The sequence below is a fragment of the Pituophis catenifer genome, unplaced genomic scaffold (assembly GCF_029215685.1).
Source record: "Pituophis catenifer annectens isolate HBS135680 unplaced genomic scaffold, rPitCat1.0.hap2 SCAF_3, whole genome shotgun sequence".
Classification (NCBI taxonomy): Eukaryota; Metazoa; Chordata; class Lepidosauria; order Squamata; family Colubridae; genus Pituophis; species Pituophis catenifer.
The window spans coordinates 215,879,439-215,949,731 of NW_027256883.1; the positions used below are offsets into that span (position 1 = coordinate 215,879,439).

The window sequence follows — 70,293 nt, forward strand, 5'->3', positions numbered from 1 at the left end:
CCTCTATGTTATCGAGGGCCCACCTTAATGACGGATCTTGGGACCCCGAGAGGTGGCATGTCGCAAAAAGGGGATTGAGGGGTTTTTTAAAGACTTTTTTAATTAGACTTTTAAGGGGTTCTGAGGGTGGGGGAGGTTATGTGGGTTTGGGGGAAAACCCACGGGGGTTGGAGACCAGTCCGGCTGCTATTAATGGTGCCGTAGGGGGTACGGACTCTGGGGGAAAGGGGACTGTTAGAATGCCCTCTAGTGAGGGCTTCTCTATTAACACGCTGAGTGGGAGGGGCAGGTATGGCGGGAGCAGGGGGCCATATCATGTGGTGGGGGCACGTGCTCGCTATCTCCGAGCGATTGCGTGCCCCGGTCCCCTTAGCTCTTCCCATTCCCCAGGCTGCTTAGAGTCTCAGCGCCCGAGTCTCCGGCTGATGTTATGTAATGCCAGGTCCGTAGTAAATAAAGCCCCCCTCATTTGTGATCTTATTCAGGAGGGGGGAGCGGACCTGGCAGGCATCACGGAGACCTGGTTGGGCCATGAGGGGGGAGTTCCCCTCGTGGAGATGTGCCCATCAGGCTTCCGTGCATTTCATCAGCCGAGAGCTCAGGGCAGGGGCGGGGGGGGTGGCGGTCATTTTAAAAGAGGGTCTTGATCCGAGGGAGACCACTGTACCTCAGATAGCCGGATGTGAGTCCCTTTTTGTGAAGTGGGGTCGTGGGGTGCAGATGGGTCTGTTGATCACGTACCTGGCTCCCTGCCACGTGGCAACGACCCTGCCCGAACTCCTCAATGTTATAGCCGAGGTGGCGGCTGATACCCCCAGACTTGTGGTCATGGGGGATTTCAACCTGCCATCCATCGGTGAGACATCTGAGGTAGCTCGGGAGTTCATGGCTTCCATGACGGCCATGGACCTGACCCAAGTAATTCACGGCCCTACTCATATGGGGGGACACACTCTGGACTTAGTTTTTATCTCTGGTCAGTGGTTGAGTGGCCTTGATATAGGGGATGTAGATATTGAACCCTTGTCATGGTCTGACCACTCGCTCCTTCGACTAGACTTTCTGACCGCCGTACCCCGTCGCAGGGAGGTGGAACCGACCAGGTGGTTCCGCCCCAGGCGCCTGATGGACCCTGATAGGTTCCAGATGGAGCTTGGGCCATTTCCTGAGACTCTAGCTCACGACTCGGCTGATGACCTGGTGGCCGCCTGGGATAGTGCGGCTGCCGGGGCTTTGGACCGGGTCGCGCCTTTGCGGCCTCTGACCCGGCACCGAACTCACTTAGCTCCTTGGTTCTCTGAGGAGCTGAGGGAGATGAAGCGCCGGAAAAGACGCCTAGAGAGCGGTTGGAGGGCCAGTCGTTCCGAGTCTGACTTGACACTGGTAAGGTCTCATATTAAGACCTACCTAGTGGCGATAAAAGCGGCGAAATCTAGTTATTTTGCCGCTCTTATCGCGTCATCAGATAACCGCCCAGCCGCCCTGTTTAGGGTGACCCGCTCCCTCCTCCATCTGGGAGCGCGGGAGGACCCCTTGCAGGGCCGAGCTGAGGATTTTGTACAGTATCTGGATGATAAAATAACTCAGATTCGGGAAGACTTGGCCGCCGACTGGGTTAGTTCAGACGAGATGACTGAGGCAGGCCTTGAGAGTGTTATCTGGGAGGAGTTCGATCCTGTGGCTCCCGAGGACGTGGACAGGATCTTGGGGCGGCTGAACGCAACCACATGTTTATTGGACCCGTGTCCCTCCTGGTTGGTGCTGGCTTCCCGGGAGGTTACACGAGGCTGGCTCCAGGGGATTATTAACGCTTCTTTGAGTGAGGGTGTCCTGCCGCCTGCCTTGAAAGAGGCGGTGGTGAGGCCTCTCCTCAAGAAGCCATCCCTGGATCCGGCTGTTTTGGCTAACTATCGTCCAGTCTCCAACCTTCGCTTTATTGCGAAGGTTGTTGAGAGTGTGGTGGCGCGACAGCTTCCCCAGTACCTGGATGAAGCTGTCTATCTGGATCCGCTCCAGTCCGGCTTCAGACCTGGGTACAGCACGGAAACGGCATTGGTCGCATTGGTGGATGATCTCTGGAGGGCCCGGGATAGGGGTTCTTCCTCTATCCTGGTCCTATTAGACCTCTCAGCGGCTTTTGATACCATCGACCATGGTATCATGTTGCGCCGGCTGGAGGGACTGGGAGTGGGGGGCACCGTTTTGCGGTGGTTCTCCTCCTATCTCTCCGACCGGTCGCAATCCGTGTTGACAGGGGGGCAGCGGTCGACCCCAAGGCGCCTTGTTTGTGGGGTGCCGCAAGGGTCGGTCCTCTCGCCCCTCCTGTTCAACATTTATGTGAAGCCGCTGGGTGAGATCATCCGTGGTTTTGGGGTGGAGTTCCATCAGTATGCTGATGATACTCAGCTGTACATTTCCACCCCAGACCATCCCAATGATGCCTTGGAAGTGATGTCCCAGTGCCTGGAGGCCGTGCGGGTCTGGATGGGGAGAAACAGGCTTCGACTCAACCCTTCCAAGACCGAGTGGCTGTGGCTGCCGGCGTCCCGGTATAGCCAGCTGACGCCATCGCTGGTTATTGGGGGCGAATCATTGGCCCCCACGGAGAGGGCCCGCAACTTGGGTGTCCTCCTGGATGCGCGGCTGTCTTTAGAAGGGCATATGACAGCCGTGGCCAGGGGGGCTTTTTGTCAGGTTCGCCTGATACGCCAGTTGCGCCCCTTTCTGGACCGGGACTCCCTACGCACGGTCACTCAAGCACTCGTCACTTCTCGTCTGGACTATTGTAACGCTCCCATGTGACTCCTCTCCTGCGCGAGCTGCATTGGCTTCCGGTGGACTTCCGGGTGCGCTTCAAGGTGTTGGTGATCACCTTTAAAGCGCTCCATGGCTTAGGGCCAGGGTACTTACGGGACCGCCTTCTGCCACCAATAGCCTCCCACCGGCCGGTTCGCTCCCACAGAGAGGGCCTCCTCAGGGTGCCGTCGGCCAGACAATGCCGGCTGACAACCCCCAGGAGGAGAGCCTTCTCTGTGGTGGCACCTACCCTATGGAACAATCTACCCCCAGAGATACGAGTGATCTCCGACCTTCGGATTTTTCGTCGGGCCCTAAAAACTCATTTTTTCCAGTTAGCCGGTCTGTCTTGATTTTAGGGTTAGTTTTTAAAATTTTAATATTGATTTTAATTGACAAGTTTTAAATTATGGGCCAAATTATAAATTATTTTAACTTTATTTTTAAACTGTGATGTTTTGTATAGATGTTTTTATCTTGGCTGTTCACCGCCCTGAGTCCGAAAGGAGAAGGGCGGTATAGAAATTTGAATAAATAAATAAATAAAATAAAACAGAGGGATTCAATCCAGATCAAGTAAGGTACTAATACTACTCTATAAAGCCCTAGGAAGACCACACCAAGAATTCTGCATCATGTTTTGGTCACCACACTATAAAAAAGACGTTGAGTCCCTAGAAAGAGTGCAGAGAAGAGCAACCAGGATGATGAGGGGACTGGAGGATAAAACAAACGATGAACTGTTGAAGGAACTTCTCTAGTGAAGAGAAGGACCAGGGGAGACATGAGAGCATCTTCCAATATTTGAGGGGCTATCACAAAGAGGAGGAGGTCAACCTGTTTTCCGAAGCACCAGAGGGCCAGAGAAGGAATAATGGATGGAAACTGAACAAGGAAAGATTCAACCTGGAAATAAGGAGAAATTTCCTGACAGGGAGAGCAATCAGCCGAATGGAACAGAAGTTGCCTTCGGAAGTTGTGGGAGCTTCATCCCTGGAGGCTTTCAAGAAGAGACTGGGCTGCCATCTGTAGAAATAGTGTAGGATCTGTTTGGGCAGAGGGGGGCTGGACTAGATGACCTACAAGGTCCCTTCCAACTCTGTTAATCTGTTAAACCATGAGCATTGCTCAAGGAGGGCTCAAGAGCTGGAGCCAGGGGAGTGGGCTCCTTCAAGGACTTAGAGCAGCTCTCCAAGGTGCTAACAGCCCTTGGCTTCATCTCTTGACTTGTAGGGCTGCAGCTCCCCTGCCTGTCCCCTCCTCCTCACCCCCTTGGTGTGCGCTGCAGCTGGACAGGCCCGGCAGAACTCCGCTTGCCCTCTCTCTATGGAGATTCTCCATCATCCAGGTCATGGTTGTCCCAGAAGTGCTTTTCAAAAGGCAACTAGACCTTCAGTTCTCTGAAGAAGCTTCTTGGATGAGAAGCGAAATGTCTTCAAGAGGAAAACAAACCGTGAAGCTCCAGTTGCCTTCTAAAAAGCTCCTTTGGGCCAGATTGCTCTCCTGACACCTTGCCTGAAGACCTCATGGTTGTCTAGAAAGTGTGCAGAGAAGTGCCAAGGTGACCAGGGGACTGGAGGCTGAAAAATGAATAAGGGTTGGAGGATTGGGGGTTTGGCCAGTCTGGAGAACAAAAGGACCAAGGGTGACATGATAACAGTCTTCCAGTATTTTAGGGGCTGCCCCAAACAAGAGGGGGTCAACAAGAAGCAACGGATGGAAACTATTCAAGGAGAGAAGCAACCTGGACTTATGGAGAACTGCCTAACAGTGAGGACCATTAACCAGTGGAACAGCTTGCCACCAGAGATTGTGGGGAATCCATCACTGGAGCCTTCTAAGAAGAGACTGGACAACCATTTGTCCAGAATGGTATAGGAGAGAGTTGGTGAACCTTTTCGGCACTGAGTGCTGAAAGGGATGCGCACATGCAACGAAACCGAAAGATCATCTTCCCGGCACGCACATGCGCACCAGGCAGCTGCTCTTCCAGTTTCCAGTGCTCCTGCGCACGTGAAGACCAGCTGGCCGGTGCACCAGAATCCGGAAGAGCAGTGGGTCATGTGCCCAGAGAGATGGCTCTGTGTGCCACTTCTGGCACGCGTGCCATAAGTTCGCCATCACGGGTATAGGGTATTCACCTGCTTGAATAGAGGCCGGACTTAAAGACCTCCAAAGTCCCTCCCAACTCTCTTGGGAACCTGGCTACTCAGCCTCTGGACCTTCCTGTGCAGGTTTTGCTGCTATGGAGGCATCAGCCGTGCCCCATTTTCCTCTGTAAGTGGGGCTGGAAATGCCTCTTCTCTTCGCTTGGGACCCAGAGAGCCACCGCAGTGAGCATTGCCCCAGAGAGATGAGCTCCTGGAATTGCCGTCAAAGGCCACGCAAGCAGGTGGTAGAAGGCCACGCAGGCCTGGGAATTTGTTCAATGATTAACTTTATTTACTGAATGGATTTACGGGGCCGCCCAACTCAAACAACCTGATTCTGGGTGGTGTACAGCAAAGAAAACAATAACAACGAACCGAGTGACCTTAGCAGAATTTTATTAGCCGTGCGCCAAGAGAAACTCAGCCTCTCTTTGTGCTTAGGGTGAGCATTGATACAAGCAACGTGGCTCAGGCTAGAATTTTGCAAAATTTCCTTTAGGAGTCTATAAAATCCAATTATTTTAGCTTTAGAAATGGCCGTTTGGAATTTCTTCTTAAGCGTAATCACGACGGAATAAGAGTTTGGACTGTCACAATTGCAGGTAGTCCTTGACTTATGACAACAATTGACCTCAATAGTTCCTTGGTTAAGCAAGACGGTGGTTAAGGGAGTTTTGCCCCCATTTTAAGACCTTTCCTGCCACAGTTGTTAAGATGGTCATTAAGTGAATCTGGCTTCCCCGTGGACTTTGCTTGTCTGAAGGTGCTAAAAGGGGATGAGGTGACTCGGGGGACACTGCGACCGTCGTAAATAGGAGCCAGTTGCCAAGGGGCCGAATTTGGATGACAGGATCAAGAGGAAGCTGCAACAGTCATAAGTGTGAAAAATTGACTTTTTTCAGTGCCGTTGTAAGTCCAAACGGTCACTAAACAAATGGTTGTAAGTCAAGGATTTCTTCTGACTGCAATAGACCTAGGAAACCACAGATTATAAAAGAGCTTTAGTGAGGAACTGCAGAAAATCACTGAGAGGATCTTTGCAGATGCAAAATGCCCTGATGATGTTACCTAGTTTGGTAATAAAACATCTGCAAGAAAACGAGCTCAGAGGGCACCAAGGACCCCTCAGTCACTGTCCTCTATTATTCCACAAATCCCACTCCCTTTTAGACTGATGACATCATCTAGTTGGGTCATGGAACATCTGCAAGAAAACAAGCAAGCTGAGAGGGCACCAGGGACCCCTCAGAATCTTTGCTGTCCAGAAGGACTCCCCAAAATCAGTTAATAAAGAGTAGCAGAATGACAGAGTTGGAAGGGACCTTGGAGGTCTTCTAGTCCACCCCCACCCACCTTGTTCAAGCAGGAGACCCTCTACCACTCCAGACAAATGGTTGTCCAATCTCTTCTTAAAAACTTGACTCCGGCTGCAGTTCAGAGACGGCAGCAGCTCCAAGTTTCCAAGTTTATTGAAGCCGTTAAATGGGAGGGTCAAGAGCTGAGCAGTTTTTACAACTCTGGAAATTGGGCAAATGCCGTTCAATGATTCCTATGGTTTCCTTGCCAGCTTCCTTTTTCGCTCTTTACTTTGCCTCCCTCTGTCCTAATAAAAACCAAGTGGGGTGTATTTGCATCCTCTTTGATCACATCCCTAAGCAAGACTGGAAGTTCAAGTGAACCATTAACCAGTGGAACACTTTGCCTCCAGAAGTTTCAACACTGCTTCAACGCTGGAAGCTTTTAGGAAGAGGCTGGGCAGCCGTTTGTCTGAAATGGTATAAGGTCTCCTGCCTAGAGCAGGGGGTTGGACTAGAAGACCTCCAAGGTCCCTTCCAACTCTGTTATTCTCTTATTCGGAGGCAGTCTTCTAGTCGTGATATGCTGGACAGAAGATACCAGCCAGTAGAAGGATTAAAGTAAGTAATTTCAGTGGAAGAAGGGAGATACCATTCCACGGAGTGTCCACAGGACCTGATAAAGAGTCAAGCTGGTGCTTGCAATGACCTGATCAAACATCTGCCAGTTTTTATGCTGCCATCTTCCCAGCTCTTTTATAGGAGACCTATAAAGAATCTATAAACCACGTTGGTTTTATTGCCGGAAGCCAGTGCGGATATGTCCGTGAAGTCTCCTGGCTTTGCTTTTCCTGGGAAGGCTGATCCTAAATATTCAGGGATTTTTCACACCTGCCATGTCAGATCTCACGCGGACTCATAAACTGTGTTCCCACCACCAGCTGCGCTCCAAATCCAGCCTAAGGAAACACGAGGCCCAAAGAAAGTATTTTTGCAGAACGTGAAGTTTGCTGTCTCCAACTTGCAAAGTTCTCCCGAAACATGCAGACTTAACTTCCTTTTGGTCTCTTGTGTTGGATGGAGACAGACATGGTGTTGTGGTGTCCTCATGCCCTCCGTGCAACAGGCAGCTATGTGTCCATGGAGATTCTCCAAAAGGCAACTGGACTTCCTTGGGTTTTTTTCCTTGAAGACGTTTCTCTTCTCATCCAAGAAGCTTCTTCAGTCCAGAACTGAACTTCAGAGCTGAAGAAGCTTCTTGGATGAGAAGCAAAACATTTTCAAAACAAAACCCAAGAAAGTCCAGTTTCCTTTTGAAAAGCACCTTTGGGCCATGCAGCTATGGTGTCACCACGCAACCACGCAAGGTGAGATCCAGGAGAATCCCGACTGCTGTGGCATGCAAACCACCACAGTTGAGTTGGTCATCGTGGATGGACTTGGGCTGTTGTAGCCTGCACCGAAAGGATGGCTGGTCACCTCGCTGCCCCAAAGCCATTCTGGACACCGAGACCCCTTGGTGCAAATTCTTGCAGCCAAGCCAAACCATTTGCCAGGGCCAACTTGCTACGGCCAACTGGCCACAGGGCAAGAGTTACGCTAATATCAAAGAAATGATGGAATAGAATCATTAAAGGAAGAATGCGAAAGGAGAGACAGAAATGAAATGTGAAATGGCAAAAGTTAAAATATTTTTTTAATTTATTTTAAATAATTAAATAGAATTGTTACATTATCCTGCAGTGAGTTGTCCCAGTGTGTTGGCGGTGGCTGGTTGTCTCATTCTGCCCAGGGAGGAAAGCTTCACCTCTTCACCTCTGGTGGGTTTTGCCTGCTCCGTTGGGCATCCCTGCATTACAGGGCACATCTCCCAGCTACCAATCCCCACTTTTCTTCTTGGACTCCTTAAAAGAGTTTTCTGGGAAGGAGGACCATGGCTGAATGCAGCCCCAGCAGCCGCAAAGCCTAAGAGTGGAAGGCTCAAAGTATGAGGCCCAAAACCTGAAGGACCGTCATTACCAAAGACTTTCAAGGCAATCTTCCAAATAGTGGAGAAAAGGTTTACTCCTGTCATTAAAGGGGGTTGGACTAGAAGACCTCCAAGGTCCCTTCCAACTCTGTTATCCTGTTATTAAGAATAACAGAGCACCACGTTGGAGTACTGGGACAACTCAAGGCAAGATCTTTCCAAGAGGAAGCTTAGACATGCCTTCCTTATACCTTGGAAGAATCACATCAGGTAGCCCAGTTCAACATGGATGCCAAGTGCCAGGATAACAGAGGAGTTGGAAGGGACCTTGGAGGTCTTCTAGTCCAAACCCTGCTCTCATTTCAGACAAATGGTTGGGGCTGCCTCAGGGAGGAGGAAGGGGGCCAACCCATTTTCCAAAGCACCCGAAGGCCAGACAAGGCATGATGGATGGAAACTGAGCAAGGAGAGATTCAACCTAGAAAATACGGAGGAATTTCCTGACAGTGAGAACCATCAACTGATGGAACAGAAGTTGCCTTCGGAGGTTGTGGGAGCTTCATCACTGGAGGCTTTCAAGAAGAGACTGGACTGCCATCGGTCAGAAATGGTGTAGGGTCTCCTGCTTGGGCAGAGGGGGGTTGGACTAGATGACCTACAAGGTCCCTTCCAACTCTGTTCATCTGAAGAATGGAGAGGACGCAAGCCAGGGAAAGCTCTCCATGCTGGGCTCAGGCAGGGGAGATAGGGTGAAGGTCACGAGTCCTCCTGGGAAACGGTGCAGCCCCCCTTCTGGGCAGGACTGCAGGTGGGGCAGGGAGGCTCCCATGCTACCCCAGGGATCCTCTGCAGACCGAGGAAGCAGGATGTGCCTCGATTCCTGCTATGGGCAGCCTGCCAGCACGAGAACTTTATTGACGCAAACTCTGCAGACCCATCAGGTGGCGAAGGTGGTGGTGGATGAAGACTGGGGCTGGCTGCAGCTGCATATGGAGAAGGAGGTTGCGTGTCTGGGGCCCAACTGCCTCAGGCAAGGCTGCCATCCCCACGCATGAAATGATTTGCTTCTGGGAGGGGGGCGAAGCGTGAGTCATTAGCAAAGCACACCTTGGCCTTGCCCCTCCCTCCCTCCCTCCCCTGATGCTCTGCCCCTACCCCACCCCAAGGAGCCCTTTATATGCCTGCTCTGCTAGCCTGGAAGGAGGCTGATTTCTTGAGCAGCACCATGAAGGCCAAGCTCCTCGTCCTGCTCGCGGTGATCCTGCTGGGGACGATCTCAGCTGAAGATGGTGAGTGCAGATTGCCCGAAGGGGTGCAAGAGGCCTGGGGGGGGGAATGGGTGAGGGAGGGAACAGGAATCTTGGATGAAGCTGCAAGAGCTCCTTTGCTAACAACGGAGAACCTTCGTAGCTCAGGATTGAACTGGGGGGGTCCCTGGTGCTCTCTGGGCTGGGCTGTTTTCTTGCAGATGTTTCATGACCCAACTAGGGAACATCATCAGTGTTGCCTGAGGATGATGATGTTACTTAGTTTGGGTAAGGAAACATCTGCAAGAATCTCTAAGCCCTTGAAAAGCCCCTGGATCTGGGGGAGCCTGCTGCCAGCGATGAATGAAGGCCGGGGGTGGGGAGCTCCCCACCCGTGTCTGGGCACACTTGTTCCAGCACAGTCAACGCCTCCATCCCATTCAGTCTGTGGGTTCTGGGAGTTGCAGTCCCCAGAACATTTGGAGGACATCTGGAGGAGAAAGGTGATGGAGAGAGTCAGGTCACTGAAGTGCATGGCAGAGGTCCCACCCGCTCTGGGTGCAGGGAGGGAGGCAGGGAGATTCCCAGTCTGGCATGAGTGACCTAGTCTGGGGAAGGGAGGCGGGTTTCCTGTGCTAGACCCACAGCCAGCCCCCTTTGGATGCCACGTTGCTGCAGCAGGGGGGCTCTGCAGGACATGATCAGAGAACAAGATGGTCCTAAGGAGGAGATTGAAGCTCCAGCTGTTTCTCAGGTGGGCCTCCGATCACACCTTCATGGCCATCATCTTGACCTCTTTGACCAGAGCTTCTGCCCTGCCATGAGACCTGGGGAATGGCCTGAAGGACAGAGTGGGGGAAAGAGTTACAGTGATTGGCCAAAAGCAAGAGGAGACTTGGGCTGCCCCATGCCACTTAGTCAGGGCCACCTTCTCCTGGGCAGAGTTTTCCATCACTCAGGTGAGGAGCATCTGTCCCTGAGACCTTGAAGTCTTGGCTCTTCTTGGCTGCTTGTTGGTGAGGCTTCTGCGTGTCCTCTTCTTCCTCTCCATCTCGGTCCTATTCCTGCTCCTCTAAGGAGATTGTTGCACCAAAGGGCACATTGGAAGCCACCTGAGAACTGTAAAATTGAGAATGGGGGCAGCTTCAGAGGGATCTTTCTCTGCTTGGTCCTTTCCAGGCCGCCTTGGACCAAACCCTCATCCTTTCCATCCCTGGTGGCCAACAGCCCCAGTCAGAACTAGAGTCCCAGAGAGGATCACGTTGGTGGCTTCAGGGCAAGCATGCACATAATTTCCATGTGGAATCTGGAGCAGTCTTTGTACCCATCGCCTGCTCTTCTGATCCTTTTAACCAGCAGTCTCGGGGACTGGATTCTGGTGATCTACCACCATAGCCAATCAAACCTCCGGGATCAACCTTCCACAGTTGCTCAGACGGAAGTAGAGTAGCTGGAGGTCCTTCAGCTTCCAGGATTCATCCCGTTACCAGCAGATAAACCAGAGGGAGGAGTGGCAAGGTGTGGAATGGCTTGGACTGGATGAGGCTCAGCTGGGCTGAGGTCCATCTTGGCCACAGTCAGAAGCCCTCCTGCAGAAAGGAGTTAGTGAGCCAAGACAAGGAAACTGGACTGCCTCTGTATTAAATGTTGATAATATGAGTATTCTTGTTGGGCATCTCATAGTTTCTACATTCTGTCCTACTAAAAATTAGGATTCAGACTCTGTATTTTCAAACTTCTGGGGGGCGAAATCGAGTTGGTGGGCACCAGTGGGATTTAAGCCCACTCCAGACAGAGAAGGCGCTGGGCACCATGGGTTCTGGAGCTCTAGAGAGAGGCTTCCTGCAGTATCCAGTCCAAACAGAGTGATGGATGGGGCCTCCCTGAGTCTCTCCTGTAGCTGGTTTGGGTCTCTGGGTCCTCTTGAAGGAGGCTTCGGTGGCTTGTGGGAAGAAGGACTGTGATTCTTGCTTGCTTTGAAAGCAAAGGTGCACCATGAGTCTGTCCCCTCCTTTTGTCCTCAGTGACCCCCCACCCACCCACCCCCCGGCCGGCTCAGGAATGTGGTGGGACAGGAGCAGGAGGAGGGGGGCAGGGAGTGAAGGGGGGAAGCGGTCACCAGGTTCTTGTAAACATTAACTGTTGCCAGGGCAACAGACCTTGAGTCACTCCCTGCCAGCCCCATGCTCAGTTTGCTTGCTCCAGGACTGAGCTCCGGACCCCCTGCAGACCCCGCCCATCCTTGCAGGAAGAGTCAGCAGTCATTGGAATCATAGAATCCTAGGGCTGGAAGGGACCTTGTAGGTCATCTAGTCCAACCCTTTGCCCAAGGCAAGAGACCTTATTCCATCCTAGCCAAACGGTTGTCCAAGCTACTTCTGGAAACCTCCAGTGTTGGAGCACCCATGACTTCTGAAGGCAAGATGTTCCGCTGATTGTCAGGAAATTCCTCCTGAATTCCAGGTTGCTTCTCCCCTTGATTAGTTCCCATCCGTTGCTTCTTCTCCTGCCTTCAGGGGCTTTGGAGAATAGATTGACCCCCTCTTATTTGTGGCAGATGTTGGAAAACTGCTATCATGTCACCCCTAATTCTCTTCATTAAGCTAGATATACCTTATTCCCAGTTGGTGGTTGGTTTCTGAACGTTTCGTTATCAGCCAAGGTTAACATCTTCAGTGGAATTTAGGGGGAAATCCCCCCAATCTTAGCCCCCGTTGCTCCAGCGTACTTAATCCATTCCCTCCCTTCTGGCTACCGGGAGGTCCTTGGTGCTCTCAGAGCTTGTTGGTTTTGACCCTCACCAGACATGACCAACCCCTCCCAAGGCCCAAGGCCCTCAGCTGACGTGACCCTCCCATCCCAGGACCTACTGACCACACGAGGCCCTTATAAGGAGAAGAACACCAACACTGACCTCTCCTAAACTCCACTGAAGACGTCAGCTAGCCTGGTAACAAAACGGGCAGAAACCCACCCACACAAGCTCGGAGGGAGACCCTCCACCCATCATCCTCCACCCGAGCTACCACCATCGCATACCCGGTTCCCTCCACCGTTCATCGTACAGCTTAGCCTCCAGATCCCTGATTGTCTTTGCTGCTCTTCTCCGCGCTCGTTCTCATTGTGCTATGCTTCAGTGTGGCATCTGGACGTTAGGAGCTGTTTGGGGCTTTGCCACTGATTCCCACCCCTTGCAGACGGGCAAGTAAATTTACTACGGCTGGAGTTTTCCCTCTGTCCTGCCACTTCAGTTCTCTTTTTAGCCTTTGTTGAAGGATTTCCAGATGGGCTGAAGCCCGGGGTGAAATCCAGCAGGTTCTGACAGGTTCTGGAGAATCGGTAGTGGAAATTTTGAGCAGTTCGGAGAACCGGCAAATATCACCTCTGGCTGGCCTTAGAGTGAGGTGGGAATGAGGATATTGCAATATCCTTCCCCCAGGAGTGGGGTGGGAATGGAGATTTTGCAGTAGCCTTCCCCTGTCACACCCACCAAGCCACGCCCACCAAGCCCACGAAGCCACTCCCACAGAACCGATAGTAAAAAAATTTGGGTTTCACCACTGGCTGAAGCTGTCAGTCTGTGTCAGCAAAGCCAAGGATCCTGGGTACCTAAAGCCTGGCACCCTTCCCAAGAGCGGGGAAGTGGGGGTTTTGTGGCACAGGAGCTGCAGCCTCAAACCTCTGGATGGGGGAGTCAGCCCCACTGAATTCAGCAGGGTTTACGCTTAGGAGACTGGAAGGCAGCTTGCTCCCCATTGCACTCCAGGGTCCAAACCCCTCCAGGCTGCCTCCTGGTCATCGTTCACCCCTCCTCCCCCTTTTTCCATATGCAAATGGTTTTGTTACTGTTGTTTACAAAACACCCACTAAATCCTGGGGGGGAGGGGGAGTTTCCTTTCACAGGAAAATTATTTTCATTGGATTCTTTTCATTTGATTTGGCTTGCGTTATTGGGTGGATGGCTGTATGGATGGGTGCATGGATGAACAGACAGACCGACATGCAATACGTAAGTTTGAGGGATGACTGTAGACTTTCAGAATTCTGGGGAGCCAGAATGAGTCCAAACCCTCATTTTTCCATAGCCACCAAAATCTGGCAGGGATCAGAAGCTCTTCGCTTTGGGTCAAGAAGATAAACACAAGATGGATTCTCTTCCGGCAGGAGAAACTTTTGTTCTTACAGGTAGTCCTCCACTTATGACCATTCATTTAGCCCCTGTTCAGACGTCTGAGGGCACTAAAAAAATTGACTTGCAACCAATCTTCAGACTCCTGACCAGCAGCCCCCCGATCAAAACTGAGTCGCTTGGCAACCGCCATTGATTAAGGATGCTTGTGGCATCCCGGGTTCGTAATTTTCTGTGTGTGTGTGAAACAAACAAAGTCAGTGAGGGATGTGAGGCACAAATAACAACTCCATGCGATTCACTTGACAACCGCAGTTACAAAACGGTCATAAATATGGGCGTGACTCACTTAACAACCAGAGCACTTAGCAATGGACATTCCAGCCTTAATTATAGTTGTAAGTCCAGAACTACCTGTGCTGGGCAAGAATGCACACATTGTGCAAACTCAGTCTCTGGATAGAGATGTACTTTCACACTCAAGGCTGAGATCTGGGTTGGAGGGTGTCCAGGCCAGGCAGGGATCTGGTGCTAGTGAGGCCCTCACTTTGCCAGCCACTCTATTCATTCAATCAATCAATCAATCAATCAGAATAGAGCTGGAAGGGACCCTGGAGGTCTTCTAGTCCAACCCCTCCCTCAAGCAGAAGACCCTATAACCGTGATGGCGAACCTATGGCACGAGTGCCACAAGTGGCACATGGAGCCATATCAGTGAGCACGCAAGTGATGCTGTAGCTCAGCTCCAGCACGCATGTGTGCGCTGGCCAGCTGATTTTTGGGCCTTTCAGTCCCACTGGAAGTTGGGAAATGGGCTGTTTCCAGCCACCGGAGGGCCTCCGCAGTGGTGGGAAAGGCTGTTTTCGCCCTCCCCAGGCTCCTGGAAAGCCTCTGGAGCCTGGGGAGGGTGAAAAACAGGCCTAACCAGGCCCACCGAGCCATCACGTGCTAAAAGCACATGCGCAGGGGCAGGGCGCATTGAATTATGGGTGTGGGCACACATGTGGGTGACCTCCCCGCGCTCCCCTGCTTTTGGCACACAACAGCAAAAAGGTTTGCCATCACTGCCCTATAACATCCCAGGCAAATGGTTGTCCAATCTCTTCTTAAAAGCCTCCAGTTTGGAGCCCCCACCTTAGAGGGAAGCCCTTCCACTGTTTAATTTTTCTCACTGTCAGAAAATTCCTCCTTAGTTCCAGGTAGCTTCTCTCCTTGGTTAGTTTCCATCTGTTGCCTTCCGGTCCTTCGGAAAATAAATTGACCCCCTCCCTCTTCTCTTGGGAAGCCCCTGAGATATCAGAACACTGCTCTCATGTCCCCCCCCCATCCCCCCCACCAGTCCTTCTTTTCTCTAGACTGGCCACACCCAGTTCCTTATATGGTAACTCTGTCTTCAGAATTTTAATTTTGAAACTGGGAGCTGGGAAGAAGACAGTGAGTTGTGAGTTCCCCAAAAGCTAGATTAATATCTACGGGGCAGAGTGACCGGAAGCCCATCTTCAAGAGTGAAGTTCGGCCCAGGAAGTTCTTGGCTTGCTTTGCCAATCGCTTTCTCCTTCCAAAGGTTGAGGAAAGCACAAGAGAATCGACTGACCTTGACTAGATCCTAACTGATAAAGGAGGTTGAATTAAGGAAGTGAATCGTCAGAGGAATGTGCCTCGTCACGCCGGAGGGTTTGCTGATGTTAAAGGATCATAAATCTGGTGCCAAGATGTATAAGATCACGTTAGAAATGAAACACACGGAAGAAACAGAATTTTATGAGGTGTGGGATAAGTGGTATACGTGGTTAGAACAGAGAAACAAAAATGTATAGAAATAAATGTAAATAACTGTAAGAGACACATGACACAGTACTGTTAAAAATGTTTATTGTTATGTAAATTAGAAAAATGGAAAATATTTTTTTTTTAAAAAAAGGATCATAAATCTGAACATAAGATCCTTGGCTTGGAAACAAAGGAGGTTTTCAGAAGCTCAGAGCAAGGATAAGAGAGTGGGGAAAAGGATACAGAAGAACAGAGTTGGAAGGGACCTTGGAGGTCTTCTAGTCCAACCCCTTTCTCAGGCAGGAGACCCTAGACCTGGGGTGTCCAACCTTGGAACTTTAAGACTTGTGGACTTCAATTCTGGGAATAGAAGTCCACAAGCCTTAAAGTGGTCAGGTTTAGAGATTCCTCTACTAAGTTCAAAAGAAAAGAAAATCAGTAAACAGCTGCATCATGAAGAAGTCTAAATCTACCCGAAATTAGCAAGACCGGCTCAGCTGTTTGGGCTGAGAAGAAGCCCCAGCCCAAGAGGAAATGTGTCCCAAGAGGAAATTGTGAAAACAGGATGATGGCTGGGGCAGGACTGAAGTTTGAGAAGGAGAGAAACAAGACCAGAAATATTTAGGTACTGATAGAAGAGAACATTTGCAGCTCAGGATTGACCTGTGGGGTCCTTGGTGCTCTCTGAGTTTGGTGGTTTTCTTGCAGATGTTTCCTTACCCATATACAAAAATGTTAGAAGGGAGTGGAGCTTGTGGAGACGTTTCATTACCCAACTGGGGAATGTCATCAGTGCTAGAAGAGAGTGGGGAGGGGAGGAGGAGGAGGAGGACTGTGGGGATGTTGGTGCTCTCTAAGCTTGGTGGTTTCCTTGCATAACTTTCATTACCAAACTAGTAACATGATCATCCTGATGATACCTTGTTTGGAAATGTCTGCAAGAAAACCACCAAGCTCAGAGAGCGCCAGAATCCCCATATTTTGATCCTTTGAGGGAGTTTAAGTCTCTTGAGAAGGCCAAATTGCTTTCTCAGGTCCAGAAAGATCATGGATGACACGGCAGAATTTTTACGGGTTATCTCCGAATCTGGGAGAAGTGTCCAAGAAGTGGAGGAGCCATTGCTCCTACTTTAAGTTGGGCGGAGGAGGAATCTCAGACCAGTTAGTCTGGCACTGATATGTGCCAAGCGTGTACAGACGAGGTCATAAAGAGACAGATGGGCAATCAGTTTGAAAGCCCTAGAAACACAGATTGTGAAGAATAAATCTTGGTAGATCATCTTATCTTCTTCGTCGATCTGATAACTTCCTTAATAATACTCTGGCAGCGCTATAAACAGAATAGATATTGATATCAGAAAAAGAATTCACCAAGTAATCATACTCAAAATGCGCTCAGCAGGGGTTCCTTATCCAGGGCTGCTTAGGCACAAGGAGAAGCTCTGGGATTTACAGATTAACAGATTAACTGAGTTGGAAGGGACCTTGGAGATCATCTAGTCCAACCCCCCAGCCTAAGCAGGAGACCCTACACCATTTCTGACCGATGGCAGTCCAGGCTCTTCTTGAAAGTCTCAAGTGATGAAGCTCCCACAACTTCTGAAGGCAACTTTTCTTCCATGGGTTGATTCTTCTCACTGTCAGAAAATTCCTCCTTATTTCCAGGTTGAATCTCTCCTGATTCAGTTTCCATCCATTGTTCCTTGTCTGGCCTTCGGGTGCTTTGAAGAATAGCTTGACCCCCTTCCTCCTCTCTGTGGCAGCCCCTCAAATACTGGAAGGCTGCTATCAGTCTTTGCCTTCAGAAGTTGTGGGAGCTTCATCACTTGAGACTTTCAAGAAGAGACTGGACTAGATGACCTATAAGGTCCCTTCCAACTCTGTTCATCTGTTACAAACCTGTCAGACCCTTTCAGTGAGCGACAGAGGTGGGGAGACGGGCAGTGATCAAGCCAAGCCCGGAGAATGCAGGAGCAGGGCACCCACCCAGGGCGGCCAAAAGAGGCAAGGCGGTGCCAGTGCAATGAAGGGTCTGCTTTGTTTTATCTGCAAGGTGGCACAATTGGGTTATGTGCAGCCACAAAGCAGGCGGAGCTTAGATCGTGCGGTCGCCTTCCTGACTCAGCCGGGGAGATCTGCCGGATGAAGACTCCGTCCTCTCGAGGGAGCTTCGGTCTGCAGCCTCCGGGACCCGCCCCTTTCTGCCCAGGCCCCCTGACAGCCCCCCCCCCGCCCCCAGGGCCCAGACTGTGCTGGGTGAGTTGCGTAAATGAGCTTCTGCCAGGGCAGGGCAGGGAGATCTTCAAACAAAGCGGCTGTGGGCACATTCAGATCTTGCCACATTGTTGACTCCGGGGCTGCCAAGCAACCTCTCGCACACCCGCAGGAGTGGCCAAACCCATCAGCCACAGCAAGCGGAGGGGAAGCCACAAAATCATTCGGGAGCCAGAGAGGATCAGCCCCACGTAAATTGCACCCCCCCCCATTGGCTTTTGATCAGCCTGGCTGGGCTGCTGCATGTCTGCTTATCTGTGGGGGCTTCCCAGAGTAACATGCAGAAGGTCTCCCCCCCCTTGCCCCCACCCTCCGAATCACGGAAAAGGGTACTTGGGGTTAAATCCTGCTTTCCCACCAAACAGAGCACAATGTGAAAAGTATTACGAAGTAGAAAAAGTAACACCAAGTAAGGCAGTCCTTGACTTACGACTTACAATTGAGCCCAAAATTTCCATAGCTAAGTGAGACAGTTCTTAAGTGAGTTTTGCCCCATGTTAGCGATGGTTTCTTGCCACGGTTGTTAAGGTGAATCACCGCAGTTGATAAGTTAGTGAAACGGTTGTTAAGTGAATCTGGCTTCCCTGTTGACTCTGTATGTCAGGAGGTCGCAAAAGGGGATCACGTGACCCCGGGGACTCTGCGACAGTCATAAATACGAGTCAGTTGCCAAGTGTCTGAATTTTGATCACATGACTGCAGGGGATGCTACAATGGTCGTAACTCTGAAAAACGGTCATAACTCACTTTTTTCAGTGCCTTTTTTCAGTAACTTTGAACGGTCACTAAATGAACCTGTATAGCAAATACAAAGTCCTTGACTTATGATTGCAATTGTGACTGGAACTTCTGTTGCTAAGCAATGAGGTTGCTGAGTTCCTCCCTATTTTATAATATTTTATGATATCAGGTGTTTTTTTTTTTAATGAATCCCGCTTCCTCCACTGATTTTGCTGGGAAAGTCTCAAATGGCCATCATCACGTGACCTCTGGATGTTGCATCTGTCATAAAAACACTCAGGTGACCGCAGGGATTCTGTGACAGCCGTCAATGCAAGGGCCAGCCGCTGTTGTTAGTTGCAAAGTCATGTCCAATCTATCGCAACTAACAATGGACAACGTTCCTCCAGGCCTTCCTGCCCTCTGCCATCCCCCGGAGTCCATTTAAGCTCACGCCAACTGCTTCAGGGACTCCATCCAGCCACCTCGTTCTCTGCCATCCCCTTCTTCTTTTGCCCTCCATCGTTCCCAGCATTCGGCTCTTCTCCAGGGAGTCCTTCCTTCTCATTAGGTGGCCAAAGGATTTGAGTTTCATCTTCAGGATCTGGCCTTCTAAAGAGCAGTCAGGGGCTGATCTCCTCTAGGACTGACCAGTTGGATGGCCTTGCAGTCCAAGGGACTCACAGGAGTCTCCTCCAGCACCAGAGTTCAAAGGCCTCCATTCTTTGGCACCAGCCATAGGTCACTTTATTCAGTGCCATCATACCTTGGAGTGGCCGCTAAACAAGCACAATAAGTCGGGGACTATCTATACGATAAAATAATGATGCACCTTCAAAGATAAAATAATGTACAACGAAAAAGGCATGTATTTTAAAAGATGCCACCTCTGAAAGCTCAGGAGGCTGGTCACCTGCAGTTCTGCCAATGAGTCCTGTCTTTAGACAGGCCTCTCTTGCTACCCAAGTGGGTGCCCAGCCCAGATCACCCGGCCGGGACTGCTGGTGGGCAGCCACTGGAGGAATCCACCCAGAAAGATCACGGGATCACAGTCCTAGGCTGCATTCACAGAGGGATAGAATCAAGACCACGTGAAGTGTTAGTTCCACTTTATAAGGCCTTGGTAAGTACTGTGTCCGGTTTTGGTCACCACAATGTAATGTCACAGTTGAGACTCTGGAAAGAGTGCAGAGAAGAGCCACAATGATGATTAGGGGGCTGGAGGTTAAAACGTATGAAGAAGGTTGCAGGAATTGGGGATGTAGAGTTTAATGAAGAGACTGATTAGGGGAGACAGGATAGCAGCCTTCCAATATCTGAGGGGCTGCCACAGAGAGGAGGGGGTCAACCTGTTCTCCAAAGCACCAGGAGGCAGCACAAGAAGCAATGGATGGAAACCAACCAAGGAGAGAAGCAACCTGGAATGAAGGAGAAATTTTCTGACAGTAAGGACAATTAACCAGTGGAACAGCTTGCCACCAGATGTTGTGGGTGCTCCATCACTGGAGCTTTTGAAGAAGAGACTGGAAAACCACCTGTCTGAAATGGTGTAGAGTTTCCTGATTGAGCAGGACTAGAAGATCTTCAAGGCCCCCTTCCAACTCTGTTGTTCTGTTATTGGGTAATTACAGAGTGTGCCGAGCTGTTACCCTCTTTATGCCTGTAAAGGAGGCTGCCAGATCCGTGAAAGTCAGCAGCCTCTACACAAGTGAGCCAAGACAATTGTCTCCCTGGCTGTTCCCACCATCTGGACGTCCAAGATCAAGGACTGTAGCCAAGAGAAGAAGTCCTTCCTGCCCAGGACCCATCTCGGATTTTCTGCAGACCAAGAGTCATTCCATCTCTCAGGATTTCATTTCATCCAGGTCACCTTCACCAACTCACTTGTAGGTGAGAAGGAAGAGCAGCAACTCACCCAACTGGTTCTTCAAATCTTCAAGTGATCTCTCTGCAGCATTTGGGGTATATGGTAAAGGATCCAGATATCACAGAAAGCAAAAAATCTGCCCTGCATTGATTTCTGGATGCAAACCGAGAAGATGGTCCAAATCCATTTATGGTATCTGTGATTGGATCCAGCTCAAAGCTCCTTTCCTGCACTGAGACATTCCCTTTCTGGGCTCCTCGTTGTATCTCCAGAGGCTTCTGGACAGCCCACCAGCAAAAGTGAACCCAGAATCTTTCTTCTCCTGGAGTCTGAAGCGTAGGAAGATGACCATGGTCATTCCAAGCCATCTTGAAAATCTTCTAAGCTGTGGTCTCCTTGCTGAACCAGAGAGTATCAAGATAGGGTGCTGGCATGACATGTCCACCACCAAAGGTCTTCTTGAGCCTGTCCTGTAAATGAGAGGTCCATAGATATGTCCTCCCATGTTTTAGGTGTGCCCCAATATCTCACTGACCCTTTGAGCACCTTCTCCATTGTGTGGACACCAAGACGTGTGTCCTTTCATCCTTCTGGCCCATTTTTCCTGCTATCTCGCCAGCCTCTCTGAGATGCCCCACCCAAGAGCTCATTACAGGAAGCCACCAGCGTCCACTGCCAGCAGCCATCCATCACAACCATGGGGAACTCCTTGGAGGTGTGATGTGGCCGAAAGCTCTGCCCAGTTTTATTGCATCAGGCCCAGGGCCATCCCAGGCGCTGACCATCCTCCTACTTCTCCTCTGGAAAGCCCCGGCCGGGCTGAGCAGGGCCCATGCCAGAAGGCTGCAGGATCCACCGAGGCTGAGGAACCCAAGAGCTGATGCCCAGCAGGTGGAGTGAACTCTCCTGGCACGTCCGCATCACCTGGCTGGTTGGCTGGTCAGTTCTAGCCTGCTGTCTGAGCTGGCAGCTTCCTGGTTTGCATGGATGGGGGGGGGGGATCAGCCGTGACACCTGATTCCTTGTGATTGCGCAAGAGCTGAGAGCCGCTTGCTCACCCGTCTCCTCCCTCCCCTCCCCTCCCCTCCACCCTCCCTTCCCCTCTGCCAGCCACACCTGGGAGAGCTTAAAGCTTGGCCTGAGGCAGGCCGGATCCCACAGCTTCCTTCAGGCACAGCCACCATGACGCCCAGGAGAGGCAGCTGCCCCCTCCTCCTCTTCTCCCTGGTGGGGCTCCTCACGACCTGTGCTCAGGAGCCTGACACGGCTGGACAGAACACCACAGGTGGGTGGAAGGGCCGGCCCTGCCCTGCTTCCCCAGGAGAAAGAAGAAGGAAGCCTCCTTCTCCAGCCACCCCCAGAGCAGGCCGGGCACAGTCCTGTCTCCTCCGGGGATGGGGGTGGGTGGGCTTGGGGGTGGATTCCATGGGGCACCTGGGTGAACAGAGGGCCCTCCCCCACTCCAGCCCCTCTTCTGGGGGCATCTGGGTGGCAGCAGTGGGGGGGATGCCCACCAGCCCTGGCAAGGGAGCCCAGTCGTCAGGTGGCACCCACGGCTCAAAATCTGTCCCGGCCCTTTTCCAGCAGTCGCAGAGAAAGTTGGCACCTGTCCCCAGGCTGAGTTGGAGATGCCCGATGGGAACTGCACAGAGGAGTGCCAGTCTGATGCCCGCTGTGAGGGGAACCAGAAGTGCTGCCGGACAGGATGTGGGACTTCCTGCCAGATCCCAGACGGTATTCACAGACGGGTCTTGACAGTTCCAGCCGCTCTTCAGCTGGTCAACTTGGGTTACTAAATCAGCCTCCTTCTGGCTTTGCACAAAACGCTGAATCACAGGCTGGCAATTGGCCGGAATTTGTGCGATGCATTAAGACACACACTCGCTTGCTTGGGAGCACAGACAAACGCCACTGACGTGACTGCAGGGATGTGATCTGGGGGAGGAAGTGGAGCCTGGCACTGATCTGGAGGAGGGCATCCAGATCATGCCAATTTAGAAAGCTCATTTAGCACCGTGGGCAGCCCCCGTGGGGATGCTGTGGCTCATGGAACCACTTCTCCTCCTGCATTTCTGCCCTTAATGCCATCTCCAAGATGCTGGGTTTGCTGGCTGCTATCATGGAGTCCAGGAACTGTTGATGTCTTGAATTGGTTGGTCTCCAAGGCCTTCTGGGCAGCGCCTGCTCCTGAAGATCTTGTCCAAAAATTGGCCAACTAGAAGGTCCATGGGGGGAGCCGTCTGCTGGGGGGAAGGGTTCCTGGTGCTTCTCCTGAGCAGCTGGTTCTGAGTGGCTCCCTTGGGCTCTCAAACAGAGAGGATCAAAAGGGACCACCTGGCTCCCTTAATGATCTTCTCTCTTGAAACAGAGATTTGAGATTTGGGGGCCAGGAGGGGTCAAGCGGGACCCCTTGAAGGGATCAGGTTTGTGCTTGGTGGGTATTTGCATTTGATGTGTGGGAGGAGACATTCTCTGTGGCAGGACTCGTTGTGGGTGGCAGAACTGGCATTCGATAAAAGTGGGGAGGAAACTACCATATTGATAAGTTCTGGGGCTTTCAATAACTAAACTCGCTTTAGTGGTTGTTGTGAGGGGCCCTTGGAGCTCTCTGAGTTGGTGGCTTTCTGGCAGACATTTCATGACCCAACTAGGGAACATCATCAGTGCCGGAAGGGAGGAGGGTTTGGGGAGAGGAGGAGAAGGAGGACCATGGGGGTCCTTGGTGTTCTCTGAGCTTGGCTGTTTTCTTGCAGAAGTTTCATTATCCAAACTAGGTAACATCATCAGGGCTTTATTGGTTAGCTGTTGTTATTTAGTTATTTAGTTACAGATCGTCCTCAAAGCACAACGGGAATTGGGACCGGATTGTCCATTGCTAAGCAGTCTGTCGTAAAGCAAGGGCGTGCAAAAGTGCCAGTTGGGAGGGGAATTCCAGAGACCCCCCCGTAAACCCCATTCAGCCCCATCGTAACTTCAAGCAATTGCTGAATGAATGATTCTAAATCAAGGACCATGATGTAGGCATCAATCTTACAACCATTGTTGGCTGCTTCCCAATCAACATTAAAGGCATTTAGCTCTATCCCACATGTTTATCCTGCTTTCTAGGCCACAGTGAGATCTCAGTATTTCCCACCTCTTTACACAAAGGGGGCTTTGCCCTCCAACTCACCAACTGTGGCTTGCAAGAGCATCTCCCAGGCAGCTTCAGTAAGGGGGCACGTGGGTGAGGCCAGAGGGCCCTGCCACCCTCGTGTCAATCCCAGGTGGAGGAGCCAGCGTCAGGGAAGAGCGGACAGGCTCCTGCTGGAAATGGCCAGGTTCTGCTGACCACTGGACCCTTCCTCAGGGACAGCGGTTGTAAAACCTTCATGGTCCTCAGCTGCTGGTCAGATGCCCGATCTGTGCTCGGCTACAGGATACCCTCCCCTTCCATCAGCCAGACTTCCTGGAAAGGGTGAGACGGTGCTGGCTCCTCACAATTGATTGCCAACCGAAAGGGATCTTGGAAGTCTTCTCGTCCAACCCCCTGCTAAAACAGGAGACCCATATAAATGGATGTCCAGTCTTTTCTTTAAAAACCTCCAGTGATGGAAAGCTCAGAACATCTGAAGGGAAGCCATTCCACTGGTTGATTGTTCTCACTGTCAGGAAATTTGTTCTAGGTTGCTTCTCTCCTTGGATACTTTCCATCCATTGCTTCTTGTCTGGCCTTCTGGGGCTTTGGAGAATAGTTTGACCCCCTTCCTCCTCTCTGGGGCAGCCCCTCAAATATTGGAAGACTGCTGTCCTGTCCCCCCTAGTCCTTCTCTTCACTAGGCTAGCCAGGCCCAGTTCAGGGGTGGGTTCTACTTACCTTTACTACCGGTTTGCAACAGGATCAAAGCGATGACGACATGCGGGGTGGTGGGCGGGGCCTCCCACCAGTTTTACTACCAGTTCTTGCGAACCGGTCTGAACCGGGGCCAACCCACCACTGATCCAGTTCCTGCAACTCTCCTTTGTATGTTTTAGTCTCCAGGCCTTTAATCAGTGGTGAGATTCAGCCGCTTCTGTCTAGTTCAGGTGAACTGGTAGTGCCGACTGTGGTAGGCCCCGCCCACCCGCCCGGACGTAATGCCGCCCTGTTTAGCCACGTTTTGGAGGCAGTGCACATGCATGGGAGGCACATGCACAAGCAAAGAGCCTGCACGGAAGGCCGAGCACGCGTGGAACGTGGCGCTCACATTGGCAAACCGGTAGGGAAGGTAAGTGAATCCCTCCTCTGCCTTTAATCCTCTCAGTTGCTCTTCTCTGCACTTTCTCCAAAGTTACAACAGCTGTTTTGTAATGTGGTGACCAAAACTGGATGCAGGATTCCAAGCGTGGCCTTACTAAGGCTTTACAAAGTGGTACTAACACTTCACGTGATCTTGATTCTATGGCTCTGTTTATGCAGTTTAGGATTGTATTGGCTTTTTTGGCTGCTGCCACACACGGCTGGCTCATATTCAAGGGATCTTCCGCAAGGACTCCAAGGTCCCTCTCACAGTTAGTGATTTTGAGCCAGGTCTTGCCTAATCTCTAATTGTACCTTTGGTTTTTCCTGCCCAGGTGTAAAGCCTGGCTTTTCCCCACATTGAATTTCATGTTGTTGGATAGGGCCCACTGATCAAGTCTCTCTCTCTCTCTCTCTCTCTCTCTCTCTCTCTCTCTCTCTCTCTCTCTCTGTGTGTGTGTGTGTGTGTGTGGTTGTCTGTGTGAAGCTCTACCTGCAATGAATGCAAAACTCTAAAAACAGGCAGAACTCTGATTGTGTTGTTGCTGCATTTGCCTCCTTGTGTTTTTTGGACCATGCTCAACAGATTCCCTGATAGTTCCCTGTCTGGGATCCTTTGATTTGGGCTCCTATGCTGAGCACAAGGTTGCAAACAGACTCTCCTGGTTTTGGTTCACATTCAGGGTATTTTCTGAATCCACTTTGAACTAAATAATAGTCGCAGCCTCCTTTCCCAACTCCCAGGATTCCAGCTTCTCCTCCCCACAGCTTCCCTCTCTGGTCCGTAAGCAACAGCCCACCCTCTTCTCTTCCCCCAGCCTGGAGCTGCTCCTCCACGGGCCTAACTTGGCAATAGGGGTGTGGATGGATGGATGGCCCAGAAGCTCCTGGCATGCTTTCCCCAAGGTTGGAGGCTCCTCTGGCATTGGGCTAACTCTCCCTTCTTTGCCAAATTGTGAGGCTCTTCCTGGGACGCAGTGTGCTTTCTCTGGCAGAGGGAGGAGAGGGCTTCTCCTGGCAGGGAAACCCAGCCTGCCATCCTTCCTTTCCCAGCTGACTCAGAGCTGAGCCTCTGGATTGTCTCCAGATCTGTGTTTTTCCTGGGCGGGTCCCTCCGGTCTGGGTCTGGTTTCACCTGCATTCCTACCATGGGAAGAACAAGGAAGGGGGGGGGGACATGGCTGGGGGTGGGTGGGAAGGAGCTTCAGAAGAGCCTGGCAGGACGACGGCAGTGCCAGGACTGGGGTGGGGTGGTCTAAACTGGCAGAGGCTGCTCCCCTATTCCAGGTACAGCAGGAAGTCCTTGAGTCCTTCTAGGACGTTGGCCAGGAAGAAAACCAGCCACGGTTGGGCTTCTTACTCTGACACAGAGGAAGCCACTGTCAGAAGTAAGAAACGGCCCTGAATCACCGGCCACAAATATGCAGAGAAGACGGGACGACATTCCACCTTCTGCCTTAGCTGAGAAAGCAGCTACGAAGCCATCTATCTGCCTGCCAAGGAGGTGATAAATGGGGGAGGGGGGTTTAAAGCAGGAGGGATGCATTTCCAAAGGATTGGCGGGGTCAGACCAAGGTTCCCTCCCCAGAAGATTGTCTCACCTGGATCACTTTCTGGGTCCTTCGCACACCAACCGGGGGATGTCAGCCTGTCTCCAGAAGAGGAGGAAAGCTCAGCAAAGATCCCTGGAAGCTTCCAGAAAGAGCAGAGCCACAGAGTGGTCTTCCTGAACCTCTGCATGCCAAGTGGAATCTGCAGCCAGGACACCCGGACAGGAGGGACCTGGGAGCTACCACTTCCAGACTTGATTCTCCGAGTGGGACTGGGAGAAGACACCGAGGTTACTAAGAAACGCAGGTAGAGGAGCAAAGGTGATGAACACAACTCATCCCATGTCAGGTGTGAAGAATCAAGGCCCCAGGTTAAGTTCCAGTGAAGTTAATTTATTGCTCACGACGCGAATCTGGTCATCTAATGGTCAGCACTAAATTGGCGCTCTGTAAGGATCAACAGAATTCAAGAAAGATTTGACTTGGACCATTTATGGAGTCCAGGCTGGTTCCTCTCTTGACTCCCCACCTGTTTCAGTCTGTCCTTTCCCAACATCCGAAGAACAGCTAACCAAATCCAGCCACTGAGATGGGGAAGGATCCCATGAAGATGTCTCAGCTTGTAAAGAGGCGGCTGAGGACTCAGCTGCTTGGGGCAAGTCAACCTCCCACTGTCCTTCTGTAGCTTCTTCTGCGTAGACAGCAAAGTTCCTGAGCGTACCAGGAGGTGCTACTTCACGGTCCTTACATCATGCCAGAGCAGTTCTGCCTTTTGACGCCAGGCCTTGTTCGTATTTCTGCAAGCAAAGGACAAGACTTCCCTGATGGCCCTTTGGAAGTCATGGGAAGGTTCAGAAGCTTCAGTGTTCTTCTTGAATGGGGAAGTTTCTTCATGCAGGGGCTGAGATGTTGTCAGCAAATTCTCCGGAATCTTCTACGATTTTTTTGGGGAAGGAGGTTCCAGGAGATCCATTTTCTTCCCTCTTGGCAAAAAAAACGATAGCGGACAGGGTGGGGGGCCTGATGAGCAAACAGCAACTCTGTCCTGCTTGAATTAAACTCATTTCTTTCAATCAAGACCCCAACGGCCTTCAAACCCTACTCCAGATGTTGCCAGTACTGCCCTGGGTGTGATGCACTGTTGGGTGTCCTCAGCATCTGTTGATGACGTGGCCCTCCGAACCAAAGACTGACCTCTTCCAGGTTTTCCATGACATGTTAAAATGAATGGGGGAGAGAACCAAAATCAGGGGAGGGGGCTTCTGAAGGAGACCCCATTGGGCCAATCTCTCCTCACCCACAACCAGTGATGAAATCCAAATTTTTTTACTACTGGTTCTATGGGCGTGGCTTGGTGGGCGTGGGCGTGGCTTGGTGGGCGTGGCTTGGGTGGCATGGCAGGAGAAGGATACTGCAAAATCTCCATTCCCACCCCACTCGGGGGCCACCCAGAGGTGACGTTTGCTGGTTCTCCGAACTACTCAAAATTTCCACTACTGGTTCTCCAGAACCTGTCACCCCTGCCCACAACCATCAAATGGAGACATCCACAGAAGAGGGAGGGGAACCGCTGTCGCGCAGGGCCCCCAATCCAACAGTGTCCAGAAGGACACCGTGACCAACAGTACAAAGGCCACCAAGAGGACTTTGATCACAAAGTGTCCAGGAAGACTCCAAGAGCAACATGTACAAAGGTCACCAAGAGGACAGATCTGCTGCCCCACCATCAACCAGTGGGGACCACTGTGGTTTCTCTCCCGTATCAAGGCCGAACCTGACTGACAGGGGTCCAAATGATCTCTGGCCCAGTACGGCCGAATCGGGGAGAGCCGATGGCACCGAGGCAAGGAAGTCTTTTGTATAAGTAAGTCTGCTGAAATGATGGCAAACTTTTTGGGCTCGATATATCAAATGCCTAACTTGACACACCTATGCCTGTGTGCAGAGACACACAAGGAAACAATTTTTTACATACAGGTAGTATTTTATTTTCACACTTATGACCGTTGCAGCATCCCCATGGTCACATGATCAAAACTGGCAACTGACTCGTATCTATGACGGTTGCTGTGTCCCAGGGGGGGTCATGTCATCCCCTTTGGCGACCCTCTGGCGATCAAAGTCAAGGGGGAAGCCAGACTCACTTAACAACGGTGTTACTAACTGAACAAGTGCAGTGATTCCCTTAAAAACCATGGCAAGAAAGCTTGCAACATGGGGAAAATTTCACTTAACAAACGTCTCGCTTAGCAGCAGAAATTTTGGGCTCAGTTGCGGTCGTAAGCCGAGGGCTACCTGTATTTGTTTATTTTTTAAAAAAAACATGCAGGCCTATTGTGTATGTGAGCCTCGGGATCCGCTGTGTGCCACTTCCCTTCAGGCGCTGTTATTTATGGGAAAGATCCCTGCAGCCCATACAAGCCCACCCTGGGTAGATCGGGGCCTACCCCCCTGGAGCGGCTTCTGAAACAGCTTTTCTTTTTTTTTTTTTTTTATTGCAAAAGTTTTACAATTACATTTTCACCCCTTTTTTCACCCCCCCACCACCCTCCCCAAACTTCCCATCCTCCCTAACCCTCCCTAACCCTCCCCCCCCGACTTCCCTATTACATACTCATAACTAATAACACTAATAAATAAACCTGAACCCATCCCTCCCCCTATATAATTTTTCCTCTTTGTCTCTTTACATTAAAATATTTCTAATACATTATTTTCAAATAAAAGCTATTTGATACTTTCTAGTTTGGTATTTGTTCTGAACATATTCTATCCACCTTTTCCATTCCCATTCATAAGTCTCTTGTGAACAATCTTTTAAATACGCTGAAATCTTCGCCATCTCTGCAAAACTGGCCATCTTCAAAGTCCATTCCTCGATAGTAGGCAAAGCTTCATTCTTCCAGTATTTACCTATCAACAATCTTGCTGCTGTTATCATATACAATATTAGTTTTATTTCACCCCGTGTAAAACCCTTAACTATACCCAATAAAAACAATTGTGGAGAAAATTGAATTTTTTTCTTCAAAACATTCTGCATGACCCACCAAATTTTTATCCAAAAAGCCTTAACTTTCCTACAGGTCCACCATACATGATAATACGTAGCATCCAAACATTCGCATCTCCAACATTTTGGCTGAACATTAGGGTACATACATGACAACTTTTTAGGATCTAAATGCCATCTATAAAACATTTTATAAAAATTTTCTCTCAGGTTTTGCGACTGTGTAAATTTAACATTCTGAACCCAAATTTTTTCCCAAGTTTCCAGCATCACTGGTTCTTCAAAATTCTGTGCCCACTTAATCATACAATCTTTAACTAATTCCGTTTCTGAATCTCTTTCTAACAAAACATTATAAAGCCTTTTAATATGCATTGGACCTTTCTCTCTTATATGTCTAACCAATTCTTCCTCATGCAACATAATACCAGTTTTTTGGTCCTCTTTCCATCTCATTTGTAATTGATTATATTGTAACCAGGTTAAATTAATCCCTTCGTCCAACAGTGTCTGCAATGTCTTCAGCTGCCATCTGCCCGCATCTGTAAAAAGAACCTCTTTATATAAAAACCCCCCGAGTGACATTATATTTGTATTCCACAAGGTATGACCAAGATCCAGCCATAGCGGTATTTTATAATCCCATTTGAGTCGGTGCTTCTTCCAAACTTTCATCAGGGAGTCTCTAAGTATATGACTTTTAAATACTTTATCCACTTTATTTTCATAGAATAAGTAAGCATGCCATCCAAATTCAAGATCAAAACTTTCTGCATTCAATATTCCAGCCTTTTTATTTCCAAACCAGTCACTTGTTAAAGTTAAAGCTGCTGCATCATAATATAACTGCAGGTTTGGGAGTTTAAGGCCTCCTCTTTCTGGAACATCTTGCATAATTTTCAATTTCACTCTCGGCTTTTTCTCGTTCCAGACAAACTTATTCACACCAGACTGCCAGACTTTCAGTTGTTTATCACTTTTAAGCACCGGAATCATTTGGAACAAAAACAGAAATCTTGGCAAAATATTCATCTTAACTGCTGCTATTCTTCCAAGTAAAGACAGTTGCAGCTTTTTCCAAGTCTCCATGTCTTTCTGAACCTCTCGCCACAACACCTCATAATTATTTTGAAACAATTTCATATTTGATTCTGCAACCTGAATTCCAAGATATTTTACCTTAGGTACAATTTCAAAACCTGCCCTCCTTTCAAGCTCGTGTTTACGATCTTGTGTCATATTCTTAACTATCATTTTAGTCTTTTTTGAGTTCAGTTTAAAACCTGAAACTCTACCATAGTCTTGTATAATGTCGTTCATCAGGATTATTGATTCCATTGGTTGTGATAGGGTAACAACCAGATCATCTGCAAATGCCTTTATTCTATAATCCTCTTGCCTTATCACTATACCTTTCAAAATTTTTGAGTCCCGTATTGTATTTAGCAAGACTTCCAATGTTAATATAAATAAAAGTGGGGACAACGGACATCCCTGTCTTGTTCCTTTTTCAATTTTAAACTCTGTCGTCAAACTTCCATTAATAATAATCTGTGCTTTTTGCTCTTGATAAATTGCTGAGATCGACTGTATAAATTGGTCCCCAAAGCCCATCTTTTTTAAAGTCTTTAGTAGAAAGTTCCAATCCACTCTATCAAAGGCTTTCTCCGCATCCAAAAAAACCAGCACTGCAGAAATCTGTTTATTCTTATCAAGATATTCCAATAAGTCTATTACTTGCCTTACATTATCCTTCATATATCTGCCCTCAATAAATCCCGCTTGGTCCTCATGAATTACTTTTTGGATTACTGGCATCAACCTGTTGGCTAATACCTTCGCATAAATTTTATAGTCTGTGTTCAAAAGAGATATTGGTCTGTAGTTCTCTGGTTTTTTAGGACCAACTTGTTCCTTTGGTATCAGACTGAAACAGCTTTTCTATGGCAGCTGCAAGGCCTTAAAACTGCATAAGAGGCTAGAGATGATCACGTTTTGTGTGCTGATCAAAGGTGAGCCACTCCAGAGCCCACGGAGAGCATGGCACGTTCTCTCTCTTTCTCCAGTGACTTTGGGTGGGCCGGAGGCCATGCATGAGCACTCCGCCTTCTCCAGCGGCCTCCGCGGCCTCCGAAAACCACACGAGAACAGGGCATGCTTTCAAGGACAGTTGTGGGTGTCATGAATGCTAGTGTGTCACCCAAAATGTTGTGGCATGTTACCTGGGACACACATATGCCAGAGTTCGCTTTCTCTAGTCTAGTGCATCAGCCGTGTCCCTTCCTGAGATGGGACAACTAGCCGTGGCCGTCCCACCGTGGCCAACCCAGTGTGGCAATCTCACCGTGGCCATCTCGACATGGCCAGCTCCCCACAGAACAACTTGCTGTGGGACAATTCCACATGGAATAACTCAACACAATAAATGCTCGAGAAATAGAAATAATATAGAAGAAACGGGGGTGGAAAACATTTATCGCATTGAGTTATCCCAAATGGATTTTATTTATTTATTTTATTTATTTATTTTGTCGAGTACGTATTAGATAATATGTGTAAGCATAAGCATGAATTGAATACATAAAATGAATACAATTAAAGGGAAAATTAGGACAGGGACGGAAGGTACCCTGGTGCGCTTATGCACGCTCCCTTTATGGACCTCTTAGGAATGGGGTGAGGTCAACGGTAGCCAGTCTAAGGTTAAAGTTTTTTTTTTTGGGGCGGGGGGGGGCTGGGATGACTAAAGGCCAGTCAAGTGAAGCAGTGGGAGTGGAGAAAGAACAAAGAAACCCGTAACTGCCTCCTGAGCTGGCCAGATTTGGTGACACTTCTCCAGCCCTTAAGGTCAGCTGCTCTTGTTTCTGCCTCCTGAAACTTATTTGGAGTTTTGCAACGAGCAGCTGTTTGCAGGGCAGTCTGAGGGTGCCGGCACCTGCTTGTTCTGGGTGTGCCGTGTTGGTGGCCGGTGCCTGTCCAGCTGAACCTGAACAAGGTTCGAAAGCCCTGCGTGGCTCAGAGCCAGCTATTCAAGGGGCGCTCGCCCTTCCCCCAATCTGGACGCTCTCCGGAGTTGCAGACGAGACCTGGAATTTCTGCTGCAGAGGCTGAAGCAGGCTGGGCTGCCTTCTTGCCAGAATAGTTAGAAATCACCAAGTTGCTCCCAGCCTCGCTTCTAAACAAATCGTTGTCGTTTTTGTGGGCTGTTTAAGGCACGGTATGCCCAATGCCCAGACTGGGCCAGACTGCATGATTTCTCAGCCTCTGGAGCACACAACAAAAGAGCAGCTGCAGAGAGCGGGTGTGAATGAGCTGGGGTCAGACCCCAAATATGCTCCTCACAGTGTCAAAATATGGGTGGGGGCACCTACAAATCCCTCTTGATTCTTCTGCTCCTGCAGCTCCTGCCTGCTTTGTGAAGATGCTCCTGGCTCTTCCTGGCTGGGATTTTGAAGAACCCTCCAGGACAGCGGTCACCAACTGGTGGTCCGTGGATCACTGGTGGTCCACAAGAACATTTTGGTGGTCCACAGAAAAATTATTTGCATTTTTGATATTGCACTAAATCAGGGGTCCTCAAACCACGGCCCCTGGGTCCATGTGTGCAATGGACATTTGTGTTGCTGCAGAGAGTCTCCCCCTTCGGGGTCTTCTTGAGTGGGTCGGAGGGGAACAGAAATTCCAACTTGGGGTCTGCTTCGGCCTCCTGGTGGGGGGCTTTGGGCGAAGGCTGGAGGGAAGCGCCGCTGATGACAAAGAGCCGGAGGGCCTCATTCCAGTGGGACTGCATCATGGTCTGGAACTGGCTGACCATCTCAGCCTGCTGAGCCTCCAGGTGCTGGTACCTGGTCTTGCACTCCCGCAGGCCTTCCCTCTGCTTGGAAAGCCTATGCTCCTAGTCCTCAGTGAGGTGCTTCTGCTGAGCCTCCTTCTCGGTCAGATCCAATTTGAGCTGAGCAGCTGTTTTGCCAACTCTTTCTCATGGTGGCTGCTTAGCTCCAACAACTGCTTCCTGTTGGGGCCCTAAGGAGCCCGGGCGGGGAGGCGAGGAGTGGCTGGGAGGGGAGGGGTGAGTAGAGGCTGGCGGGGTGCCTCTTGACGTGAGTGACATCGAGTTGGCCACGCCCACCCAGTCATATGACCACCTAGCCACACCCACCCAGCCAGTCATTAGGCAGATCATATTAGTGGTCTGCTGGATTTAAAATTATGAATTTAGTGGTCCCTGAGGTCCGAAAGGTTGGTGACCCCTGCTCCAGGGCTTCTCTTGAAACAGTGGGTTCAAGACCCCCAAGCCGTGCCCACCAGCAGCAAAGCCCCCCTGGAGCAGGGCCAACAGATCCTCCCCAGGACTTTTGCAGGCTTCCTCTGATTTCTGTGATGCCCCCTCCCACCAAGGACTTCCCAGCTCACTCTTTGCTCTTCTCTCCTTGCAGGGAAAGCCGGGTCCTGCCCAGATGTGGACTTGCCCATCCCACCTCTGGGTCTTTGCAGAAGCACGTGTAAAACGGATTCAAACTGTCCAAACAACGAGAAGTGTTGCAAAAATGGCTGCGGGCATATGACTTGCTCACAGCCCAGGCCCTGAGGTGAGCATCTTTGGTTCATGGGACACGCATGGAAAGGGGAGGCCTTGGGGTGCAAAGGACCCCCTTGCCAGAGAGCAGAGAGGGCCCCTCCCTGGGAGTCTGTGCCCTGGTCCAGCAGAAGCCCCTCCCCCCCCCCAGACAAGGTGCTCTGGAGGGACACCAACCCAGACCCTGGACCCACCAGCAAAGTGTGGGATGGGGTGCAGAGAGAAGCAAAGCCCCTCAAGGGGAAAGAGGTCCAGGAAAGGAGAGAGAGCCGATGTGGAGAAAAGAAGGATTAGGAGTGACAGGATAGAAGTCTTCTCGTATTTGAGAGGCTGCCACAAAGAGGAGGGGGTCGACTTATTCTCCAAAGCCTCTGAAGGCAGGACAAGAAAAAAGAGTCTCAGAATTAATAGGGTTGGAAGGGACCTTGGAGATCTGCTAGTCCAGCCCCCTTCTGGAGCAGGAGACCCTATACCATTACAGGACTATCCAGTCTCTTCTTAAAACCTCCAGTGATGGAGCGCCCAAGACTTCTGGAGGTAAGTTCTTCCACTGATTAATTGTTCTCACTGTTAGGAAGTTTCTCCTTAATCCCAGGTTGCTTCTTTCTTTGATTAGTTTCCATCCGTTATTTCTTCTCCTGCCTTCAGGGGCTTTGGAAAATAAATTGACCCCCCTCATCTCTGTGGCAGACCCTCAAATACTGGAAGGCTGCTATCTTGTCACCCCTAACCCTTCTTCTCTCTAGATTGGCCACACCCAGTTCCTGCAACCGTTCTTCATATGTTTTAGCCTCCAGTCCTCTAATCATCTTTGTTGCTCTCCTCTGCCCTTTTTCCAGAGTCTCAACATCTTTTTTATAATATGGTGGTGACCAAAACTGGATGCGATATTCCAGGTGTGGCCTTACCAAGGCCTTTTTTTTAATTTTTTTTTATTTTTAAACAAAACATAAAACGTAAATCTATCATCCATTACAATTGCAAACTGTGTCGGTCGGTTACAAATCTTTTGTGCATCATCCCCGTATTCATAATTTACTAATTATCTCATTTCTCATATTATCAAATTAATAAGTATCCTCATTTGTCATTTATTTAACTATGGCTTTATCGTTTCATAAAAATTATTTTCAAATATCATATTATAACATTCATTTCATATTTCATATTTCATTTCCATGTTTTATTATCTAGCCATTGATAAAATAAATCCCATATCTTATAATATTGTTTGTCTTCTTGTTGTCTAATTTCAAAGAGCCTTGGTGGTACAGGGGTTTAAAGCACCCTGTTATTAAGCTTATTAAGACCAGCTGCCTGCAATTACTGCAGGGTTCGAATCTCGCCAAGGCTCAAGGTTGACTCAGCCTTCCATCCTTTCTAAGGTAGGTGAAATGAGGACCCAGTTGTGGGGGCAATAAGCTGACTTTGTATAAATATACAAAAGGATGAAGGCTATTGCTGAGCACATTGTAAGCCGCCCTGAGTCTTCGGAGAAGGGCGGCATATAAATCAAATTAAAAAAAAAAAAAAAAATGTCAATTTACTCATTTCAGCACATTCCATGATTTTTTTAATAACTTTGTCTTTTGTTGGTATTTCCTCATTTTTACAATCAATAACCCTAACCCTAACCAAGGCCTTATTTCTCCTTTGTTCTGCAGGTACAGCTCAGGCTGGGGAACCCGATGCATTCACAGGACTGGACTCTGAAGAAAGGATCATGACACCCTTGGCCTCCTTCCTGCCCAAGCCTAGCCAACCCTCTATGCTGGAGACCCTCCACCCCTCCCCTCTTTTTCAGTAAAGCTCTCATTTCACACAGCAGCCTCTGGATCTTCTGGTTTTGTGCCAATCGCTTGGCCAACCTTCCCTTTGGCAGCAGGGCCCCCTTCTCTACTTAGCTCTGGCCAGGGAGGGAGGGAGGGGGGGAAAAGTGGGATCCTCCCCTGGTATTAAGCAACCAATGCCACTCATGGATAGTTGATAGTCAGCAACTCTATTGACTTCTGCCTAAGTTACAAGAATCTCCTTGGACTGCCTGCCTGCCATTGGAACTCAGGGAGGCTCAAAAGATGCCTCTTGTGGCTGCACAAGGACTCCAAGTTAGATCCCCACTGGCCATCTCTTCCACCCACAACTTCTCTTTTGAAACTGAAGGTTGTGGTCCAAAATATCTCCAATTTAAGAAGAAAAAGTCAATCCAGCTGTTCGATGGATCCGTCTGGTTGATTCAGAGAGCTTCCAGGTGTGATGGAAGCAAAGGTGGCAGGTGATAACGAAGGGCAAGCAGTGGTTACGGATGCCCTGCCATGCCCTGATAGCAGAACTGCCTCTCTAAATCTCTTCATCCTTAGGTAGTGGGGATCTGCGCACCTAGCAGTTTGAAAGCATGCAAACGTGAGTAGATAAATAGGTACCCCTTGGGTGCGAAGGGAACAGCGTTCCATGTGCCTTTGGCATAAAGTCATGCTGGCCATATGATCACGGAAGTGTCTTTGGGCAACGCTGGCTTCTTGGCCAAGAAACAGAGATGAGCATCATTCCCAGAGTTGGACACGACTGGACAGGGAAACCTTTCCCTTTATGCTTTTTCTCTAGTCTTGTACGTCACCCAGACTTGGAAGTCCAATACTTTAAACAACTGCATCAAAATCCAGCCAAGAATGGTTGGAGGGCACTAGAAGATGCTGTTTCTAGTGGACATCCTGCCAAAATTTTCTTTTACAACTACAAAAAAAACCTCTGAGTGTTCTCTTTTCATGCACCACCAGGGGGCAGCACATGACCGGTTTTCTCTCTCCTTGAGACTCATCAGACATAGGCAGCCAAATGTTAGATTTAAATCCTTGCCTGGGAACTCCACACATGGGCACTCACACTTTTTTAAAAAATATATAATTTTATTAAACTTATCAAAGTATAAAATACACATGGAAATGGAAATGTGCAGGTCCCTTTGTTTTAGGGAGCTTCCTGTAAAGACCGGCTTGGTGGCTCTGATCCAGTGGGGGCTGATCTGGTGGGAGCTGGTGTGCAAATGGGCGTGAAGTGGAATTTTCTCCCAGCCGAGTGTGCAAGAAACCCCAAAGGAGAAGGACGTCCACTGTGGCTGTGTGAAGAAGAGAAAGGGGGGATGGCCAGGAGGTGGGAGACAGATGGAGGAGGAGGAGGAGGTGTGGGAATCTGCTTTGCAGAGTCCCTCTGCTGCTCTATTCCAGGAGGGGGCGCTGCAGCTGTTAGTTGGACTCTGGGAAAGGGTTGAAGGTTCCCCAGTGACTGAGTTCTTTTAGTCCCTGCACTTCTAAGTGGAAACTGATGAATGGAGAGAGGAAGTGGATGCTTTTCTCTTGGCTGAGAGATTCATCACTCCGTGTTGAGGTAATGAAATTATTGGTGACTTATGAACAGGAGCCTGCAAAGATTTTGCATGGACAGCTATAACAACATATGTTTAAACTGGACAAATATCTACATGCATAAGAAGCCCTCATACACCTAATATTTTTCCTGCCATTCTGATTTCTTTTCCTGATTTTTTTCCTGCTGCTTCTCTCTTTTCTTGTTCATTAAACAAAGGCAGAAAACTTTCTCTGAGTTGGCCCTCATTGTCTCCAGCCAGACCATCCTTGGGGAGCCATGGCAAGACAGCAGAGTCTCCATTTCTATCCCAGACTTACTCTGGAGTAAACCCTTTGTGGGGACTGAGTTTCAGGGATTTCTGCTCCCCTTGACACGCTCTTTCTGGAAAGCCACATTGGGGAAGGATGTGCTGCCCCTCAGCCCCTCTTCCTCTGTCATGGGTGGGGGGGACACAGATCAACGTGGGGAGGGGAAACCCCCAAAGAGGCAGAAGGAGAGACCTGAGACCAAGAGGGCAGCTAGAGCCAATGCTTTATTGCAGAAGAGAAGGAATGAGCCCAGGGTGGGATTGGGGGAGGGTCTCCAGGTGGTCCAGGACAGAAGAAGGGTCTTGGGGTCAACTTGGTGTACTGGGCACAATTCGGAAAAGTGAAGCTCCAATGCCGAGAAGCCCAGTCTCCACTCGGAGGGTCCTGTGAAAAGAAAGAGAGCCAGGCGTGTGGTTTTAGTCCACGACTGTCTTCTGCACGGCCCAAGGACTGATTGGACCTCTAGACCAGCCCTGGACCTTCTCTCTCAACAAGGGAGATTTCCAAAGGTGGCTCCTTGGAGCACATGCAATGGTGCAATAATCCAATGAGGACCATCACTAATTGGGATAGAGACCCTCCCTGGGACTCAGAAATTAGAGTCTCAGGCTGGCTCAACTAATCAACCCTGGGTTTCCATATCTGCAGGGCTCCCTCCCCCTGACAGTATCTGCCCATGATCCCACCAGGGCACGCTCCGGGCCCCTTCCTTTAAAGGTTGCCACTTTGCAGGTCCTCAGAAGCATGCCTTTTCCGTTGCAGACCCTACTCTATGGAGCACACTCCCACCCCCACCCCCACGAGATCCAACAGCCGCCCCCCCTCCACACACACACAGTTTTTAACATTCCGGGTGTTAAGAGCCCTTAACATCTCACTCTTCCCCAAAGCATGGGGGGGGCTCAGAGAGAATGTGGGGGTGACATCAGAGAAGTGGGATGGTGGCACCAAGTTCTTCTGGCATCTCTGCCTGTCTGCCTGTCTATCAACTACTCTATCTATCTATCTATCTATCTATCTATCTATCTATCTATCATCTATCTATCATCTATCTACCTATCTATCATCTATCTACTGTATCTATCACCTATCTATCTATCTATCTATCTATCTATCTATCTATCTATCTATCATCTAGCTATCATCTATCTACCATCTATCATCTATCTATCATCTATCTACCTATCTATCATCTATCTACTGTATCTATCATCTATCTATCTATCTATCTATCTATCTATCTATCTATCTATCTATCTACTATATCTATCTACCTATCTATCATCTATCTACTGTATCTATCTATCCATCCATATCTATCTATCTATCTATCTATCTATCTATCTATCTATCCATCCATCTATATCTGTCTGTCTGTCTGTCTGTCTGTCTACTGTATCTATCTATCTACCTATCTGGCCCCCAATCTTCCTAAGCCAGAATCGGATCCCCTCTTGAGGCTCAGCTAAGAGAGAACTTCCCCCTCCCCCCCACCCTCTCTGTCCATCCTTCTGAGGTGGGACTGGCCTTCTCTGGCTGGTCTCTCATGGCTGGAGAAGTCCTGGATGGTCTCCTTTCCTCACCATTGTACTTGGGTCTTGGCTCATCCAAGGACAGACTCAAGGACAGAAGCTTCCAGAGAGATTCCAGAGAGATCCACTTGGATCCAGTCCATTCCGGGATCTACAAAGCTCTGCCGAGTGCTATATAACTCAATGCTCTTACCTTAGACAGGATTCATGCACCGAACGCTACAAGCATAATTGCAACACTTCTGATTGCCATCACATTCCCAGTCACTTTTACACTTCACGTCACAAGTAGAGAACAGGCCTTCAGGTGCTCGGGGACATGTGCCACGCTTCCCAGATAGAACTAAATAGAACAGCCCAGTAATTAGTAGTTTCTTTTGTTTTATGCTGGGTTATTATGCTGAACAAATCAAACAAACAAATATTCAAGCATCAGTACATAAATGTTTCTCTTTTAGTGTTGCATAATGATTCTTTTAGCCAGGCTGAATAATCCACAATCCTTAAATTCTTGGTAAATTCCAAGAATTAGAGCCAAAGTAGAGCCAAGAAGAGCAGGGAAGCTCTTGGACAAGCAGGGACTGATCCAGAGGCATCTCAACCATCCCCTTCAAGTTGGCTCCCAATGTAACAGTTGTAGGAATTATTGTATAAATAAATAAAAGAGCAAACTAACCAATCAATGGCTGCTCCTCTCTCCAAAAAGAATGGGGACTCTAACCAGTCCTTACTGAACATTTTTTGAGGTTCCAGTGTATGTAAAAATAAATTAAATTAAATATATTAATCTCAATTTAACATCATGGGAGATTAAGATTATGGCCATGGATAATTTCTATGAATCTTGCCCCAAATGTGCTTTTTCAAGAGGCAGCTGGGCTTTATTTTTCCTTGAAGATGTTCTGCTTCTCATCCAAGAAGCTTCTTCGGTTCGGAACTTCAGTGCTTTTGATAAAGCACCTTTGGGACAATCATGACCCGGACGATGGAGAACCTTCCTAGACATACTTTTATGAATCCTGTTACAAGACTGGGTGTGGGGAGAAGTGGATGGCAATGGCAAAATTTTGATCCTAAAGAAGGTCAGAGAAGGAAGTCCATTCTGAGGTCAAAGAAGGACAAGAGGAAAGGGGGGTGTCAGTGCAGCAGGTCACTTTTGATGCAGCAAAGGACAAGTTGGGCTGATGTGCAAGCGATTGTGGTGGAAAGCAACTTGTAGAAGCTAGAAAGGGAGCTGACCCTGAGGCTGGTTGGGAGACCCCCACTTCATTCATAGGCCTATCATTTATTGGGCACTTCTGTGCATCTCCTGGCCAGTTGGTCAGTGGTGCAAGTGAGGATGAGCATGGGTGTTTTGTGATGCTTGACCCATAAAGTCTAGATGACCAGAGACCCACTGGAGGCTGGACTTCCTCCTGCAGCTACCATTCCTCCCTAAGAGGAAAAAGCTCAACTCTATCACAAGGTATCTGGGCAGAAACACCACGATTTAGGAAGGGGGAGGGAGAAATTGGGGACACCACTGGCACTGCTGGCTGGGGGATTCTGGGAGTTAAAGTGCACCCATCTTCAAGCTACCAAGGTTGAGAAACACTGTTCTATAGAAGGATGAGGCTCAAGAGGAGAGAGAGAACGACAAAAGAGCCTTGATAGTACAGTGGTCTACGCACCCTGTTATTAACACAGCTGCCTGCAATTTACTGCTGGGTCGAATCTCTTCAAGGCTCAAGGTTGACTCAGCCTTCCATCCTTTCTAAGGTAGGTGAAATGAGGACCCAGTTTGTGGGGGCAATAAGCTGACTTTGTATAAATATACAAAAGGATGAAGGCTATTGCTTAACGCCTTGTAAGCCGCCCTGAATCTCCAGAGAAGGGCGGCATATAAATCAAATTAAAAAAAAAAAGTGAACAATGGCCTGCACAAATGGTACCTGCGGGGAGGAGCTGTTCTCCTGGGAACAGCTGGGCTGTACTTCCCAAGAACTGGAAAAAGTGGGGCCAGAGCCCTTGAAAGGAACTGCCCAGTATTGGGAGCAGAAGTAGGTGGGCCTTGGCCCAGGTGGGAACCCCAATAATGAGCACCATCTAATAGGGAGGAATTGGCGGAAGGGGAGAACCTGAGGGCAAATAGCCTTGCTTGGTAAATACCAGTCGTATTCAAAAGGTTCAAAGGATAATTTTAGCAAACGAAGATAAGATACATTGAGGGCTCCTTGGTGGTCTCTGAGCTTGGTGCTTTTATTACCCAAACTAGGTAATATCAATAGTGCTTGTTATCAGATATATATTGATGGTCGTGCTCATTTGGTTCTATGAGGAAGTTATTTGGTCAATACAGCTTCAGGTTCAAAAGGTTGTTTTATTATTTACAAATTTATACATGCATACAATAATGGACAGGGTGTCCTGTTGCATTTTTACCCTAACTGTATGACTCAGATGTTGAGAGGAGAGAGAAGTTCACGTGTTGTCTTGCTGAGAGATAGATGAGAGAGAGAGAGAAAAAAGGGGAAGATATCCAAGTGGTTTCTAGGTAAGAGTCCAATAAGAGAGTTCATTGGCTGATATAGTCACATGTGATGTCTGTAAAGACTTAACCCCTTCTAGTCTCTGGTGCATCATATGCAGGCAATATCTGACACTTGTGACGTTCTAGCACTGATGATATTACCTAGTTTGGGTAATGAAACGTCTGCAAGAAAACCATCAACCTCAGAGAGTGCCAGGGACTCCACAGTCCTCCTCCACTTCCTTCTAGCATTGATGATGTTCCCTAGTTGGGTAATGAAATGTCTGCAAGAAAACTACCACTACAGAGAGTACCAGGGAACCCACAGTCCTCCTCCTCCTCCTCCTCCTCCTCCTCCTCCTCCTCCTCCTCCTCCTCCTCCTCCTCCTCCTCCTCCTCCTCCTCCTCCTCCTCCTCCTCCTCTCCATAAACCCCACTTCTTTCTAGCATTGATGATGTTCCCTAGTTGGGTCATGAAACGTCTGCAAGAAAACTACCAAACTCAGAGAGAATCAGGGTCTCTTCACTCTCCCTCCTCCTCCTCCTCCTTCCCCTCCTCCTCTCCATAAACCCCCCTCCCTTTCCAGCACTGATGATATTACCTAGTTGGGTCATGAAACAACTGGAAGAAAACAAGCGAGTTCAGAGAGCACCCTCATTTCAACCCTGAGCTACAAATATTCTCCTTTATTAGAAGATACTTTCATTGGCTTCCCAGATGGCCAGACGTGATGTCCGTTGTGGTCCCTTCCATCTTCATCAGTCTCTGACGTATTCCAAGGGAAGAGGGGAGATGGACCATGTGGATATGAAGAGCACACAAATATTCAGAGATGCAAGAATTTGGAGACCCCCCCCCACCTTACCCTTTTGTCCCGTTGAAGGGGGTGTCTCAGCCAGGAGGAGGAGGAGACCCAGAAGGAGGAGAACGTGCGTAGCTTTCATGGTGCCCAGAATGCCAGGTTGGGCTGGGCAGATGGACCTTTAAGTCCTGCTTTGAGGAAGTGAGAAGTGAAAAGGGTCCTTATGGGAACAAGGTGTCACAATCACTTTCTCAACAAAACAGACAGGTGGCCTTTCCTTTGTCAGGTGAGCCAGGCAGGTGAGGAAGACAAACCTACGTCTTTATCAATGAAAGGTCCCTTGTGCTTACAATAAGGCTTTGTGTGGGCAGAGATGGGGAGCCCCGGGGCTGTTCTGTTGCTCCTTCCTGGATCCTGAGTTACAATCTATGTTTGCACGCGGGGATTACCTGAGAAGCTGCCCTGTCAAAGCCACAGCTGGGACTCCGGAGGTTCCGTTTATTTCTTTACGGTATTTATTAAACAAAAGTCTTGCAATGTTAAGGACGGAGTTGGGTAGGGATCCCCACACAAACAGTGACCCATTTCAGGGGTGGGGGGACAAATCAGAGCTCTCAACCTGACCCCAAAGTGTTCCAATATTTGGGGGGCTGCCCCAAAAAAGGAGGGGGGTCAAGCTATTCTCCAAAGCACCAAGGCAAGAATCAAAGGATGGAAACCAATCAAGGAGAGAAGCAACCTGGGATTAAGGAGAAACTGTTCCTAACAGTGAGGACAATTAACCAGTGGAACAGCTGGCCTCCAGAGGTTTTTAAGAGACTGGACAGTCCTGTAATGGTAAGGGGTCTCCTGCTCCAGAAGGGGCTGGACTAGCAGACCTCCAAGGTCCCTTCCAACCCTGTTATTCTATTAATTCTGAGACTCTTTTTTCTTGTCCTGCCTTCTGAAGCTTTGGAAAATAAGTCGACCCCCTCCTCATTTCCTGACAGTGAGAAGAATTAACCAGTGGAACTGCTTGCCAGCAGAAGCTGTGGTTGCTCCAAAAAATGGAAGTTTTCCGGAAGAGACTAGACAGCCATTTGTCCAGAATGATGTAGGGTCTCCTGCTTGAGCAAGAGGTTGGACTAGAAGACCTTCAAGGTCCCTTCCAACTCTGTTATTCTTTTAAATCCTCAACTTCTTTGCTCCTGCAAATATTCTAACTCCCCTTCTTCAACTGGTAGTTGCAATGTGTAGATTCCTCTTTCAAACTGGGGAGGTGGGGGAATACGATTTTGGCAATGATGGCCGCGTTGAACATTTTATGCGTTTGGGTTCAACTGAATATTGAAAGGGACCTTGTAGGTCATCTAGTCTAACCCCCTGCCCAAACAGGAGACCCCCACACCATTTCTGACAAATGGCAATCCGGTCTCTTCTTGAAAGCTTCCAGTGATGAAGCTCCCACAACTTCTGAAGGCAACTTCTGTTCCATTGATTGATTGTTCTCACTGTCAAAAAAATTCCTCCTTATTTCCAGGTTGAATCTCTCCTTGATCAGTTTCCATCCATTGTTCCTTCTCTGGCCTTATCTGGTGCTTTGGAAAACAGCTTGACCCCCTTCCTCCTCTCTGGGGCAGCCCCTCAAATATTGGAAGATGCTCTCCTGTCTCCCCTGGTCCTTCTCTTCACTGGACTAGCCAGGCCCAGTTCCTGCAACCGTTCATCCTATGTTTTAGCCTCCAGTCCCTATCTTTGTTTCTCTACTCTGGGCCTTCTGCCTGAAGTGATGCCAAGCAGCTGGGGAATGGCAGTCTGGCACAAACCACAGCTCCTCACAGCAGGAGCTGAGTCTGCCCTCTGAATGTCTTGTTGCACCCAACCAGTGGAGTTCCAGAAGGCTGCTGTGGGGGCTGCATGGAGCCCCTGGGTGAGCCCTTGCCCGGGTGTCAGTTCTCCCTGCAGAAAGGGGCAGCCCTGCCCATTGGAGGCAGGTCAGAGGCCTGACATCCAGGAGAGCAGCAGGGACACCTTGGCCTCCAGCACCAGGACCTGGTGGCTCCACTCCCATCCGGATGAAAGCGCCATCCATCACTTCTGCCCTGGGAGATGCCAACCAAGCCCTGCAGGAGGGCAACGTGTCAATGCTGGCACCGCTCGCCTTGGTGGGAAACTCTGGGTGCCTGGTTGATGGAGAGAACTGGGGGGGACGGACCCACTCCCACCCCCATTGTCTGGCCAGGTATATAGGGCATGGGGGGCTGGCTTGGCCTCCTCCGAGCCTCTTTAGAGCAGCAGCATGAAGTCTCAGGCCTTCTGGCTCCTTGTGGGGATGGTCACATCCATGGCTGAGCGAGGGAGGGGAGGTGAGTGGGTACCTTTGCAGCTCTCCAGCCGGAGGTGAGGCCCAGCCTGGGGTGTGTGTTCTTGCTCCAGGCCCTGAATGCCCTCCCCAGGGGCACAGCACCTAATGGGGTTCTGAGCCCAGAAACCAGAAGTTCCCACGGAAGGAGTTCCCGGGTGTGGCCCCTCCCTGGAGTTGGTAGCTGCAGGAGGGACCCCAGGGAAAAGATGGCACAGGGCAGACGGAGGGGGTGGGGTCCCTGGCGAAGAATTTACAGGGATCCCTACCTCAAAGCGAGACTCCAAGTCTTTGGCATCGGTAGGTCCTTTGGGGAACTACTAGGCTTCCTGGGTTGGGGGAGAGGAAAGGAGGGGTCCGGGTCTCCAACTTGGACCGCAAGAAGCCTTCCCAGCCTTGGCACCCCCGTCCTATCAGACCTGACACCTCTCTGCTTCCTCTTCACAGCTGCCAAGGGAGCAAGCCCAGACCCCTTCCAGTCTCAGGAGCCGGTCCCAGGGAAAGCTGGCCGGTGCCCAGCGGGAAGCGCCCAGGAGCCCCTGCCCTCCAGGCTCTACTGCCTCTCAGACTCTTCGTGTCCGGCGGGCGAGAAGTGCTGCAGCCTGGGCCGAATGAGGATCTGCACACAGCCTGCGCTGGGTAGGGGGGCTGCAAAGGAGGGGGCTGCCCTGTGACTCGCCCCACAGGGCCCCTTGCCAGCCTGGTTCTCAAGGCTGAGTAGAAATGGTTTGGTGGGCAGAGGGCAGTGCACCCACAGTTGAGCTCCCCTGGTGAGAGGGGCTGGGCATCAGCAGGCCATGCAAAGTCCTGCCTCTTTCTTACTTCGTCTCACCTTGGTGGCTGCCATCCTGCCTGCTTTGGCCGTACCTAAGAACCCAGCTGGAAGGGGCCCACAGTCACACTGTGGAGGTGATGCCACCAACAGGGACCAGCTACAGGTAGTCCTCGACCTACGACCGCAATTGAGCCCAAAATTTCTGTTGCTAAGCGAGACAGTTGTTAAGTGAGTTTTGCCTCATTTCATGTCTTTTCTTGCCACTGTTGTTAAGTGAATGGCTGCTGTTGTTAAGTGAGTCACACATCTGTTAAGTGAATCTGGCTTCCCCGTTGACTTTGCTTCTCAGAAGGTCACAAAATGGGATCACGTGACCCCGAGACATGGCAACCGTCATAATTATGACTCGGTTGCCAAGGTCTGAATTTTGATCACGTGACCATGGGGATGCTGCAGCGGTCATAAGTGTGAAAAAAGGTCATAAGTCAATAAAGGAGGATATTTGTAGCTCAAGGTTAAAATAAGGGAACTCTGCCGCTCTCTGAGCTCGCTTGATTTCTTGCAAACGTTTCATGACCCAACTAGGGAACATCCTCAGTGCTAGAAGGGAGCGGGGGATACAGAGAGGAGGAGGAGGAGGAGGACTCTGGGGTCCTTGGTGCTCTCTGAGCTTTACAGTAATGGCCAAAATTGTGGAAACCTTTTGGGAAAAGTGTATTATCACCGTGTCAGTTAATCCTTCGTTGGGTAACCTTCAGCATGAATGACGGCCTTACAACGTCTTCCCATGGAGGGGACCCAGTCTTTGAGTTCCGCAGCTGTTCTAATGTGAAACCAAGATTGAATGATGGCTTCTATTAACTGGGTTTTATTGCTGGGTCGCTTCTGACCTCAAAAATACGCTTTTCCCAAAAGGTTTCCAGAATTTTGGCCACGACTGTATGGTTTTCTTGGAGACATTTCATTAACCAAGTAGGGTACATCATCAGGGCTAGAAGGCAGGTGGGTTAACTGCTGATGTTACCTAGTTTGGCTAATGAAACATCTTGCAAAAAGCCACCAAGCTCAGAGAGCACCAGGGACCCCACAGTCCTCCTCCTCCTCTCCATAATCCTTCTAGCATTGATGATGTTACCTAGTTGGGTCATAAAACGTCTGTAAGAAAACAGCCAGGCTCAGAGAGCTCCAAGGGCCCCTCAGTCATCAGTTACTTTTTTCAGTGTCATTCTAACTTTGAATAGCTACTAAATGAATGGTTGTAAGTCGAGGCTTCCTGCACTGCTCTGGGCCTTTTGAAGAGCGGGGTGGGCTTCTGCCCCCATTGGCAAAAACGGCTCAGTCTCTCGGCCAGCTGCCAAGCCCGGCCAGCCTTTCCCGGGGCTGGGGGCAGGACCGAATGGAGACCAGGATGCTGGGATGCAGCCTGCCTGCCAGTCTGGGATGGGCAAGGGGGCCTTCTCTTCTGCCCCTTCTTTTACAGTAAACCCCGGCTACTGCCCCACTGACTGCCCCACGGCCCTGGAGCCCTGCCGGGTGTCCTGCCTGGATGATGTCGCCTGTGGTCCCGGGGAGAAATGCTGCCTCCAGGACTGCCAGCTGCGGTGCGTGGTGGCAGAGCGAGGTGAGGGGGCCTAACGTGGCTGGGCAGAGGGAGGGTCTCCTGTGGGGGTGAGGAACGGGGGAGAGGGGCCACTCCGGCAGCTGCTGTCCAGCCAGGCTCGGGGTCAAGCACCACAGGGCAGGCACCTACCCTGGGCAGGCTCTGCTCATCCCTGGCATCTTCCCATCTTTGCCGCAGTCCGACCGGGCCTCTGCCCGAGGAGGAGGGTGCTGCCCACCGGGACCCCCTGCCCAAACCGATGTGAGGATGACAGAGGCTGCCCCCCGGGCCAGAAATGCTGCTTCACCGGCTGCGGCTTGGAGTGCCTGCGACCCAGAGCAGGTAGCACCTCACTGAGCTTGAACTCCCCCCACCCTGCCCCGCCTTCCTGACCTTGGCACCCGAGACAATGGACTCAGCTGGCTTTTAGGAAGAACAAAACAAAAAAGGAGAGACTGCCAGCTTTTTGCAAAGAAACGCTCCTTGGCAAGCCAAGCTGTCCTTGGCAAGGAAGGCTCCCTGCCCCAGGGGCATTCTTTGCAGGTGGAAAGCAGGGGAAGGGGTCCACTTGGGCCTCTGCCCCCTGCCCAGAACACAAAAGCAGGTGCTTTGGCCTCTGGACGGCATCCTGGGAGGGGGGAGATTTCGAGCAAGTGGTGGTGTTTCTTTATTTTTTTTCTTTTTTCTTTCCAGACATTTTCATTAGGTGATTAAGTATTATAAAATACAAAATATGAAGGTAAATAAAAGAACAATGAGGAGGGAAGGAAAGAGGGGAAGAGAAGTGAGGAAAGAAAAAGAAAAAGAAAGATTGACTTCTGACCGTCTCTGCTGCAGTAAAATAAGGCATTGGCATCAAATCACAGCTTTTTGTTTTCCCATAATAATATGAACAAGTCATTTCTATACAGATCTATCCATCTACTCTGTAAAGCCCAAAGTCAAGGGGGGGTTTCTGAGGGACCGCACCCACCAGAGGGGCCTGCTCCGTAGCGGCTGTTTGGGGGTCTCACAGCCAGAAATGGGTCTGCCAGGCCGAAGAGGGGCCCTCCTTGGCTGCAGGGGAGCCTGACTGCCCATTGAGGGCCCCGAGGGGATGTACAGTAGTCCTCGACTTACGACCACAATTTTAGCCCAACATTTTGTTGCTAAGTGAGACCATTGTTGAGTTTTTCTCCATTTTACGACCTTCCTTGCCACAGTTGTTAAGTGAATCTGGCTCCCCCGTTGACTTTGGTCACCAAAGGAGATCACATGACCTCAGGACACAGCGACCGTCATAAATATGAGTCAGTTGCCAAGAATCCAAATTTTGATCACATGACCGCAGGGATGCCACAGCAGTGGTAAGTGTGAAAATCGATCCTAAGTCACTTTTTCAGTGCCATTGTAACTTCGAACGGTCACTAAACAAAAGGTTGTAAGTCAAGGACTAGATGCATTGGGGGGGATCGCTGCACTCCAAGCCCCTCCCCATCCCCACTGCACCCACCCCACTGCAGGGCAAGGAAATGGAGGGGACCTCGCCCGGCCCCTTCCCCAGCCCTGCCAGGTGGGCACCCAAAGGAGGTCAGATGGGTGAGGAGACAACCTGCCCACATAAAGAATCCCACCCCCCAGATTTTTGCATCAACATTGTAACGTGCTAGATCTCAGGGCAGGAGCCTGGTAGATTGATTCTGTTTTTTTAATCCTTCACTTTAGAGCAGGGGTCTCTAACCTTGGTGGACTTCAACTCCCAGAATTCCCCAGCCAGCAAAACTTTAAGCCTGGCGGATTCTGGGAGTTGAAGCCCTCTAGGCTTAAGATGTCCAAGGTTGGAGACCCCTGCTTTAGAAGAAATAACAAGAAGACTGTCATTTGTCTTTGGAAGCCCTCCCCTTGCCCACCCACCCACCCTGCCCCACATCCCCTCAGGTTTTTTTCCTAGAAGCACCAGATCCGCATTGAACTCCTCCACGACTTCAGTCTAGATCAGTCGTCCTTAGGCTTCGCCATTTGGTGTCCTGAATGATGTCCTGGAAGTATCTCTCTTTTTTCCCCCCAGAAGATCCTGGGGTTTGCACAGACCCGCCAACAGCAAAATGCCAAGATCGCTGTAGAGACGACTCCGATTGTGCAAAGGAGGAGAAGTGCCGCCCCACAGCTTGTGGCTTCCAGTGCCAAGGGCCTCCTCCAGGTACGTCCTGGCTTTGCACAGTCCTCCCAGGGACCTCACTCCAAGCCTAAGGAAGTGGAGGGGAAGACCTCTAGTGGCCAGTGCAGTTCTTGTTTTCTCGAAGGACATTCAAAAGAACATAATGTTCTTGAAGGATGAACATAACGTTCTCGAAGGACGTTCAGAAGAACATAATGAAGCAAGTGGGAGGGGAGGGGAGGGAGGGAGGGAAGGAGGGGCTGGGCAGGGATCCGAGGCAGAAGGGGAGCCCAGGTGCTTAATAGGGGGTGGGGGAGAGGCAGGGGCTTCAGCCTACTCTCTGATTGCAGGAAAGCCTGGAGTGTGTCCCTTGCTGTTGCGGGGGTCTCTGGGACCATGCGTGGGAAAGACGCTGAGAAACTGCACTCATGACTTTGACTGCGAGGAAGCCAAGAAGTGCTGTTCAAACGGCTGCAGGATGGTCTGCAAGGAGCCAGGGGAAGGTCAGCTGGTCAACTGGGGGTAGAGAGACCCTGAAGCCTTCCTCCTCCTCCTCCTCCATTCCCCACTCGGTTCTGGCATCTCCCCAAAGCCCTGGGAAGCCCGGGGCTTGGGGCCACCACCATCGGTTCCCCAAAGAAAGGGGATGTTCTGAAGGGGTCAAGCAAGGGTTCCTTCCTCAGGGTCTTCTCCTGAAGAAAAGAGCCAGCACCTTCTCCCCTCTCTTCTCATTGGTCTTTGGAATGCTTGTGATTTTTATGCCTTCCTCCTCTTCTGCCCATCCATTGTCTGTTTCCGTCTCTTCTGTTTTCTCAAAGAAAAGTTTTAGATTAGTAATTTTCAATGGGTTTTTTGTAACAATGTCATAGCAGTTACATTTACCCAACCTATCAGAATGGAGAGACAGGAACCTTCATAAGTCCCTCTATAAATTCAGACTTCAGGTTCTGGGAAAAAATTTGCGACCATTCAGAGGAACAGGTCAATTGTTTATGTTTTATGTTTATGTTTTATTAAATTTGTATACCGCCCTACTCCCGAAGGACTCTGGGCCGTGAACAGGCACAGAATAAAATACATAAATACAAAAGTTAGAAACAATTTAAAACCGAATTAAATAGTTTAGCCCAAGACAATTAAAAATCCCAATAATTTAAAACAAATTAAAATTTCAGTTTAAAAATTTAAAAGAAAGGGGAGAAAATTAGGCCAGGCCAGCTTGCTGGAATAGGAGGGTCTTAAGAGCACGGCAGAAAGTGCGCAGATCCGGGATTCTCCGTATCTCCGGGGGGGAGCTCGTTCCAGATAGCGGGTGCCCCCACAGAGAAGGCTCTCTCCCTGGGGGCCGCCAGTTGACACTGTTTGGCTGACGGCACCCGGAGGAGCCCCTCTCTATGAGAGCGTACCGGCCGGTGGGAGGCTGTTTGTGGTAGTAGGCGGTCCCGTAAATAACCAGGTCCTAAGCCATGGAGCGCTCTAAAGGTGGTTACCAAAACCTTGAAGCGCACCCGGAAGACCACTGGAAGCCAGTGCAGCTCGCTCAGGAGAGGTGTTACACGGGAGCGCCATGCTGCTCCCATAACCACCCGTGCGGCCGCACTCTGCGCCAGTTGGAGCCTCCAGGTGCTCCTCAAGGGGAGCCCCATGTAGAGAGCGTTACAATAGTCCAGGCGGGAGGTGACGAGGGCATGAGTGACTGTGTGTAGGGAGTCCCGATCCAGAAAGGGACGCAACTGGCGGATCAGGCAAACCTGACGAAAAATCCTCCAGGTCACGGCCGTCAAGTGTTCTTTTAAAGACAGCCGTGAATCCAGGAGGACACCCAAGTTGTGAGCCCTTTCTGTGGGGGCCAGCGATTCGCCCCCAATAGTCAGCGATGGCGTCAACTGACTATATCGGTCAATTAGCTTTGGGATATAAAGATTCACAAATATTGAATTTTTTGAGATGTGACTTTAGGTTTGAATAGGTGGTTTTTGGATTATTGGTCAAAAGAGGGACAAAATATAACTAAATGAGATGCTCAACCAGCAAGAAATGAGTGGAATTTTGGAAGAAAGTATTAAGGATACTTTGACAAGAAGCTACAAGGAGATTATGAATAAAATGCAGAGCATAGATGGAGAGCTGGAAAACATGATACAAAAGACAAGGAGAGACCAAGACCAAGGGAGAGGAGGAGCCAATTGAAAGAGTAGATGAAAAAACAAAACTGATAAACCAACAAATAAAACAAGATGACAAGAAGGAGATAACAACAAAAATAATAATGACTGATGAAACAAGCCGAGGGGAGAGTATTTTAAAGGAATTTTAAAAAGGAACTGGAGTTGCAGGGTTAGGGTTAGGGTTAGACTTTTTTGGGAGAGAGATGGGGGCAAGAGGTGATATTTTGAAAATAAGACAATGGAAAAGGGCAGAGAAGGGAGAAATGTTTAAAATGATTGGTCAAGATGTGGAAGCAGATAGAGATAAAGATCCAAGAGAGGAATATGGCAGGCAAGCTAAGAAACGAAAAATTAAAGCTTTAAAGTGGGCAAGAGACGATGGATAGAAAGGGAATGTTTTTTAATATAATAGTGGCATAATTAAAAGTTAGAATAGGGATGGAAACTAGAGATGGGGGGGACTAATGAAACTAAGGGTTAGTCAGGGAGGAAGAAAGGAGGAGAAGGAGAAAGGAGGGGGAAGTAGTAAGGAGCAGGAGCAGGAGAAAAGAAAGTAAGAAGGAAGGAAGGAAGAGAGGGAGAGGGAAGAGACTGAGAAGAAAGATTGCTGTATAACAAAAAAGAGGAAATGGAAGAAAGGCAACCCCGAACACACATATAAATATTAAGATAAAGAAGGAATTGTTAATAAATAAAAGAGAATAAATGTGAACAAGTAGGAAAATGAGAATTTGAGAGTGAATGAAGATGTTGTTTATACAAATAAGCATAGAAATATTGAGATATGAATTAAAGAAAAAATAGGGGAAAAAGGGAAGATTTTGGCAAAATTGTAATTGAGTAAAATGTATTTGAACTTGAAAAATTGCATAAGACAAGATATGGCCAATACTCTGTTCAAAAAAAGATGTAGGTGAATGTGGAGGGAAAAATTCAATAAAACTTGATTCAAAAAAATCCAGCTTTCCATTCAGGGCCCTCAAAGGAATTGCTGACCTCCATTCTCCTTGTGGAGTTCAACCTATCAGTTGAACTACATCCTACAACTGTGCACTACATCCTACAACATCTTGAATCTCCAAAGACCTACACAAGGGTCCTCTTTGTAGACTTTAGTTCAGCATTCAACACCATCATTCCAGACACTCTTCTAACTAAGCTAAACCAGCTAGCGGTACCTGAACACACTTGTAAGTGGATCATAAGCTTCCTAACAGACAGGAAGCAGCAGGTGAAGCTAAGCAGAATCACATCAGATACCTGTACAATTAGCACAGGGGCCCCCACAAGGCTGTGTGCTCTCCCCACTTCTCTTCACTCTCTATACCAATGACTGCATCTCAAACGATCCATCTGTTAAACTACTGAGGTTCGCAGACGACACAACAGTAATCCATCTCATTCGAGACAATGATGAATCCGCGTATAGGGGGGAGGTTGAACAACTAGCCTCATGATGCACCTGGAACAATCTGGAACTGAACACACTCAAAACCATAGAAATGGTGGTGGACTTTAGGAGAAACCCTCCCATACTACCACCTCTTACAATACTAGACAACACGGTATCAACAGTAGAGACCTTCAAATTTCTAGGTTCTACCATATCGCAAGACCTAAAATGGACACCTAACATCAAAAACATCATCAAAAAAGCACAACAAAGAATGTTCTTTCTGCACCAACTCAGAAAGCTCAAACTGCCCAAGGAGCTGCTGATACAGCTCTACAGAGGAACTATTGAGTCTGTCATGTGCACCTCTATAACTGTCTGGTTTGGTTCTGCAACCCAACAAGACAGATGAGACTTCAGAGGATAATTAGAACTGTAGAAAAAACAATGGCTACCAACCTGCCTTCCATGGAGGACCTGTATACTGCACAAGTCAAAAAGAGGGCTGTCAAAATATTTACAGACCCCTCGCGTCCTGGACACAAACTCTTTCAACTCCTACCCTCAAAACAACGCTATAGGGCACTGCACACCAGAAAAACTAGACAAAAGTAGTTTTTCCCCAAACACCATCACTCTGCTAAACAAATAATTCCCTCAACACTATCAAACTATTTACTAAGTCTGCACTACTATTAATCTTGTCATGTTCCTATCACCCATCTCCTCCCACTTATGACTGCATGACTGTAATTTCGTTCCTTGTATCCTTACGATTTATATTGACTGTTTCCTAATATGATTTGATTTGTTCCCTATGACTATCATTAAGTGTTGTACCTTATGATTCTTGATGAATGTATCTTTTCATTTTATGTACACTGAGAGCGTATGCACCAAGACAAATTCTTTGTGTGTCCAATCACACTTGTCCAATAAAGAATTCTATTCTATTCTAATTTCTGTTCTATTCTATTCTATTCTATTCTATTCTATTCTATTCTATTCTATTCTATTCTATTCTATTCTATTCCATTCCATTCCATTCCATTCCATTCCATTCCATTCTCTATTCTATTCTATTCTATTCTATTCTATTCTATTCTATTCTATTCTATTCTATTCTATTCTATTCTATTCTAATCAGGTGGCATCTACAGAGGGATGGCCACTTCTGGTCACTCAGGGGCTGCAACTGTAGAATTCATACCGCTAAATGTCTATGGAGATTCTGCGTCATCCAGGTCATAGTTGTCCCAAAGGTGCTTTTTTTCAAGAGGCAACTGGATTTTCTGGGTTTTCTTTGAAGGCGTTTTGCTTCTCATTCAAGAAGCTTCTTCAGCTCTGACTGGATGGTGGGGAAAGGAAGGATTTATATGCAACTGTTTGCAAGGAGTATAAATCCTTCCATTCTCCCCACCCCCCATCCAGTCAGAACTGAAGAAGCTTTTTAGATGAGAAGCAAAACGTCTTCAAAGAAAAACAAGGAAGTCCAGTTGCCTCCTGAACAAGCACCTCTGGGATAACCAGACCTCTGGATGACAGAGAATCTCCATAGACATTTAGCTATGCAATTTGGGATGACAACCCTTTGAATGGTGCGTGAGAATGAACAGATTTCCAGAAAAATTGCAGACTACAGGAACCGTTTGCACTTCAGTTTGCGATGCAGACAAAATACAGACTCATCCCCAACAGCCTGCACCTGCGCGCAACAGGGAAGGGACACAGGGCAGAAAAACATTCTGCAGAAAGCCCACCCACAATAAGACAGATCAATTTCACAACTGAGGTTTTGAAAGAGGGGGTGGAGCACATACTCCAAGAGCTGAAATCACTTCTACCAACTGAAGTATTGGAACAGGTCATAGAATTTATAAAGAAGGCACAACTAACATAACACAACAAGAACAAAGAACGACAAAAAGGCAAATTTTCTACCCGACAGCTTAGGCAGGAAGTCCAGTTGCCTCTTGAAAAACCATCTTTGGGACACTAGATTAAAGTATTGGATTGTAGATTGTGGTTCCTTGTGTTGTAGGACTCAGGCAGTGAATTGGGGCCAGCCCCAGTTATTGGGCCAATCCAACATGTTAGGCCACAAAATGGGTGATATCTGTGGAGATTCTAGGTCATCCAGGTCTTGGTTGTCCCAAAGATGCTTTTTCAAATGGAAATTGGGCTATGTCTTGCCTTGAAGATGTTTCGCTTCTCATCCAAGAAAAACTCAATGGAAGAAGCTTCTTAAATGAGAAGCGAAATGTCTTCAAGGAAAAACATAGTCCAGTTGCCTTTTGAAAAAGCATCTTTGGGTGATGCATGGTTTCAACATGAGACCTGTGAATTATTAACCCAAGTTAATAATTTGGGTTAGCATGTTGCATGATATCATCCACAGGGACGTTCGGTATTCTTGGAATTCCACTTTAGTTGCAACATGATTGGGCTCAAGTCTTTCTGGCAACCTTCTGAAAACTCCTGGAGGAATCAATCAGGTTCCCCCCAAAATAAGGAGAGCAAATGCAGTGCTCATCTTCAAGAAGGGGAAGGAGGAGGACCAAGGGAACTATAAACCCTGTCACTTTGGTGTCTACACCAGTCCAAATCTTTGAACAGATTATTCAGCAAAATCTTATCAGAGCTTGGACAAACAGGCAACAAATAATAGAAGCCAACATGAGGTTATGTCAGACTGAACTTTATCTCCCTCTGAAAGGGTTACTAGATTAGAGAAATGTTGTGCGCAATGGATTTTGGCACAGCCTCCGAGAGAAGAGCTTTGTTTTTCTGCTGAATAAAATGAGAAAATACGGCCTAGACCAGGGGGTCTCCAAATCTGGCAACTTTAAGACTTGTGGACTTCAATTCCCAGAATCCCCCAGCCTTCCTTCTTCTTCTTGTGCCGTGTCTGTCATCGGACGTTGGCGATCGTGTTGGTGATCCTATTTTTATCAACAGCCTCACAAAAAAGGGCTGCTGAGTTTTGTCCAAACCAGGCCCTTAGATTCTGAAGCCACAATGTTCTTCTTCTGCCTGCACCTCGTTTGCCTTCAATCTTTCCCTGGAGGATTAAGTGAAAGATGCCGTATTTTTCCTGGTCACATGTCCAAAATATTCTAACTTCCTTTTTTTAATGTTCTGCAATGGCTGGGATGAAGAAGCTGAAGGATCTCCATCAAGTCTGCAGATGAGCCCAAGGCAGGAAGGGATCAAAGCAAGCTTGAGTGATGGGTGGATGCTTGGATCCTGAACGAGCAGAGGAATTCCTTCCTCCAAATGTCTCCCTGTGCCAAGTAGCTGCCAGCTGTTGGATCAAGCCTCTTGACCAGCCCAAGTCACATATTATTGTAATATTGTAATGTTTTATTCTGTACCTTTTACTTGTTCTAAACTGCCTAGAGTTGCCTCTTGGTGAGATGGATGGTATATAAATTGCATAATAGATAAAATAAAATACACGAGTGCTTTTTCCAAGACTCAGCTCTAAGAAAAGAATAAAGGGAAATGGTGTTTTGAATTTTCTTACCCCAAATCAAGAAGAGGGACTTTAACTTTGTGATAAGGAACTCAACAAGGATATATAGAATACAGAATGACAGAATTGGAAGGGCCCTTGGAGGTCTTCTTGTCCAAATCCCTGTTCAAGCAGGAGACTCTGTACCATTTCAGACAAGGGGCTGCCCAGTCTCTTTTTGAAGGCCTCCAGTGATGGAGCACCCACAACTTCTGAAGGCAACTTCTCTTCCACTGGTTAATTGTTCCCACTGTCAGAAAATTTTTCCTTAGTTTTAGGTTGGTTCTCAACTCGATTCATTTCTCCCCATGCCTTCATGTCCTTTGGAGAATAGGCTGATCCCCTGTTCTTTGTGACAGCCCCTCAAATATTGGAAGACTTCTGTCATGTCAGGGCAAGAAGCATCGGATGGCAACTAATCAAGGAGAGAAGCAACCTAGAACTAAGGAAACTTCCTGACAGTGAGAACAATTAACCAGTGGAACGACTTGCCTTCAGAAGTTGTGGGTGCTCCAACACTGGAAGTTTTTAAGATGATGTTGGATAGCCATTTGTCTGAAGTGGTGTAGGGTTTCCTGCCTGGGTAGGGGGTTGGACTAGAAGACCTCCAAGGTCCCTTCCAATTCTGTTATTCTGTTATTCTGCTAACCAGAATCTGCCTCTGTTGAGGACAAAGGGAAGGAAACAGAGGCTGAGTTGTGAGTGGCAGGCTAGTTGTGTAGACAAGTCTTCCTTCTACCTTCTGCAGTTGCTGGAGGATATATGGGGAGGGGTTGAAAGGGAGGGAGAAGAGGGTGTCTCTCTCACATTTCAGGAAAGTGTTGATGTCCCAAGTAAGGCACTCCAATTAACTCTGATTAAAGAGCTGCTAGCAGTTTCTGTCACTTGGCTAGGCTGCAGCACAACTATTTTGGAGGAGGAAAAAGGTGTGACTGTTTCGCCTAAGAGCCTGCTTAGAGAATAAGAAGTTTGTTACACATGAAATGTGTGCCAAGGTGCCATTCCTTCAACGGGGTTTCTCACAGGCTGGGTGCCAAGCAGGTTGGCTCGGCTTCCAGGAGGCTGAGAAGTCTCTTCTTACATATGTCCAAGGTTGCTCAGGAATCTGAGGTTAGTTCTTAGCCGAAGAGGGAATAACAGAGTTGGAAGGGACCTTGGAGGTCTTCTAGTCAACCCACTGCTTAGGCAAGAAACCCTATACCATTTCAGACAAACGGTTGTCCAATCTGTTCTTAAAAGCCTCCAGTGTTGGAGCATTCACAACTTCTGGAGGCAAGTTGTTCCACTGATTAATTCTTCTCACTGTCAGGAAATCTCTCCTGAGTTCTAAGTTGCTTCTCTCCTTGATTAGTTTCCACCCATTGCTTCTTGTCCTGCCTTCAGGAGCTTTGGAGAATAGCTTGACTCCCTCTTCTTTGTGGCAGCCCCTGAGATATCAGAAGACTGCTATCATGTCTCCCCTAGTCCTTCTTTTCATCAAACTACACATACCCAATTCCTGCAAGCGTTCTTCAAATGTTTTATCCTCCAGCCCCCTAATTATCTTTGTTGCCCTTCTCTGCACTCTTTCCAGAGTCTCCCTCTCTCTCTCTCTCTCTCTTTTATTGTGGAGACCGAAACTGGATGCAGTATTTCAAGTGTGATCTTATCAAGGCCTTATAAAACTCTATTCGTGTGATCTTGATTCTATCCCTCTCTTAATGCAGGCTAGGACTGCACTGGCTTCTTTGGCAGCTGCCGTACATGGCTGGCTCATATTTAAGTGATTGTTCACCAGGACTCCAAGATGTCTCTCGCAATTACTGCTATCAAGCCAGGTACCACCTGTGCATTTGGGGTTTTTTTTTGTCTATATGTAGAACTTTGCCAATTTTATCAACAAGTTCAGAGAACACAAAGGACCCTTCCTCCTCCTCCTCCTCCTCCTCCTCCTCCTCCTCCTCCTCCTCCTCCTCCTCCTCCTCCTCCTCCTCCTCCTCTTCTCTACTTCTAGCATTGATGATGTTACCTAGTTTGTTAATGAAACATCTGCAAGAAAAGCGCCACACAGAGAGAACACAAGGACCCCAGTGGTCCTTGTCTCAGAGGGGCCCCTGGGTTCCTCCCCACCAAGGATTTGGAGCTGTTCACAGCACTCTGGACAGTCAATGGCTTCCCTGCTTCCCTAAAAGCCACCTGGACATCTCCCCGTCAGTAAGTGTGCATGAAAGGCAACCCCAGTTCATGGCCTTGTAAAATATTGGCTCTCCAGAGTGGGCAGAGCTGCCTGCTGCCAAGGATGGAGTGGGGAGATCCACCTGGCAGGAGTCCTCCCTGTGGCCTTCTTCCAGGGGTCACCCTGACATGCCCCACAACCTTCAGGGAACACAAGATAAGCCTGTGGACACAACCAGGAATTCTGGGATTTGGCACCAGCAGGGTGAGGAAAGCAGGCTCAGAAGGTCTGGCCTTGGCCTCGAAGGCCGGGAGGTATATATTGCAAGCTCCGCCACAAAGACTGGACCAGTAGAACTTCAACCATGAAGGGCCACCTGGTCTGCTTCCTGCTCCTGGCGGTTACTTTTGCTACAGCTACTGAAAGGGACGGTGGTGAGTGCAGATTCATTTCTTCCTGGGTGGAGGGGCATTGGAGGGGCACAAGGCAACACCCACCCACCCCCCATTCCCTTAAATCTCCATCGCGATAACCTGGGAATCCACAGATCCACTCTGGAGAGAGTGCAGAGGAGAGCAACCAAGATGATCAGGGGTCTGGAGGCTTAAACATACGATGAACAGTTGCAGGTGTGTCTAGTCTAACAAAAAGAAGGATTAAGGGGTGACATGATAGCAGTTTTCAATATCTCAGGGGCTGCCACAAACAAGAGGGAGTCAAGCTCTTCTCCAAAGCACCAGAAGGAAAGACAAGAAGCAATGGGTGGAAACTACCATAATCAAGGAGGGAAGCAACTTAGAGCTAAGGAGAAGTTTCCTGACAGTTAGAACAACTAATCAGTGGGACCACCTACCTCCAGAAGTTATAAATGCTCCAACACTAGAGATTTTTAAGAAGATATTGGACAACCATTTGTCTGAAATGGTATATGGCTTCCTGCCTGAGCAGGGGGTTAGACTAGAAGGTCCCTTCCAACTCTGTTATTCTAACTAATTATTATTATAGATATAGCTCCTTGAGCAGCCCAGAAGGTATCTTTTGGGCAGAAGCAGCCCAGGCGACCAACACTTGCTCCACATTTGTGGATTAACTGCCCTCCCCCCAGGAGACAGAATGTTGGAAGGGACCTTGGAGGTCTTCTAGTCCAAATCCCTGCTCAAGCAGGAGACCCTACAGACGGATGCTTCCATAGGACCATGTTTCCTTGGACAACTGAGAGTTTAGATGGTTGACAGCACAACAGAACAAAAGTCCCTGTTGGATCAGCCCAACGGCCCATCCAGTCCAGCTCTGGAGCCCCAGAGAACCCTCTGAAGGTACCTCAGATTGGGATTAAGAAACCTGCTTCCTCCACCATTAGATCGCCTGCATGATCAATAGCTACTAATCATCAGTGTAACGTTCCCTTCCATGAGTTGCCTTTTGTCACATCAGTGTTGACAGCCATCGCTACAACTTCTGGGAGAGAACTCTTTAGCATCAGAAGGTATCTCCACCAGTGGGTCCCATCTACTGATCCACTGGGTTCTAGCAGGATCATGGAGGAGACACATGGGGGGGAGTGGGAGGTTCCTGCTCCTTCACTCATTTTATAGACCTAGAATATCTGGGAGGCTTTCTCGCCTCTTCTCCTAACTCCAGAACCCGGTGGGATCAACCGTTATTCTCAAATGTGGAGGGGACAGAAAGAACCAGTGGAATTCATGGCCACAAAATGGGAAGCTGGCCACCAGCTCTGTTGACTTGTGGACTGAAGTGCCAATGGTGCTTTTTCTAAAAGGCAACTGAACTTTCTTGGTTCTTTGAATAATGTTTTGCTTCTCATCCAAGAAGCAAGGAAGCTTCTTGGATGAGAAGTGAAATGGAAAAACAAAGGAAGTCCACTTGCCTTTTGGAAAAAGCACTTTTGGGACAACCATGACCTGGATGATGGAGAATCTCCATAGACATTGTGGACTGAAGAAACAGAAAGACTTACATTAATGACTAGGGAAGACAGACTACTAATTACACGTTGGTCTTGGATGACCAGCTACTGGGAACAATAGAGGGAGGGATGATGGTGGGCTTCCCAGAGACATCTGGGGAGCCCCTGTGGGCTCTGTTCCTTCCCTAGCAATTTAGCCTTCCCTTCCCCATGCAGTATGAGACTGGGCAGAGAGGGGTCTGGGCTGCTCCACTTTGCACAACTGGTGAGTGTGACACCAAGCCAAGAAGGAGAATAGGATCCACAGGGTTTTCTCCTTCTGTTCCTCAGCTGAGGGCCACTCTAAGAGCAAATAGTCTGAGATAATGAGAGATACTTGTTGGTGGAGAGATTGAAAATAATGGCAGTGTGGATGCACGCAAGCACACACACACACACCTGTTCCTTTATTTCCTTGGTTCTTCCAATAGTCCTCCCTCAGCAGATTCGTCTTTTGGAAGAGGAAGAGCCCCCACAGAGCAACGTTGGCCGTGGGGCAGGCTAGCTTTGGCCTTGGGGATTGGCACTTTTGTCCAATTGGTGGAGCAGCTTTTGACAGGCCAGCCTGAGAACCGTAGAGGACAAACTCCAGAGGATGAAGGTCTCGTGTTTTGTCCCCCTCCTTCTAGATAACATTGACCTCCGTGCAAAGGGACAGCAAGTGGAGCAACAGACCCCAGAACCACCAACGAACGACCCTTCTGGGCAGAAGCAACAGGGGAAAACTGGTAAGAGCTTTGCAGAGACCTGGTCCTCCTTGGTCAATTTGGTTGTGATCCAATCCTCATTTGTTCTCACAGCTGTTTCCACAGCAGGAGCAAACCAACCCACTTCTCCCTCTCCCCCTCTCCCTCTGAGGGGTCCTTGGTGCTCTCTGAGCTTGGTTGTTTTCTTGCAGACGTTTGATGACCCAGCTAGGAACATCATCACCATTCCCTTTGGGTTGGTGGAGACAAGAGGGGGAGGAGAGTGGGGGGAGGAGGAGGAGGAGGAGGGGGAGGGGGAGGAGGAGGGCTGTAGGTGCTCTCCTAGCTGGGTTGTTTTCTTGAAGACATTTTATTGCCTGACTAGGGAACATCTTCAGTGCTACAAGGGGGGCGGGATTTGTGAAGAGGAGGAGGAGGAGGAGGAGGAGGAGCTCTGCTTTGGCCAATGCTGACTGAGGTTGCTTCTCTTCCTCTTCAGGTCCCGCCACATATGGCCAGTGCCCACGTGCAATTCTAATTATTCCCACCACGGTCTACTGTTCAGGGAATGGACCCTGCCCAGGGGATGAAAAATGCTGCCAAATTGGGAATGTGATGAAATGCGTCTACCCAAAAGGAGGTGGGTGAGCCCCTGTCCAATTTGGGGCAAGGCAGATGGAGGGTTGGGGGGTGACAGTTTCAGAAGTGGAAGGAGGAGAGTCCAGAGGGATTTCCCCTCATGTCCCAGGATCCGATTCTGCTCTTGCCAGGACTCTCCTTCCTGGGAAAGGGCAGAGTGCCACCCTCCCGGTGCTCTGGTGAAAGACCCCACAGGTAGGATTGTAGCACCCGTTCTGGTGCCACCTCTACCAATGCCAATTGGCTGGGATAGCAGTTGTGCCCACCGGGCAACCTGAGGACCACGTTCAGAGCTACCTGTGGGAGACGCCAGGAGACCTTCTTGGCCTGAAGGGCCCACTCTGAGCCCACCCTTCTCTTCCAGTCCATCATGGGTACTGCCCCAGGCCGCAAGATCAGGCCATCTACAAGAAGCCCTGTGTAGGAGACCACCAGTGCGGATGGCACGAGAAATGCTGCAGGACCGGCGGCCAGAAGAAGTGTGTTGCGGCTGTGCCAGGTAGAGTCTCTACGGGACACGTGTCCCCTCTTCCCAGGTGGTTCTCTCACAGTGCAGGGAGGTGAGCCCTGCAAAAATAAGGGCCCTCCAACTTTGGGGGGTACCACTGCCCATTGGGGCATTCAAAGAAAATGGCTGCTGTGGGGGACAGAGTTGACCATTGCTGAAATGGCTGCCTCATGGAGAGAGAGAGCCCATCCAGGATCCAAGGTGAGCCATAGTGGTGCAGTGGTTAGACTTCAATACTGCAGGCGACTTCTACTGGCTGCCGGCTGCCTGCTTGCCAGCATTTTGGCAGTTTGAATCTCACCAAGCTCAAGGTTGACTCAGCCTTTTGTCCTTCTGGGGTCAGTAAAATGAGGAGCCAGATTGTTGGGGGGGCAATAGGCTGTCTCTGTAAACCGCTTGGAGAGGGCTGGAAAACACTGTAAAGTGGTATATAAGACTAAGAGCTAAGTGGGAAGGAAGGAAGGAAGGAAGGAAGGAAGGAAGGAAGGAAGGAAGGAAGGAAGGAAGGAAGGAAGGAAGGAAGGAAGGAAGGGGCAATAGGCTGAATCTGTAAACCGCTTGGAGAGGGCTGGAAAGCACTGTGAAGCGGTATATACATCTAAAGTGCTATGGCTATCCTTCCTGCTAATCTTCTGGTGGGGTAGACATGTGACCCATCAAGCCACACACCCCAGGCTTAGTTGCTGTGGAAACCCCTGAGCTCACCTGGAAATGAGGAGGAGGAGGAGGAAGCTGCCCCTTGGCTCTTCAAGATCCACCTTCCTCTTTAATTTAGTTTAGGCTCCGGTGAGTCAGTTGGGGAGGGAAGGAAGGAAAGCAGACCCAGAACCCTTGGAAGCAACCTAAGTGGCTTCTCATGGGCTGAGCGCCTGCGTGCAACAACCCCTTCCCCTTTGCTGCCCCCCAATCCTGGCCTCGGTTGCTCCAGCGTGCTTAATCCATTCCCTCCCATCTGGCTACCGGGGGGTCCTTGGTGCTCTCAGAGGTTGGTGGCTTTGACCCTCACCAGACGCATCCCAAGACCCTTGCCTGATGTGACCCTCCCGTCCCAGGACCTACTGGCCACCCCGGGCCCTGAGGAGCAGAGGAACATGGACACTGACCTCCCTTAAACTCCACTGAAGACGTCCCCTAGCCTGGTAACGAAACATTCAGGAACCAACCCTCGAGCTCCGCCCTCATCTGGGTGGCTTTCTCGCAGACGTTTCATTACCACACTAGGTAACATCATCAGTGCCTGCGGGAAATTCCCCGCGTTCAGGGCCTCTGCGGTTCCACTCTGAGCCACAAATGTTCTCTTCTGCCGGCATCCAGCTGCCCCCGGCCTTTGCCCCAAGAGGCGCCTTCCTCTGGGCTACACGCCCTGCAGAGACCAGTGCGACGATGACCGCAGCTGCAGCTCTGGGAAGAAGTGCTGCTTCCACGAGTGTGGCCTGAAGTGTGTGGACCCTGAAAGACCCCACCAGGAAGATCAGGACCAGGAACGAGATCAGGAGCAGAACCAGGATCAGAAGACAGGTGAGGAAGAGCTTGGCAAGGCTCCACAGGGCAACCACTGACTGGGTCTCTTGCAATCCAATGGCTTCTCCAAAGGTCTCCAGCCTGTACACACACACACACACACACACACACACACACACACACACCTGGGTGGCCACCGTCTTCTCTCCGTCAGCTCCTCACCGCCTTGTTCCTTAGTCAGGCTTCAGGCTTCCTTGTGGTTGTGATGTTGCCAACCTTTCCTTGAACCAGGCCAGGGAGAACTGCAGGACGAGCCCCGTGCGTCATTTCTCCTCTTAGAATAACAGAGTTGGAAAGGACCTTGGAGGTCTTCTAGTCCAACTCAAACAGGAGACCACATACCATTTCAGATTAAATGGTTGTCCGATCTCTTCTTAATCTCTTCCAGTGTTGGAGAATTCACAACTTCTGGTGGCAAGTAGTTCCACTGGTTAATTGTTCTAACTGTCAAGAAATTTCTCCTTAGTTCTAAGTTGCTTCTCTTCTCTTCACTGTGCTACTAACTTAACAACTGCAGTGTTTCACTTAACAAATGGGGCAAGGAAGGTCGTAGAATGGAGCAAAACTCACTTAAGAAATGTCTCAATTAACAAGAGAAGTTTTGGGCCCAGCCGTGGTTGTATTCCGTGATGGGACAAAGCAAGAGAGAGGAGCCCACAGGCTCAAGAAACAGGCAGAAGTGGAGAGGGAGGCTGGCTTTGCATTCTTGCTTGATGGCTGGAAGTTGGTTTTCGGAGGGTTATCTGGGTGTAGAAAGTGGAGGAGCTATTTTGTGTTGTGAAGGAGCCGAGGAAAGGCCCTGGAAGCCAAGCCCTTTGCAGGAGGAGTTGGTGGCGCAGAGGAAAAGCAACCAGGCAGGGCATCTCCTGCAGGCAGGATGAAAAAATGAGCCTGGCAGCTTTGGCCCCCCTGGATCTGAGGCTCTTTGTTCCCCTCTAGGGAAAGATGGAGGAGACACGAAGTTTCCCGGGGAGTCCAAGGGCAAATGTAGCACAGACCGAGATTGTCCCCCCCGGAAGAAGTGCTGCGCAGGAACCTGCAGGCGGGAATGCCAGCCACAAGGTAGGTGCCAGCTGAGGCAGGGCGGGAGAGCTCCAAGGGGCCTTGAAGGGGGCAGGAAGACCGGAAGGGGACAATCACCACGGTGAGCTCTATCACTTATAAGTTCCGTTTTATAAAGCCTCAGTAAGGCCACGCCTGGAATCCTGCATCCAGTTTTGGTCCCCACATTACAAAAAAAGATGTTGAGGCTTTGGAAAGAGTGCAGAGAAGAGCAACTAAGAGGATTAAAAGGCCCGGAGACTAAAACATAGGAAGAACGGTTGCAGGAACTGGGGATGCCTAGTCTAAAGAAAAGAAGGACTGGGGGGACATGAGAGCAGTCTTCCAATCTCTCAGGGGCTGCTCCAAAGAAGAGGGAGTCAAGCTATTCTCCAAAGCCCCTGAAGGCAGGACAAGAAGCAACGGATAGAAACTAATCAAGGAGAGAAGCAATTTAGAACTAAGGAGGAATTTCCTGACAGCAAGAACAATTAACCAGTGGAACGACCTGCCTCCTGAAGTTGTGGGTGCTCCAACACTGGGAGTTTTTAAGAAGAGACTGGACAGCCGCTTATCTCAAATTGTGCAGGGTCTCCCACTTTAGTAGGGGGCTGGAGTAGATGACCTCCAATGTCCCTTCCAACTCTATTCTGATTGGATTGGTTAACTCGCCACAGCCAACTCTCCACAGGACAGCTCGGTGAGGGACCATTCAACAATTTAGTTTAATTATTTTAAATAGTTAAAAAAAATATTTTGACTTTTTTTCATTCGCGTTTCGTTTTGTCCCTTCTTTGACAACTTTTCTTCAATGGTTCTATTCCACTATTTCTTCGATATCAGTGTACGTTGTGTCTGTGGAGAGTTGGCCGTGGTGAGTTTTTGGGACCCCCTGTGCTCCCCTCCCCAGAAAGCAGGCCCCCGCCTCTCTCCCCTGCTGGAGCTGCTCAAACATCCACAGGTGTCAAGTTCTCCTTTTGTGCAAAAGCGCCCCCGTGTGGTGTGGCAAACAATAACAGAAGAACAGAGCTGGAAAAATGTCCCCAGAGATTCACGATCATCCAGATCTTAAATGTGCTTTTTTCTTCAAAAGACAACTGGGCTGTTTTTTCTTTGAGGAAGAAGAAGAAGAAAACGTTTTGCTCCTCATGCAATTTTAAAATGTGTAGACTTCAACTCCCAGGGTGGCCTTCAACCCCCAGCACAGCTGGCTGAGGAATTCTGGGAACTGAAGTCCACATATCTTAAACTTGATGAGGTGGAGAAACACTGCAGGGGCTCCTACTCAGCAAGTTGGGTTTTCCCTCACTGGAGGTCTTCTCCTGCTTTCCAGCCAAGCTAGGCTAGATGCCAGCTACTTGCCAGCCAGACGTCCCCTGGGCTTCTGAGAGTCACGTGACACATCCACCCCAAGACAGGGGCAGGAAGCCAGCAACTGGCAAAAGGGCACCACCGGGTGGGTGACGGGTCCCTTCCACAATGGCTGAGTTCTCCTGCCCTCCTGTGCCCACTTGAGGGTGGGGGCGCATCCAGGTGCAAACTTTTAACTCTCAGCCATCTACTTTGTTTCTCAGGTATCTGCCAGCTGCCGCAGAAGACAGGCCCTTGCAGGGCATTTATGTCTCGCTGGTTCTACAACAGGCACAAGGGGAAATGCGAACATTTCATCTATGGAGGCTGCCAAGGGAACGCCAACAATTTCAAGACTCTGCAAGAATGTGAGCTCCGCTGTGTCCTTCCAGGTGAGACCCCGTCAGAGGAGGGGAGGGGTGGTCCAGGTTAGGGTTAGGCTGTAAGCCAGTTGGGCTTTGTCTAGCAAGGCTATCTTGGGGGAAGAAAAAGGAAGGGAGGAAGGGAGGGAGGGAGGGAGGGAGGGAGGAAGGAAGGAAGGGGGCTGAGAAAGGAGAAATGGTGAAGGAAAGGATATCGTCACTCACAATACTACAAAGGCTGCAGTCTGTCAATCTGTCGTAGGCTTCAATTCACAAGACTTCAAAGAGAGAACTCAGAGAGTCGGATGGATAAGTCCATCATGTGGGAGAGGAGAGAGGAAAGGACAGAGTGGACCTCCTTCTATTTTCCTAACTCATCTTGAGTTTATTTACTCAGTTCTACTCAGAGATACAATTCTACCTAGGTTTTATGAGAACATATTAATTTTTCTCTTGAAAAAAACTTTGAAAAAAGAAAAAGCTTTTTGAGTGAGCCTAACGCAGGCCCTGCTGAATTCATGGGTAATTTTCAAACACAACAGAAAAGTTCCCCTTTTACTGACAGAATCCCATCATCTCTCCCCTTCCAAAAAAACCCTTGCAGATATCAACAAGCCTGGCACGTGTCCCACCCGAATTCCTGCTCAGGATGCTGCTCCTTGTCGCAAATACTGCTCCAGCGATGCCAGCTGCCCGGGCAGTAAGCGCTGCTGTGCCACTCCCTGTGGGAGGCAGGAATGTGAAATCCCACTAGAAAGTAAGTCTGGTTCCTGGACTGGGAGGGGGTGGGGGAGTGGGAACCAGGGGTCAGGATCGGAGGGCGGAGGTACCTGGTGCCAAGGAAAGCAGGGTCATGCCAGAGCTGCAAGGTTCTTTGCCCAGCCATGAAACACCACTGGAGCTCAGAGGGAAGCCAGACCATGGTGGGCCCTCCTCCAAGACCACCAAGACTTGAACTTTCCAAGGAAGCTTTGCAGAAAGAGCTCGGCCCAGCTCCAGGGAGCCTCCCCAGAGGTTGCAGGAGGGGAGAAGGAGGCACGTGTGTCGGAGCTGCCAGAGGAGGGTTGTTTGGTGCCAACCAGTGGTGGATTCCTCCCAGTTCAGTCCGGTTCAGCCGAGCCGGTAGCGGTGACGATATGACGTCACTTAACCGGTTCTCCCCCCCCCGCCCCCCCCACGTTATTCTTACCTTTTATTTGGCCCCACCCCCAATCTATTGCTGCCTCCTGAGTCCCAGCTGATGACTAGAGGGAAAAAAACTGTTTAAACTCTTGCCGGAGCTTCAAAGGGCCATCCTACAGCTGATCAGTGTTAAAAGCAAACAAAAGAGTCGGGTCATAAGTGCGAGGACCTTCCAGAAACGACTCTGACCAGCTAGCCACGCCCACCTAGTCACATGACCTCCAAGCCACACCCACAAAATAAGCCACGCCCACAGAACCAGTAGTAAAAAAATTTAGAACCCACCCCTGGTGCCAACCTGCCCTGAGATGGCCTCTGTTGGGTAGATCAGCCCTACCGGAGGCTTCTCTACACAGCAGAACATTTGGTGGGCCGGGGAGTGCTGGGAAGGGTTCTACTGCCACCTGGTGCCAACAGGCCAGAGAAGACCCTTCAGGATGTGGCAAAGATCTCCAACTCTTTGGGGGGTGTTAATGAGGTTGGAGGACTTTTCCCGGGGGGGGGCTTGTTTGCAAAATCTCCCTCTTCCTCGCCACTACGGATGCCCCTGGCAGGCTGAGGAAGGTCCTGCAATATTTGGAGGGGGCCTCCTCTTCTTCCTCTTCCTCTTCCTCTTCCTCTTCTTTTTCTTCTTCTTCTTCTTCTTCTTCTTCTTCCTCTTCCTCTTCCTCTTCCTCTTCCTCTTCTTCTTCTTCTTCTTCTTCTTCTTCTTCTTCTTGGGCAGGGGTCCCCAACCCCCAGGCTGTGGCCCACTAACAGGCCTTGAGCCTTTCGGAACCAGGCCCTGGAACAGGAAGTGGTGGGTGAGTGTAGGCGGGCTTGCTTGTTCCACACGTGGAACCATCCCCCCCCCCACACACACACACACCCCACAGGTCCACAAAGCTGAAAAGGTTGGGGAACTCTGTCCTTAAGGTGTGAGCCCCACTCTGAAGGCCCTCTTCCGTTCTGTGTTCCCTTTTTCTCCATAGATCTCCCAGGATACTGTCCAGTGCTGCTCCTCCCACCCAGCACGGGGGATGTTTGCTTCCCCAACTGCACCAACGACTTGGACTGTAACCACGGCGTTAATCTTCCTTGGAAGAAGTGCTGCATCTTTGACGGCAGGAAGATATGTGTGGATGGTGTAGAAGGTGCCACTCCTTCCTTCCTTCCTTCCTTCCTTCCTTCCTTCCTTCCTTCCTTCCTTCCTTCCTTCCTTCCTTTCTTTCTTTCTTCCTTCCTTCCTTCCTTCCTTCTTTCCTTCCTTCATTTATTTCTGCTGGTTCATCCCTTCCTTCTCTCCCTCCCTCCTCTCCTAAGCAATGAACTTGTCCATCTGTGCCTCTCAGTTCTTTCTTTGAAGTCTCATGAATTTAAGTCTACAACAGACCAACAGACTGTAGCCTTTGTAGTACTGTGAGTGATGATATCCTTTCCTTCACCATTTCTCCTTTCTCAGCCACTTTCCCTCCCTCCTTCCCTCCTTCATTCCCTCCTTCCCTTTCTTTCTTTCTTTCTTCCTTCCTCTAATTCTTTTCTCTTCTCGTTCCCTTCTCATTTCCTCCCTCCCTCCCTCCCTCCTTCCTTTTCTTCTTTCTTTCTGTCTTCCTGTGACTTTCTCTCTTTCTCTCTCTCTCTCTCTCTCTCTCTCTCTCTCCCTCCCTCTCTCTCTCTCTCTCTGTCTCTACTCACCCCAACAGTTCCAACACACACACACACACATACAACAGGGACAGATGGCAGGATCCTGCATGTATTCACACCATACACTCCGGCTCATTCCTAAATCAACCCATTTCCTCCACATGCACAACACCTGTGTCCTAAAGGGCGTGCACCGAATGTGAAGCCAAAAAGGTTCTTGCACAAGCTTAACATTAAACAAGCTGAACAGAGGGATGGGTTGCTTGGCCTTTGCCCATCCTGGTATGGCTCACACTGCCATCCCCCCAGGCCTCAGTCCTTCTCACATACCAGGGTTTTAGGACAGATCCCTGGAATTCCTTGCTGGCCTACTCCAGGACCGAGCCCTGTACTGGGCTATGGGTGGGAGGGGGTGGTGGCCTGGCCTGGCCTGACAGCAGTGGAGAAAGTACAAGGCTGTACCAGAGAGACGCCTCTGCCATCTGAACCCGGGCATTGAGGAACTGCTCCCCCACCCTGCCTGTGGTGGAATATAGTCTGAATTCCCAGAAGGGAGGGGCTGCATTAGAGGGAGCAAAGAGGAAGGAAAATCTAGATAATTTGGTCACAAGGAAGAGACTTAATATAACTCTTCCCTAGAGATTCACAGCGTATTATGAGCTGTGGTGGCACAGTGGTTAGAATGCAGTACTGCAGGCTCCTTCTGCTGACTGCCGGCTGCCTGCAGTTTGGCAAATCAAATCTCACCAGGCTCAAGGCTGACTCATCCTTCTGAGGTCAGTAAAATGAAGACCCAGATTGTTGGGGAAAAGAGGCTGACTCTGTAAATTGCTTGGAGACAGCTGTAAAGCACTGTGAAAAGGTAGATAAGTCTAAGTGCTATTGCTATTATCTATCATATGCAAGTAGTTGCTTTAGTCTGGCAAGATTCTGTCTGGATCCACCAAAGGAAACTGCTCTGAAGTAACTTTATGTCTCTTCATTATTCTTGGGTCTGTCACTCCCTCTCATTCTAGAACACCCCGGCGTGTGTCCCAGGAGGGTCGAAGTGCAGACCTTGGTTCCCTGCAACAACACCTGCAATGATGACCACGACTGCCGCCTGACCGAGAAGTGCTGCTTCACTGGCTGCAGCCGAGGCTGCCTGCCCTCAGGTGTGTCCAGGTCTCCTTCCACCACCTGCTTCCTTCACCCTTCGCC

General features: G+C 49.4%; 2 protein-coding genes across 2 annotated transcripts; both read left to right on the forward strand.

Moving 5' to 3' along the window:
• Positions 1–21,390: 21,390 nt before the first annotated feature.
• On the forward strand, positions 21,391–35,434 carry LOC139315517 (waprin-Phi1-like). The gene is made up of 4 exons (XM_070941879.1): positions 21,391–21,502; positions 21,802–21,951; positions 33,475–33,627; positions 35,279–35,434. Exons 1-3 carry the CDS (start codon positions 21,400–21,402, stop codon positions 33,624–33,626), a joined length of 405 nt encoding a protein of 134 aa, XP_070797980.1. The 5' UTR covers positions 21,391–21,399; the 3' UTR covers position 33,627; positions 35,279–35,434.
• A 5,294-nt stretch (positions 35,435–40,728) lies between these two features.
• Positions 40,729–49,508, forward strand: LOC139313922 (keratin-associated protein 10-1-like). Its single transcript, XM_070939409.1, has 8 exons — positions 40,729–40,856; positions 42,211–42,330; positions 43,995–44,098; positions 44,918–45,109; positions 46,726–46,866; positions 47,044–47,187; positions 48,893–49,024; positions 49,333–49,508. Exons 1-8 carry the CDS (start codon positions 40,729–40,731, stop codon positions 49,506–49,508), a joined length of 1,137 nt encoding a protein of 378 aa, XP_070795510.1.
• Positions 49,509–70,293: the final 20,785 nt, after the last annotated feature.

Bases quoted from the DNA above. Each gene is read 5' to 3' on its own strand.
- LOC139315517 (XM_070941879.1), top strand. From the start codon at position 21,400: ATGACGCCCAGGAGAGGCAGCTGCCCCCTCCTCCTCTTCTCCCTGGTG. The intron at 21,503-21,801 runs GTGGGTGGAAGG...GCCCTTTTCCAG, and splicing joins GGCTGGACAGAACACCACAG to CAGTCGCAGAGAAAGTTGGC. The intron at 21,952-33,474 runs GTATTCACAGAC...CTCTCCTTGCAG, and splicing joins TTCCTGCCAGATCCCAGACG to GGAAAGCCGGGTCCTGCCCA.
- LOC139313922 (XM_070939409.1), top strand. From the start codon at position 40,729: ATGGCCTGCACAAATGGTACCTGCGGGGAGGAGCTGTTCTCCTGGGAA. The intron at 44,099-44,917 runs GCAGGTCAGAGG...TCCTCTTCACAG, and splicing joins GGCAGCCCTGCCCATTGGAG to CTGCCAAGGGAGCAAGCCCA. The intron at 47,188-48,892 runs GTAGCACCTCAC...TTTTCCCCCCAG, and splicing joins GTGCCTGCGACCCAGAGCAG to AAGATCCTGGGGTTTGCACA.